Source organism: Phyllostomus discolor, chromosome 6 (genome assembly GCF_004126475.2).
Source record: "Phyllostomus discolor isolate MPI-MPIP mPhyDis1 chromosome 6, mPhyDis1.pri.v3, whole genome shotgun sequence".
Classification (NCBI taxonomy): Eukaryota; Metazoa; Chordata; class Mammalia; order Chiroptera; family Phyllostomidae; genus Phyllostomus; species Phyllostomus discolor.
The window spans coordinates 127,446,111-127,499,722 of NC_040908.2; the positions used below are offsets into that span (position 1 = coordinate 127,446,111).

At 51.9% G+C, this 53,612-nt stretch overlaps 1 protein-coding gene across 4 annotated transcripts; it reads right to left on the reverse strand.

Moving 5' to 3' along the window:
- Positions 1–1,256: 1,256 nt before the first annotated feature.
- Positions 1,257–37,319, reverse strand: LMO1 (LIM domain only 1). 4 transcript variants are annotated; one of them, XM_036028973.1, is made up of 5 exons: positions 36,942–37,318; positions 32,298–32,556; positions 5,981–6,194; positions 3,354–3,479; positions 1,257–1,627 (listed from the first exon to the last, which is right to left on the reverse strand). In XM_036028973.1, exons 2-5 carry the CDS (start codon positions 32,320–32,322, stop codon positions 1,522–1,524), a joined length of 471 nt encoding a protein of 156 aa, XP_035884866.1. In that variant the 5' UTR covers positions 32,323–32,556; positions 36,942–37,318; the 3' UTR covers positions 1,257–1,521. The 4 variants fall into 4 exon arrangements, with proteins under 4 accessions (XP_035884866.1, XP_035884867.1, XP_028372035.1 ...); XM_036028974.1 differs by lacking the exon at positions 32,298–32,556 and having other exon boundaries at positions 36,942–37,319; XM_028516234.2 differs by lacking the exon at positions 36,942–37,318 and having other exon boundaries at positions 32,298–32,849.
- Positions 37,320–53,612: the final 16,293 nt, after the last annotated feature.

Sequence of the window (53,612 nt, forward strand, 5' to 3'; positions counted from 1 at the left end):
AGCCCGGCCATCCTCAGGCAGAGCTTGAAGAAGTGGACTGGCTTCATTAGCCCTGGGCTGTCTTCTGTGGCCAGAATGCAAACAGTCCCTGGGGAAGGACAAGCAAGTGGCCTGATGGTGGGGGGAGCCTGTCCGTACAGCCTTCTCTGTGAGGCGTGGGACCCAAGGAGCCCCCACTTGTTAAAATGCTGCTCAGTGATACGTTCCCAGTGCTAGGCCCGGTGCTCGGCGCTGTGGCTGCAGCCGAGACAAGGGAGCGTATCTGCTGCCCTGGGTGAGCCCGGCTCAGCCGGTGGACTGAAAACACCCTGGGTGTCTGCCTGTGAGGCTCTCTTCCGGCCTGAGCTGAGTGCCTGCCAGCTTGCCTGTCTGTCCCAGCCTCTCTCTGCCTACATACCTGTCTACTTGTGTGTCCATGTCTCCTGCCTGCCAGCCCATGTATCTGATGGTGTGTCTCCTGGCTGCTCTGTCCAACTCTCCAGAGTCGTCACGAGCGGTCCTGTGTCCACTGGAGGGAGCTGGCCTGCCCCAGGTCACCCTGAGCGTGAATCCTCACCATGACGAGCTCTGTTTGTCTTCCTGGCTTTCTCTCTCTTCTTCTCAGGCACAGGCTGTGTCTGATGCATGATTCGTCCTCGGGCCTGGTGCTGACAGCGCAGGGCTGAGACAGGGTGGATTAAGGTTTGCTGACTGAGTGAACGAAAGCCTCCAGCCTGCACGGGCTGAGTTACAGGGGAGCAGGACTGTCCTCCGTCACCCAGGAAAGCAGAAAGCTGGACCCCAGGTCAGGCCCAGGCTGCAGGGAGGAGACAGCAAACACTGCCCACCGCCCTGAAAGCCAAGAGGGGCTTCAGGATGGTGCTTGCATGGTAGGCTGCTTGGGGTTTGGGGTCCTGCTGAGGAGGAGGAGGAGGAGGTGAGAACTAGATTACTGTCCAGGCAGAAAGAGGGGTCTCAGTGGGTGGATGTAACGGAAGAACACAGGGAAGGCGAGGCTCCATCTTCATCTGGAGGGCCTGCTCGAAATCAGGGTATATGCTCTGCCAGGGGAAGGAGAGGGCACCCCAGTTCCCACTTCTGGCTGTGGGGTGTTTGGGGGGCCTCCCTTCCCTCCAGTTTCTTCCCCCTAAAGCCCACCTGGAGAGCCCCATGCTGTGCTCCATGTCCCTCCGCCGTCCCCCCCAAGGGCCAAGGGGAGAGCCTGCCCACTCCCGAGCGGAGGACAGGGGCAGTCATGTGATCATCGCAGAGTAGCCTCCCCGGAAACATTCATAAGTTTAATCCACGCCAGTAATAAAATCGCATTACATTTCTCATAAAATAAATGTTCCCATTTATATACAGTAGACAGACTGTACAGGCCCCGCCTGGCCCCAGGAGGGTCACACACAGACGGGCAGCGCGGAGGGAGGGCCGTCCCTCCCACGGAGGACGGAGTTCTCATCGGCGGGAGAGCGGCTGGCCGGCCAGGCGGGCAGGCGGGCAGTCGGATGGACAGGCCTGGAGGCCAGGCGCCGGGTATTACTGCACCTGCGAGTCAAAGGTGCCATTGAGCTGCCCCTCCTCATAGTCCATCTGACACAAGATCATGTTGTTCTTCAGGAAGAATTTGTCTCCCACACAAAATCTGGAAAATCAAGCAGGAGAGAGAGGGCATGGAGGGGTCCCCATGGGGGGGGGCTCCAGATGTGGAGGAGGATGCGTGGGGCTGGAGGTCCAGGGGGCTTGCTCCTTGGACTTTCCAGAGGGGGCCCCAAGAGTCCCTGGGGCCACCCAGCCCTCTGCCAGGCCCCGGGACAGCCTACCATACAGGACAGACAGACAAGCCTGAGCCACTGGGGGGTGGGGTTAGTGGGAAGGTGTAGGAACAACCTCTCCTTGTCCCAAAGAGGGAGAGAGAGATAACAAAGAAATGGGGAAAGACCCAGGGAGGAGAGAGGCAGCAAGAGGTAGAGATGGAAAGGAGGAAGGGATAAAATGGTTGATTTTTTCCACCCCACCGTCCCCTCTCCAATTTAAGAGGATGGCTCAGTGAAGGGCAATTTCTTTAAACAGAACCTGTGGGCTTCCTGGAGCATCCTTCCAGGAGGAGGTGATCCGGTCCCACCATCTTTCCTCCTACCCAAAGAAGGCTCTGCTTTGCCCTCCCTCTACCCAGTCTTCCTTAAGTACTGGAGGATTCAGCCCTTCCCTCAAAGACATCTCCAGGGTAGCTGAGCCTTTAGTGGGACCCCAGGGTCACAGGCCTAGTCCCAGCAGATCCCAGTTCAACCACCAGGTGGCGATGCAACTTCACAGAGCCCTCCTAGCAGCGGGTTTGGCCAGAGCCCCAGCCAGGCCAGCTGTCCCTGAGGCTCCCTCCGGGAATACTTGTATAAACTGCTCCCTGACCTGGGGACTCCTCAGAAAAGGGCCTGCCTTGGGAGGCTTGGTCCCCAGCCGGGAGGGCTCTGACTTTGCAGGTCCCTGGGGCTTCCCACCGGGTTGGGGCACTGAGCAGGAGCCAAAAGACCCGGAAGGAGGCTGGGCTGGAACTATAATAGACTCACAAGAGAAGGGTCTGCATTGAGGGGCTGTTCCCTGAGGGGATCTCACCCACCAGGCCCGGGAACCCCTTCTCGCTGGAACATATGTGCACACAGTATCCTCACAGGGCACAGGCCACGTGCACAAGACCCTTGTACATGCACATTTAAAACAGGTCTCTTCCTCCACACGCCCACTCTTCATGCACACAGAGCACACACATACCCCCATTTGCAGACAGACAACTAGAATTATGTACATATTCCATCATGTGCATATGTCCATGTGGACATGGACATTTAAAAACACATATGTGTGCCCCGACTAGTGTGGCTCAGTGGGTTGGGTACTGGCCTGAGAGACAAAGGGTCGCTGATTGGATTCCCAGTCAGGACACATGCCTGGGTTGTGGGCCAGGTCCCCAGTAGAGGGCGTGGAGAGGCAACCAATTGATGTATCTCTCACACATCAATGTTTCTCTCCCTCTTCTTGTCCCCCCCTTCTCTCTAAAAATAAGATCTTTAAGAGACACACATGCATGCATGCACACGACACACTGTGCATGCACAGTAAGCTCATGTATGCTCCCATCCATTACATTCACGCAGAAATGTGTCCCATAAACATACACATATAGGACTGATGCACACACATTTGACTACAAGGCTCAGGCTTACATGAAACACACATATGTACACACATGCTCAGGACAGCATGCACATGGCAGCCACATGCACACACAGAATCCGCATTTGCATGCAGGCATCCACAGGAGTTCAGGTGGGATCGAGTGAGGGGGTTGAGTCTCCTACCAGACTAGCACTCACCTCTGGTTGCAGAGCTGGCAGGCGAAGCAGTCGAGGTGGTACACATTGTCCCGGGCGCGCATCACCATCTCGAAGGCTGGGATCAGCTTGCTGCAGGCGGCGCAGTTTCCCGTGGTGCCAAAGAGCCTGCAGAGGGAAGGGTGCAGAGGGCTCAGGAGTGGCCGGAGATCTTGGGAGAGGGTGGCCGGGGCATTGCCTCCACCCATGGCTCCACTTGTCTCCCTAAATTCTAAGAGATCAGGTTTCAGAGAAATTGGCACATGGACTCAGGGAGGGGGATGTGGGACTCCAGGTCAGCTACCACTGCCCGTCCCTGGGCTGGGATGACAAGGCCTCCTCCCAGGTTCTCACGGGAGTCCCTCAAGCCCCGGGGGGCACCAGAATATAGAGGCAGTTGGCCAATCATGGGCTGCGTGTCCTCAGGCAAGCCACTGAGTCTCTCTGAGCCTCATGTACTTCAACTGTAAAACAGGGACTGAAATACAACCTTCACATGCTTGTTGTGAAAGCTTCTGTAAATGCTCAGTCACAGCCCCTGTATTGTAGCAAACACCTACCCAGTGTTTACTATGTACCAGGCCCTGTTCTAGGGGCTTTACAAAGATCAACTCATTTAATCTCGACAACAACCCCATGAGGAGGTCTTTTTCAGCTACCAACTCAACTCTGTGACTTGCGTAAGGCCCGTTTTCCTTTCCCTGGAGCCCAGTCCATCCTTCTTTAAAATGGGGATGCTGGACTAGATAATCCTGTTCAAAGGTGTTTCTACAACAAGACTGACGTCTACAGGAAGTTCTAAGGACTTCTGGCACAATGTCTGAGACAGACAACCCTTCTCTTAGCAGCTGGTTGCAAAGTTGCGGGGGCAGGGAGCTGACACTCTCCCCATGCAGGCCAGTCCTCGGCTGGACATTTCAATGGTCTGAGCCAGCCAGGCTCCTCCCTGATTCTTTTCTGCACACTGGCAGAGAAAGCCCCAAGTGAGACAAGGGGGCTGAGAGGCAGGCGGAAGGCCCCTCTAATCCCTGATTTGTCCAGCTCGAGCTCCGGCGTCTGCAGGCGAGCCTGGCTCCATTATTCATCAGTCCGAACTGCCTGGTAGCTCAGATTAGGGCAGACAAAGGCTGGGCCACAGCATCTGCCTGCCAAGAGGGGCCAATCTTGCCCCCAGTCCAATGAGCAAGCTGCTGAGGGGGCAAGCTCTGGAGAGCCATTTTCTGGGGCTGAGCAGCTCAAAGAAGCCCCACCCCCATTCTAGACCACTGGCCTACCTGGCCCCAAAGTCATCCCGTGGATTCTGCCAGGACCCAGGAAAATACCTTCAGGCTCCAGGGGCTGGCAGGGCCCAGGATGCTTGTGGGTGTTTCAGCCCTGCTGACAAGCCCCTCCTGCACTGAGGCCTACATCTCCAGGGCCTGTGGACCCATCAGATGGGCTGCCACCTCCTCTGACCTGGGGGTGCAGCCCCCAGCCAACGGCCTAAACCTCCAGGTTCAGATGCCCTGTTCAGGTCATTGAGGGGCGAATCCACAGGAGCTCCTTTCTAAATCCCTCGTCCTGGCCTCAGCCTCCCTCTTCTGGGCCCAGCCAGGAGAACTGAGTCACAGGCCCTGGTTCACTGCATCTCTAAAAAACAAAAAACAAAAAAACAACCCTCCTGCAAAAGGCAAAAATTAAAAGAGAAGATACAGGCAGGTAAATCTTAAGCTCTTCGGGTTGATAAGCCCACCCCACAACATACCCACACCTGAGTGGAGGGAGCCCCAAGAATCCCTTGCCCCGACCCATTAATTAACGAGTTAGGCCTTTTCCCTCCCGCAAGGCCCAGACACCACCCAGCAGCCTGTGTGGGAGCCAAATGCAGGTGCTGGGTCTCAGCCAAGGCCCTTGCTCTGTGGCCTCCTTCCAGTGCTGCTGATGTCATGGATGGCCTACGGGAGGGTCACCTGGGGGAGACGGCCACAGGGAATAGGATCCAGACTGTGGGGGAGAGTAGTAGGGGAGCTCTGATGAATGTCAAGCAGGAAGTTATTCTTTTTGCCACTTCACAGAGGGGTAAACTGAGGCTCAGAGCTAGTTCAAACCCAGGTCTTTCAGTTTTGACATCAGCAATCCTTCTCCAGGGTCTGGCTGCCTGCCAGGATCCCCAGGCATCGACGCATCTAATCCCAGGACCCTCCTAGAAAGGCAGGGGGATCTGGGCCCTGGGGAGAGGTGGGAAGGGGGTCCCAGGGCAGTCAGAGCTTTCCCACCTGCCACAAAGCCCCTCTGAGACATCCTCTCCCAGACCCAAGGACAGGGTGGGTCAGAAGCCCCTGACAAAGGCGGGGCAGGACCAGGCTGGTGCCCTCAGGAAGCTCCTCTCCGTGCCCGTGGTTACGGACGCTTGCCCAGAACCTGTGCTGGCCACTGAGTCCCAGGAGTTGAAGACACGGCCTTGCCCTGGGGGGCTCTGTGGGTATCCCGGGGAGTAGGGCAAGGGCAGGGGCAGCACAGTCCGGGACGAGCACACACTCGGGCTGTGCACTCAGGGTACTGGGTCTGTGGTCAGGGCAGGACCATGCTGGGCCCTGGAGGATGGGGGCTCTCTGAGCAGAAGGACCAGGTGGCAGCAGGGGGTGGCCCACCTCAGGTAGTCTCGGCGGCACAGGATGAGGTTGGCCTTGGTGTAGAGGGTGGAGCCCACCTCGCCCAGGCGGCAGTCGCAGCAGGCACACTTGAGGCAGTCCTCGTGCCAGTACTTATCCAGAGCCTTCAGTAGGTAGCGGTCCTTGATCTTGCGGTTGCAGCCGGCACAGCCCTTCTGCTTCCCTTTGGGCTGGACAGACAGCATCGGTACGCCTGCGGAGGGACAGACGAGAGACAGAAGGACACAGGTGGGCCCTGTGGCTCTGTGCCCTCTGAGAATGAGAGCCCTCGGCTTCTCCCTGCCGTGCCCCCTCCAGGATCGGGTTCCCAGGTGCCCTCGTTTTTTCATCAGCAACCTCCTCCCCGGTGTTGGGTCCTGTCCTTCGGGCTGTGTGGCACAGCCTGTTCCCCTGCCCTGTGAAGGTCCATCCATAGGCTCCAGGTGCATGAGGGGAGCCCCATGTCTGCTCTGCTGCAGGGCACACGGGTGGCCCAGAGGCCTGCCCCCCCTTAGTTGTTCCCTGCCATGCAACACTGCCCCCTCCACAGCCCGAGCTACAGGAGGCCCGAGCTACAGGAGGTCCGAGCCTCCTCATGCAACCGCCGTCCCATTGGCTCTTTCTGCAGCCCCAAGGAGGAAATCTCCTAACAGGCAGGGGGTCCACTAGAACTCCCACATCTTTTTGCCACCTCGAGACTTCAACACACAGCGTGTGTGTTTATTCCTCTTAAGCCAAAAAGTCAGGCTACAGCCTCTTGGTTTATTCATGTAAAGCTGAGGAGGTGTCACGAAGAAAATAAGATGCCCTTGTGACAGTCCCAGCAGTGGTGCCCGGGGCAGGGGGCCGGGGGGCGGGGAGGGGGAGCAGGAGCTCCGGAGGTAGGTGTGTGCTGGAGGCAGCTGGGCCAGGCCCAGGTGGGGCTCTCCTCAGCAATGCTCCCAGCTGGAGTCATGCTCCCTACCTGCCCTGGCCCGAGGGAGGACAGGTTCCCAGCCTCTGGATCTTGGCTCTTCCCAAAGATCTCCAAGTCCCTGGCCCCCTCCCAGGACCCAGAAAGCTTCTCAATATACAAGAAAGTGCCAAGTACTAGGGGCTGGATCTGAGCCTGGCATTCACCGAGGGAGAGGCAGACCTCCCCGCAGGCAAGCGTGCGCATCACTCAAACCCCGTACACGCGGGCACAAGGAATGACCACAGGGAGGGCCAGTTGAAGAGGAGATAGGGACAAATGACAAGTGTCATCCGGGAACTTGAACATCCACATGGAGCCCTGAGGCTGGAGTGGGCTGAAGACTAGGCTTGGTGAGGAGTGCAGGGAGTCTCAGACCCCCAAGCTGGGGTGGGGGGTGGAGGTACCTGTGAGCATCTCATGAAGGGGATGGGGCAGTGGGAAGGGGTGAGGATGGGGGTATTGACTCTGGAGAGAATAGCTTACCCCTTCCTGCCTCCCTGGCTTTTCAACCTGCTCATGAACTCTGCCCTCCTCTTGGCCCCATCCTCTCCAAGGGATCCCTGCACTCTCCAGGGCTCTGGGTTCAGCTCCCATCACCTGGCATCCCTCCTCTCGCCCCACTCCCACTGCCGGCAGCCCAGAGTCTGAGCTTCTTCCTCAGGCTTCCGAGGAGAGCCACAGCCTCCAGGGGCCTTGGGCTCAAAATCCTCGGGTGTCAGGTCGGATGGGCCTTCAGATTTCTTCTAGAAAATGGTCGCATTCTACAGATGGGAAAACTGAGGCTCAGACAGTCCAGGGGGTTAGTGTAGGCCACCAATTAAGCTGGGCGCAGGAGCCCTTCCCTCCTCCTGAGCTTTCTCAGCCTCATCGTCCTCTGACTTCTCTGGGAGAGGTGGTGGCCCTTGGGCCCAGGGGGCCCTCCCGAGCCCAGAAGCAGCAGGACAGGTGAGGGCAGGGAGGAGGTACCGCAGGCTGCTGTGGGCTCTCTGCTCCCTCCCTCCTCCGGTCCCCGCAGGGCTGTCTGTTAGCTGGGAAGTTCACTGCCTAATTTCCTTAATGCAGCTCTAAAGGTTAATTGGTCTGAGAGAGCGATGGGGCTCAGAGTGACTGTCCTCAGGCCCGCCTGTGTCTCTTCTGGCAGGGCTCAGCCTGGTCATGGCTCTGAGGGGCCCATGGACTCCGCCTTGGGACCAGGCGCCCTGAGAGCTAAGGGGGACCTGAGGGGCTCCTTTCAAGGCCTGGCCTACAGGTATGCCCAAATGGAGGGGTTAAGAAAGCTGGACGTGGGATCACCTGGAGGTCTCAGGACAGCATTATTTTTCTCTGTCACCCACAGAGGGAGCATCCAGCTGGCATATCTACCAGTTTGCGAAAGCTCAGGCCAGGCCTCTGGTGTAGAGCACAGGGCTGATTTCCACGTACTTACCTGGGCTGGCTGTATTTGTGCTCTCCTGGTAGGGGTGGGGTGAGTGGCTAGAATATCTATCCATCTAAGGGGACACACCCAGTTCACTAAACTATACCTGAAAACGATGTAGGATCTCTTAACACTAGGAGTGTCTCCCCTCTCCATCTTCCTCTGGCTTGGATCCTGGACAGAATGCCTGGCCCCCGAGCCTGCAGGGCTGTGAACTACAGCACCGGCCAGCACCTCCATCACTGGGGGGACCTGGCACCTAGAGGACCCAGGGAGGCCAGGAGGAGCAAGGCCACAAGCTCCCCCCGGCTTCCACCTCCTACCTATGCCCAGGCTGGGCCTAGCACACAGCAGGTTCTTGGTAGGGCTTGGGCATCCTACTCTAGGGTGTTGGACTCCACTTCCTAGGCCCTGGAGAACTCTTAAGGAGCCATGCAGCTTAAGAGTCTGCCGAGACAAGGAACACCAGGGCCAGCCTGGCTGAGGAGGTCTCAGAGCATCTAGGGACCTTGAGCTTTCTCTGCCTGAAAAGGCTGAGGTCCTGGGAGAATTCTGACTCGCCCTCCCTTCTTTGTGATGCCCCATGCTGGGCTGGGTCCCACTGGACTAATCCAGGAGATTGAAAACACTCCTGGAAAGGTAAGGAGGCTCTAAGGGGGCACCTCTGGGCTCCTGCTCCCCAGGGGGTCCAGGCTCCCCCTCCCCGCCCTGCCTCCTCAGCAACTGCCCCCCCCCCCACCCCGGACTGCCAGTTGGCCCTGCACACACCTCTTCCCTCCCCACTTCCCTGCCAGGCTCTCGGAGCTGAGCCTCGGGCCATGCACTTTCCATTAAGGAGATAGCATCCCTTTGCTGAAGTCCATTTGGGATCCATTTTAGTGTTATCTAAAAATCAAATCTACATGGTAATCCTTTTAATGTACTCCTGACTTTAGAAAAAAAAAAAAAGCAGGTTTGCGCTCCTTCAGGAAAGGTTTTAGAGCATTACCCAGTAATTACTACTCACCATGAAAACACTGACATTTTACAATGGGTGACGCTCGCGCCTCCCCGCACACACCGGCATACACCCAGGCACACCCGGGGACTCAGCAAAGTCAACCGCTTCACTCCGCCCCTGGGTGCCCCTCGAAACTCAGGGCATGGAGGGGATGCCTGAGGGGAGACAGGCCAAACGCCTGGCCCACCAATACCCTGGGCGGGCAGGCAGGGGAAGGAGGCAGCCTCCCAGGCTGACTCATCCAGCTGCCAGACACTTACCCTCAGCTCTTTAATCTGGGGAAAAGCCAGACAGTCCAGGTGACCGGGAGGGACTGCCAGAGGTCATTCAGCCCTTCCTGCACCCTCCTCTTCACATGGCCTCCCCAGGTGGTCTGCCAGCCTGACCCACATCCTCCACAGTCCCTGCCCGCCCATTCCAGGCCAGGCCGCCTTTCAGGCACTGCAGGTGGGCTGCTCCAAACTGCCGAGCCCATTGGCTCTTGATCCTTCCAGGGCCTCCGGCTTGGCTAGGAGGCTGAGGAGGCTGAGCAGGCTGTGGAGCACTCTCGCCCCCTCCCAGTGAGCTCCTCCACGGCCTGTCCCCCTACCCAGAATGCACAGCCCACCCAGCCCCAGGTCGCTCCAGGCCTGCCCTATGGCTCCCCTGCCTGCAGCCATTACCAACTCCGCCTGGCATTTGAGGCCCCCTCCCACATACCAGCATGTCCTACTTGGCACTGTTGGATCTGCTCCCTGCAGAATCCTGGAATACCATCCCTCTCCACCAGGCAAACGGATCTTGTCTGCTTCTGTCCCAGGGCCCTCATTGCGCTACTGCCCCAGGACGCAGTGCCTGGTCCTGCCCATCAAAGGTCTGGGTCCACAGTGGTGTTGAGGCAAAGAGCACACACCTAGAACTTAGAGCTTACTTTCCAGTCCGGGAACGGCCCCAAGTAGGGGAGAGGGCCTGGAGCAAATCCCGGCACCTTTCTGACCCACCTCTGTGCAATGGCAGCAGTGACGGTCTCCTTCCGCGCGGACTGTGGTGAGGCGGGAACGGGGTTGTGCACAGGAGGCCAGACACAGAGCCCGGCATCCCGGCGGGAACCAGCCGTGTCACTGAGGCGCACTCTAGGTCGCCGGACTTCCCTGCTCTGTCACTTGTTTTCTTTTTGTCTTGACAGAATTCCCAACTTGCAGAAAAGTTGCAAGAGTAGAAAGAATTCCTATATATTCTTCATCCAGGTTCTCTAAATACAAACATCTTACATATTTACTTTCTATCTATCTATAATATTTTTCCTGACTCATGGGAGAGGTGGCTTTGGGGATGGAGCCCTACACCCTTTAACACTTTGGTGTCATTTCCCCAAAGCAAGGACATTCTCTCAAACAATCAGAGCACAGTCACCAAACCCAGGAAACTATCACGGACGTAACACTATTATCTAATCTGCAGACCGTATTCAGATTTCAGCAATGCTCCCAGATATCTTTTATGGCGAGATGCAGTTCTGGATCACGTATTGCATTCCATTGTCAAGTTTCATCTACTCAAATCTGGAAGGATTCCTGAGCCTTTGTGCTTCGAGACACTGACGTTTTTGAAGACCAGTTATTTTATGAGATATCTTTCAGTCTGGGTTTATCTGACATCTTTGATTGTATGAGTTTAGCTCCTCTGTGCCTCAGTGTTCTTTGTTATACAACAAGAAGGGAAACACCGCTCATCTCATGCAGTTACTGCGAGGGGTAAAGGAGTTCACGTACGTCTTTAGGACTAACTTGACCTAGCGGGGGAAAGTTGGCTCTCATTAGTGTCATCTACTTCATTCACGGGAAGGATGACCTTAGTCACAGCTCCATCTCAGGCCCCTAAAATCGTGCTGGACTCTTATTTTGAGGATAGCAAACTGACATGAATGTGTCACTGGAATAAAAGTCACATGGGCACCAGCTAGAGTCCAGCAGGACCCAAAGGACAGTCCTGTGGTCACTGTAAACATTTGGGAGAAAGTCAGCCCCATCAGTCTGATAGGCGGTTCCGTGTACAGTCAAGTGGGAGGGGTTGTCATGGCAGCCCAGAGGGTGCTGGCTCAGGGCAGGTCCCTCTGGCTGCTCTGGAGCAAGGCCTGGGGGCACAGGCAGGTGTGACCTTGGTGTTTCTCATCGTCTCTCCTTATGCCTCAGTACTGGCTCCACACCCATGCCCACACGGTGCAACACAGCTGCTCAGCACAGCTCTGGGGCTTCCCTTTCTTACCATGGCTGCCTGCCTGTCTGTGGGAACAGGCAGGGAGCCTGGGCTGGGGTTTCCCAGGGCTAAGAGCAGCCTGCAGGGAGAAAACTCTGGTGGGACAATGAGCAATGCTCAACTTCTAAGCACTTCACTCACAACTGCCTCATGAGGTAGAAACCATTATTATTCCTACTTAACAACAGGAAAACGGAGGCACAAGAAAGGTTACAACTTGTCATGGGGGACACAGTTAGTATGGAACGAAGCTGGGATTTGAACCCTGGCAGTCTGTGCGCAGGGCCCAAGGACGAGACTTATCAGCTGCACTGCCAGCCTGGGTGTTGCGACCCTCTGAGGCACTGCAGACCCAGGTGGGAGGCATTACGGAGATTAGGAAACCTGGAAGGTACACAGGTACAGAACACACATGCGTGTGCCTACAATGACACACACATGCACTCTATCCATGAGAGGCGGGACTGTGTCTGTGTGCTCTCCCCACGACAAGTGGATCCCAGTGCCTGGCGTGGTGCTAAGTGCAGTAGCTGCTCAGAAAGTTGCATAAAAAATGCATATGCATCCATGCCAGTCATACATACATGCTTGGGTGAGCTTGTGTAAATATACACACATATGCACAAGCAGTCACATGTACCTTTATTGCCTTTTGAAAAACTACATTTCCAAAAAGTGGAACGTAGCTGGGAATCAAGCTCCGATTTGAACAAAAGGCCTCATTACCACCTCCCCAAGGAAACGGAAGAAAGGGGGTCCCCGAGGTTTCACCGTCATGGACTCATCATCCAGAAAGTCCCACAGCGGTCACACCCACTTCTGTTGCGGGGGGGGGGGGGGGGGTGCGGAATGGTCCTCGGCCTTCAGGAACTGGGTCCCTACCACCTGCGAGGTGTTTGTACCCACTTGGGTCTGGAACTGCAGCGTAGAGTCCAAAATGGAGCCAGCCAGCGCCCCCTCCTTGGCATCAATCCCGTTTAATAAGGAAATTTGAAAGTGTAATCTAATTCTGCAGAATCTCTTTAAATCTCGTTTTCTCAGAAGTAACTTCGTTTCCCATGGACACATCCAGCCTTGTGAGAAGGCCTCCATTTCACACCAGTTTTATCTCCACAATTTCTCGTCTCGCTGCACTCCTATCCCAGGGCCGTGCCACGCGGCAGGCGAGGCCTGAGCTAATAGCATTTCCTACTCATTTGGAATCAAAAGCCAACGAGAACAACTGTTGAAACGCGTGGCTACAGCCACCTAGAGCATGCTCACTGCTGCCCCTCTGTGCACCCATTTGCAGGCGGCTCGCTTATTGGGTTAGATGAGGGAGAGAGGCAGGGTCCCTAGGGCCTTCGACTCCCTGCTGGGGCAGTGAGGGAGGCAGACAGAGACTGGCAGGCTCTGCTCACGGGGTGGCGGGTCAGCTGAGTGGCAGGACTGGCCCCTTTCCCTCGGGGGGTGGCCCCTGAAGGGGATGGGAGACAAGAGGTGGGCAGTGGAGATACTGAGACCGTGGGCCCTGCAGACGGATGGCCTCAGCTCGAATTCCACTGCTTCCCAGCCCTACCTCGATTTACTCACCTGCTAAATGAGCACAGTCTACTTCAAAGGATCATTCTGAGGATTAAATTATATCATGAACAGGAAGTCCCTATAACAATGCTTGACACGGTAGCTTTATAAAATCAGCGGAGAAAACTTATGTGTTCTATATTTCATGACCCACCAGCTCTATTCCTGGCTATATGCCCAACAGAAAGGAGAGCTTATATCCACCAAAGGAGATATACGAGGATATTCATAGCGATTGCCTTCATAATAATTCCCAACTGAAAACAACACAAATGTCCATCAACAGTAAAATGGGCAATAAATTATGGTATATTCGTATAATAAAATAGCCCACAGCAATGAAAAAAATGGGCCATGACACACATGGCTGTATGGATGAATCAGACAGCGTAATGTTGAATGAAAGGAGCCAGAGGCAAAAAGGCACATATTATGTAATTCTATATACGTAATCCCCAAACAGGCAAAAACGATCTCCAGCGGTAGATGTAGAATAGCTGGGCTGTACTATCACCTGGCGGGAGGTGTGCGGAAGCCTGCTGAGCTACTGGAAGTGTCCCCGTCTTGCCCTGGGCAGTGTTTAAGTGGATGCACACACGTGTAAAAATTCACCGAATTGAACACTTGAGACATGCGATTTACTGCATGTATTTTATACCTCAATTTAAAAAGAAAAACAAGCTAAGATGGAGACCTCTCAGTCAGGATGTTTTTCCTCAGAAAACCCACCCCTTTCTCAACATCTCACTGAATCTTCCTGTTAACTCCAAGGTACTAAATGATTATCCCCACTCAATGGATGCGGAAGCAAAGGCCCTGGGAGGTTCAGGCCCTTCCCCAAGGTCACGCAGCTGAAAGGGCGCAGGGCAGGGGTTGCAGCCCCGGCCTGACGAACTCCAGAGCTCAGGTTCTCACCCAGCACACACCCATGGCCTCCCTGACCAGCCTGGGTGAGGAGAGCTCCCTGGGGCAGCACCTGGGTGCTCCTGTGCCGCCTGGATGCCAGATGACGCTTGGGGGTGGGGGGGTGGGGGAGGGGCAGGGACATGCGCAGAGCAGGGCCTGGGGTGAGGCCAGGAGGAACTATGGACCAGGCAGGACACTCTGCATGCTCGGGTGGGTCACAGGTTGTTTCTGCTCATCTGTGGGTCCTTTGAAAGCTATGGCTGCTGTGGGAACCTTAAAAGGACATCTGGGCTAGGTCAAATAGGAGATATGGACCAGAAACTATGGCTGGGAAGGCACAGGGGCTGGGAAGGAGCAGGAGGGCTGTATAGAGGCAGACCTAAAATGTTTGCATTGTGGCCTTGACAGGGACCAGTAAGCCTTGAAATGGCACATGTCCTCAAGGGAGAGGGTTGAGCTGTGAGGGGAGAGCTGGGGGCTCCAGACCCACAGCCACCATGGTGGGCGTACCCTCAACCAACAGCCAGGGGCTCGAGAGCCAATGAAGGAACGGCGAGGGGAGAAGTCCCGAGAGGGGCTGGCTCAGGGTAAGACATTTAAAAACAGCCCAGCCACGCTCGCCTTCTCTAAAGCCCCCAGGCCATCCTGGTCTCCGCAGACCACCGCAGTAGGGGAGGCTGGAGGAAGCACTGCCCACTCGGGTCCCCGCACATCTGCAGCCACTGTAGCCTGATAATCACATGATAATACCCCTATTAAATGCCTACTATGTGCCATGGCTGAGGTCTGGGAAAAGCACACAACCTGCCAGGGGTCAAACCTGCAAGGGCCCAAGGAGCTTCAGACCCAGCTGCCGGCCTCAGCCCCTCCCTGCTCTCTCTCAGGGCCAGAGGCAGCACCGCAGCATCCTTTTCCTGAGCCACCGGGACAGTGAACTTCTGCTTGGGCCCGGTCTTGATCCTGCCAACAGAAGGCGGCTCTGAAGCCCCCTTGCAGGGATCCATCAGTCAGGGTGGGCTTCCTGGCCCCAGTACCTCCAGGGGAGCCATCCCTGTGCAGGACTACGAAGCAGCAGGTGTCTCTGCAGCATGTTTTGGTGGAGGCGAACCTTCTTAGGAACGGAGTGTCCTAAAGCCTGAATGCACAGTGACCTTCCAGTGTCTGTAGATCATGGGGCTGAGGAGCTTCCACATGCCTCGTGCTGGGGGAAGCCAGACCCAGCACAGCCCTGGTTCAGGCAGTTGGGGGTCCAGTGGAGAGCTTACAGAGGCCTGGCCAATGCGCCGAGACACTGGAGCAGTGACGGATGGAGCAGGCAGGTACATGCAGTCTTCTCAGCCCTTCGGTGAGGGGAGCTTAAACCTCAGAAGCGACATGTGCCCTTTGGAGCTTGTCACTGCGAATGATGCTTAAATTACTTGCGTAGTTATCCGAGGGTGGTGGGGGGTGGGCATTTTCTTCCAACTCTCTGGTGGTCTCTGTGAAGCCCCAGCTATATCTCAAAAGCAATAGGCCCACAGTAGGACTTCAGACCACCTACTCAAAACCTGGGCCCTGAACTCTCACCCAGGCTTCCCTCCACTGCACTAACACCACCATCCACCCAAGCACTCAGGCCGAAAACTCGAGTCACCCTCAGATCTTTCATCACCCTCATCCCCCTTCCCCGCTGACTCCCGCTCTCCATCCCAGCTGCTTCTCTTCACTTCCAAAGCTACTGCCACCTCTCACCACATTACCAGCATCGCTCCCCGCCAGACTCTTGTGTCCAGTATCCACATCCCTTCTCCACACAGCCACTGGAGAAATCCTTCCAAACAAAGTAGGTCATGTTGCTGCTCAGCTTGAAACCCTTCCATAACTGCCAGTGGTCTGAGAATAACATCCACTCTTCATCAAGCCCGGGATATCCTCATGTGGTCCTACCCCTGCCTCCCTCTCTCACATGGTGCTCCAGCCACACTGAAGATCTCCCTACTGCCACAGGGCTTTGCACGTGCTGTTTTCCCTTTCATAAAACACCCTTCTGCCTCTTCATGTGACTGGCTCCTTCTCATCTTTGGGCTTCAGCTTAAATGTCACCTCAGAAAGGCCTTTCTTGACCTACTTATTTCCTTATTTAATTGATTCCCTGGTCATTTCCTTTTGAGTTTTTATCACAATTTGTAATTGCTTTACTTTTCTGTGATTCTACTTACAGAAAATGATTGGTCTCTTTCCTAAGACTGTAAGCCCAGTGAAGGCCTGTTTAGGGGCTCTGTCTGTCTTGTTCACCATTGTGTCCCCAGCACGGAGCCCCATAGCTCACCTTTTAACCAGCAGTTCAGTGAATGCATGAAGAGACCCATATTCCTGTCAAGAGCCTGCTGGCCAGAGTGGGCTGATGCAGAGAGGCAGGCTCCCCAGGGATAAGGACCTTAGTCAGAGCTTGTTGCTGCCTGTCGCTACAGCCCCCAAGGCACCTGCAGTTTTGTGGCCCTAGCAAAGCAATGTCTCGGTCTTACCTGCCACAATCTGGACTTGTGAGAGGCCCACCCCAGGGCTCCAGCTGAGATAAGACAGCTCTTATGAGGATATGAAATGTCTACCCCTTAGATAAAGAGAAAGCAATCCCGTCCCTCAGGCCCCCCGTAGACCTGGGAAGAAGGAAGCCCCCTCCATACCTCCCAGTGCATATGACTACTCCGCCCAACCCTCAGGGCATGGGGGCTGGAGCCTGAGCTCAGCCATCTGTGTGACCTCGGCAGCTCCGTCTTCCCCTCTGCATCTGTGGCCTAGGCACCCTCCTCCTTCCCAACACAGACCTAACCTTTCCAACCCCCACCTGGGGGTCTTCTTGGCTTCCAGATACAACCACTTTTCTGGCCTAGTCTAAGCTCTGGGGGCCCAGTGGGAGAAAAAAGTCCCTGAAATTTGCCACGGAAAAACCCCAGGCCCAAGCTTTTTTCTACATGTAGCCTCTACCAAGCCCCATTCCACCCTGGGCTGCTGCAGCCAGCCCCAGGTCCCTTGACAGGATGCTGCCTGGAGCTGCACAGCTGTGGGTACCAGCAGGGAAGTGTCTGGAAGGTACATTCCTCAGACAGCAACTCAGCTGCTCCCTGGGCACCCACACAGCCCGCATCACCCATCTAATGAAACAGGGCTCTCAAGAGGCCTGCAATCTCCGCGGAGGAGGAGGATGGCACGGACTCTCAGACGAGTCTCAATTTCACAGCATCAGGGACGTGAGCACCAAGGCGCTGAACCAGAAAACGAGAGTCTGGCAGGAGCGGCAGACACACCGTGAGCGCCAGGGGATCTGAGATTAGGGCCCTTCAAAATCAATTTTGAATTCAAACTTTTAAATGTGTTCTCCAGACGCAAAGAAGGGACCCTCCAGGCAGGCTCGGCCCAACCAGCTGCTAGGTCCTGCTTCTTCCATGAAGCAGCCCGGGCCCACCCGCTGGCCACTGGGAAGGAAACTCTGGACCCCGCCCCAGGAGCCGCAGGGAAGGAGCCAGGGGATAGGAGCCCCTTGGCCTCCTGCTGACGCAGCACTACCTCCGGGGTGCCTGCCTGAGATGCTGTCCTGGGGCTTCCTGATGAGGCCTTGGGGCTCCTCCACCCTCTTTTGCAGGCTGGGATGAGAGGAGCTGAATGCAAAGCCTGTGTGGGCCGGATCCTCACCCCCAGCCTGGCTGAGGAGACTGATGGGGTGCCAGCCTTGGACAGCACTTAGAGTGCTAGCTTTGGAGTCAGACAGGCAGAGATTTGCAGCCTGTATCAGCCCCAGGCTCCCAGGGAGAAGATTCTGGTTCAGATGGGAATTTCTCTTCTGGAAACCCGGTGGGAGAAATCCTGAGGCGAGGGTCTTAGAATTCAGGTTCCATGAAACAAAAGTCTAAAGCCCCCAGTGCAAAGGGAGAGAAAGTGTCACCTGGGTATGAGTCAGAAGGGCAGCGTGGCTGCCGGGAAAGCTGCTGTGACCACAGGCTGCATTATCCGGGGCCTTGGTGCCTGCAGCCAGGGAGCTGACAAGCACGCTGTCTGGTACTTGTCTGACCACGTGTGGAGTACTAAGTACCGTTCTGGGCCTGGCATTGTGAGGTGGGCAGGGATACACAGATCAGCAGGCCTCATTGGAAGCGGAGTGGAACAGACTGCCCCAGCCAAACCTTGGAGGAGGCCCCAGGGCCCGCAGTAGGAGGGTCCTAGGAGGCCTGAGCCCACAGAGGATGCTCCTGGCAGCCCCAGCTATGGCCCCCCGATCCTGCCTGAGTCCCCACTCAGCCATATTTGTTCCTCCAAGCCTATGATCTGCCCGCTACTGAGGCCTTCCCCATCTCTGAGTGGGGATGCTGGTCCATGACAAGCCTGTCTGACCCCACTGACCTCACAGCCCCTACCCTCCAGTTTTCCAAGCCCACGACTAAACCTCAACTTTAAGCCATATGCCTGAGACATAAACATGAGTGACTGTGAATGACTCTTCTGCTGACAGGCAACAGGAGGGGTAGCCAAGGCCTTGGGCCTGCAGAGACCTCACAGGGAGCCCCTCCTGGAATGAGGAGTGCTGGGAAGGAGCTGGAGCCAGCAGACCCGGTCCCCAGTCCCCGAGAGGAGGCAGGGATGCCCTAACCCCTCCCACCCCGGCTTGGGAGTGGGCTGCAGGCTCTGTGAGGAAATTACAACACAGGCCTGGGTAATGCTCCTTTTAGTTACAGCATAAACTGCAGCAATAAAGCGTACCTGGGGAATGTTTAGAGAAAGCACTAATGATTTCTTCCCCAGTGGTTAATAAATTCAGTTCCAGATCAATTTGTTCGCGATAGAGCCCGGCGAGCGGAACCCGCGCGGCGGGCACAGCCGAGTGTGTCTTTTTCAGTATAAATGATTTATTACGATGATTAGCGGCACATAAACAATTTAAAATACAACGCTAATTAGTTTGGGGAAGAAAGGAGGGGAAAAGCCACCCTGCCTCTCTCCCCATTATGTTCTACTTCCCTAAGTGTGTACTTTTTAATTAAATCCAAATGTCACAATAAATTTAAAGTGTTTTATTACCATTCAGGCTAACTGAGGCAGTCATGCAAGCCCCCTCTCGGGCATCCGCGGGCTGGGCTGGGGGTGAGGGCTGGGGTACCAGCAGGGTCTGCCCACAGACTCTCCTCAAGGCAGGAGGTTTTCAGGAGACCCCTAGACACCCCTTCTGGGTTCTGGCAGCCCCGAGCTCAGACTTCCTCTGGGACTTCCCACTTTCTCTCACCTTCCTGGCCAGCCCTGGTGATAGCTCCTCCTTAACACAGGCCCTGGGCAGCCCAGAAGCCAGGCACGTCTCCCCAGTGGTCCCACAGTGCTCTGCACCCTCTTCAAATCCTCCTCAGGTGCTCTATAACCACACACCTAACACCTCCTGCGTGCCTGGCAGCAGGCTTGGCATTTCCTGTACATCTTACCATGTTCTCGTTCCAGTATTATGAGTAGTAATTATTGATTCAATTTTGTGGATGGGGAAATTGAGGCTCGGAGAGGCGGAACAATTTATCCGGAGTCACACAGCTAAAAAGTAGACTTTTGCAATATCCTTATTTCTACATCACCCTTCTGTCTCAGAGCCCACACCTAAACACATCTGGGCCCTGGTTCCCCAGCACCCAGAATGAAGAACAGAACACAGTATACCCCTGCCTATAGCGCCCTGTCTTGCCCAGAGACACATCTGTGGCAGAATTTCACACCAGGGACCTGGACTCTGATGAATCTGGGTCCAAGTTCAGGCTCTGCCATTAACCCACGATGTGATAAACTCACTCAAGTTCATTAGCCTCTCTGAGCTTCAGTTCAGCTTCCCTGTCAGCAGAACTGGAGTAATAACACCCAGCCCACAAGCAAAAGAACCAAAGCAGCTAAAGCAAGCAGAGTGCTCTGCAATCCTTGACATGCTATGTGAGTGGAAATTACAAACAAAATCCCTTGAGGTGAGCAGGGCTCTATAAGCACCCCATTCATCAGAATCAGAATCAGGAAACCGAAGCCAGCGGGGGAAAGGACTCAGCCAAGGACACACCGAACCCGAGAAGCCCAGGGCACCAAGTTGCAGGCAGCCTCCCTTTCAAACACTCGGACAGCCAAGAATAGTTTCTCTCCTAAACACTCCTGCACTGTTTATTTCACATTAAAAACTAATGTCCCTAAATGCAGAGTTACCATATGACCCAGCAACTCCACTCCTAAATACATGCCCCAGGAAAATGGAAACAGGTATTCCCAGAAAAACGTGTTTATGAATGTTCATGGCAGCATTATTCACAAAAGCTGAAAAATAGACACAACTCCAATTTCCATCAGCTGATGCATGGATAAATAAAATGTAACATACACATACCACGGAATATTATTTGATCATAAAAAGGAAGCACTGCTATATGTTACAACGTGAATGAATCTTGAAAACATTATGTGAGGGAAGGAGTCAGCCACAAAGGCCACCTCTTCTGTGATCCCATTTATACAAACCAGCCAGAATGGGCGTGTCCACAGAGACGGAAGGTAAATGAGCGGTTGCCAGGGAGGAGGGGAGTGGGGAGGGACTGACTGCTAACGGGTATGGAATTTCTTCTGAGGGTGATGAAAACGTTCTTGAATTAGATGATGGTGATGGCGGCACAGTTCTGTAAGTATATAAAACCCACTGAATTGTACAGTGAAAAGAGGTCAATTTTGTGCCATGCAAATTATATCTCAATAGAGCTGTTATAACAAATAAAACCAACAAAACAAATATGCCTCTGAGGACAGGAGAAATCAGTTCATAAAAAATTAAGTCCTGAAATCAGAGAGGGGCCCTGGGATGTCGGGCAGCCAGGCCTCCAGGGGGGCCAGGCCCTGGTCACCCCACTTCCCATGTGCTGCTCCACGGAAGGAGAGACCTCCAGAGCATGGCCGTGGCCCCCTCCTCAGTCTCCCACATCCAGGACTCTGACCGTACTCACTTTCCCAGCCATGCTCCCCGGGAAACTCAGAACCTGCTGGATCCATCACTCTACTCATGGTTTGGTTTGTCTTCCCAGGTCTCTGTTGAAATTTCTGCATCTTCCAGGTCCTGCACCCAACCTGCAGTGCCCTACTGCAAATTTGGCATGCCCGTGGGGGAGGGTTCCCCCTTCAGACCGACACTGAGTACCACCCACAAGTTATGGTATGGGCATAATGGGGCATAATGACCAGACCCCAGGGGGGCCCTCCAGGCCTAGCCAAGGTTCAGTGAGCAGTACTGCCCTCTCCCAGGACCTATAAACCCTGCGCCAGACGGGAGTGTGCAAGCTCAGAGTCAGGCCATGGAGGCCAGGAGGAAAGGCAACATCTGCCTTTGGGTCACCACGGGAGGTGAAAGCACAGTGCCCAGGTTCACCTGAGAGGACGACTCAGGAAGATGAAGCATCCTGGCCAGCAGGGGGCTAGTACCCTTGGGAGCGACTGACTCCCTGGGACAGCCTTCCACGATGACGCCGATGAAGCCGTGAAGCCTCACAGAGCCAGCCTCATGTCTAGAAAATGGGCGTTTGGCCCAAGGCCCTAATACCGCCCTCAGGGGACAGGGGCCATCCTGTTCCAAGGCACCCTAACCTAGGGGAAGCTCTGCCTGGGAAAAGCAAGGGACGGGACCATCCAACCGGGCTCCTATGTGGCAAGACCAAGTCCGGAGGGCCAGGTGCCACCTGTGCTTGTCCCTGGGATCTCTACTTTTCCTGACCCTGGGGCACCAAGCCCAAGAACCCTCATTGGGTGGTTCCTTTCCCCTGGTTTTGGCCTCACCACACCTGTCCCCACCAACTGTCATGTCTCCGTACACAGCACCACACATGAGGCATCTGTAGCCAGTGACCCTTGAAAGGGGAGACCTAGAGCCCAAGAGGGGAAGGCACCTGCCCAGGGACCTACTGGGAGCTGGAAGCAGAGCCAGGTGGTGGCTGCAGGAGGGCCAGCTCCCAGCCCTGCATTCCAACCCACTGTAGAGCCTCTGTCAGCCCTGCTCCCGCTCAAGAAACTGCTGAAGCGGCCTCTGCCCAGGATACCTCAGATGCCGGCTCCACCGCACCTGACAACAGCCAGCAAGGGGGTGAGGCCCTCAGTCCAACAGCTTCAGGGAGGGCAGCTCAGGAGGAACGGCCTTCATCTCATCCGAGGGTGTGGTCACCACTGAGTGAGAAGAGAGGCCCTGGGGTAATGGACGGTTGCTTCACAGGCTCCTAGTGCCCTGGCAAACTTGCCATTTATTCAAAAAAAAAAAAAAAAGAAAGAAAGAAAAAGGAATGCAACAGCACCCACCCCCAGCCTGACCCCTGTGTGCACATGTTTATAATCAGTGCCATCCCCTGTCACCAGCAGGGACAGGGAAGGCCTAGGAGCATATTTGCCCCCACCGCCCCAGGCTCATGGCAAGAGGCCTGGCTCTCATCTGCACTCTGCCACACACCAACTTGCTGGGCTGTCCCAGGCAAATGTCTCTTCCTCTCTGGGCATAACCAACTCCTCTGCACAATGGAGCTAGTACTTGATTTCCCAGCCTCCCATGGATGCTGTGAAGATGAAATGAAAGGCTCTGAGACATCTGGGGCCTTCCCTGGCACGAGGTGATGCAGGAAGCAGAGGTGCTGGGCCTCCCAGGGAAGAGGCTGCTGATTCATTCTCTCTGGGGGCCGCTACACTGCTGGGCACCTGGCACTTGAGGCGCCGTTCCACAGTAGGCTGACCTTTCACAGAGGGCCGATCTCTAAGGCGGTCCCCAATGATCCTCTGTCTCCAGATATTAGCACTCTGGTGTAATCCTCCCCCCACACTTCCTTGAGTGTGAGCTGGACCAAGTGACTTGCTCCCAAGAAAGAAAATACAGCCAAAGTGATGAAATGTCACATCTGTGATTAGATGTGTCACATCTTATAAGAGACTGTGACTTCCTGCTTGCTAGCAGACTCTGCTGGCTTTAAGGAAGCGAGCTGCCAGACTGGAGAGGACCGTAAGGCATGGAACTGAGGGCAGCCTCCGACCCACAGTCAGTGAGGAGTGGAAGCCTCAGTCCATCAGCCCGTGAGGCGCTGAATCCAGCCAACAACCAAATGAGTGAGCTTAAAAACTCAGTTCCCAGATTAATCTTGATAGGAGACCACAGCCTTGGCTGACGCCTTGCTTATGGTCTGAGAGACCCTGAGTGGAGGAGGGCTCAGCTGAGTCATTCTGGGACTCCACCCACAGAAACGGTGAGACAAAAGTGGATGTTGTTTTAAGCTGCTAAACTGTGATTTGTTGCAGAGCAGTAGATGACTAATACACTGCCTCACCACATACACAACATGGGTCAGGGGGGCCTCCTCGCTCCCGACGGACGGATCTCTGCCCCACCTCCCATGCTGCTGTGAGCTTCCCTCGGGAGCCCAGTCCGTGCTAAACTGTTGGACTCGTGGGGCCTGAGATGCTGGTCCTGCTCTGGAGTGTCATGAGGACAGGTGCCCAGGGGACAGAGCCCGCTCTCCAGCCTGCCCTAACCAGACTCTCTGCTCTCTGCTGGGCGCAGCTGCCCACCTCTTCATGGTGCCATGGCCCCGGGACTTTCCAAAGCACACCCTCCAAGGGCTCTGAACCGCAGGCACACCTGAAGCAGGGTAAGCATTTCAAAGTACACCCACTTCCATTTTCTCCCGCCCTCACTAAAACCCTAGGAAGGTTAGGGAAACTGTACCAATCACCCTCAGGACCATTGAGAGTTTTGCCTATTGAAGGCTCCACAGGCCTAAAAGGTAGTCAAGATCACATCCATTCAACTAGTTAGAATTACTATTACCATTTACTGTTAAGAATGGCCACGTGGCAGAGGCGGGATTTGAACCGAGTCTGTCTGATGCAAAGCCCATGCTAGTTCTGCTTGTTTCACAAATGGGAAAACTGAGAAACACAGGGTTCAAGCATTCTGACGGCACTGTAGGCAACCCCTACACCACCCTTCCGGAATGACCTGTCGCCAGGGGTCAGGAATCGGAGCTTTTAAAGATTCAGAGGGGAGGAGAGACAAGATGGAGCAGACGCTGGCTGTGGGCCCTAGATGCTTGAGCCAGAGCTGCTCCCACTTGTCTGGGAAGAGCGGTCTCCCTCCCCCTCTCTATCAAGTCATTGCGCCAACCGGCAAAATTGAATTATTAAAACTCCCTTCTGGGGTACCGCATGGATTTTTCTCCACTGAGACTCAGCGCGGAGGGGCGGCTGCTCCCGCCACACAATATTAAAATGTCAGGAGTGTAAGGCCTGCATTGGTTGAGTCATAAGTTACCAGCACCCAGTGAGGGCCGACAGAATGCCTCCCTTAAATTATTAAGCAGAAAGCGTCAGACTGTAATATTTTGCTAAACCAAAGTACAGACACAGACAAAGATGTCATTTCAATATTTGAAACCAGCGAGTTTAATTTAAAATAAGAGCAAACCAATAAGCTCAGAACATAGCAGCGTATGAGAGGAAAATTATACTGTGAGAGGAAAAAAAGTGGAAGGACTTAAGAAATTTATAAAAGTAATCTCCAAGTGGAAATTAGAAATCAAGGCCTAGAAACAGAATAACACAAAAGAAATATTACTGTCCACTTTCTAAATCAATATAACACTGCTCCACGCCAGAATTACCATGGTAACTCAAGTAAAAAGAATCAAGCAATTCTTATTATTTCAAAATAAAATCACAGCCTGAAGCCTGGGTTTTATTACAACCACTGATAGATCGCTGGCTTGTATTTATCTGAAATATTGCTTTTCAATCAGCTGGTTTATGAATGTACACAGGCCTCTCGCCAGCCCACTCACTGCCCCGTTCTGCGGCAAGGGGCTAACCAACGAATTGAGTCCCGCCTGGCTGCATCTGCATGTATGCCCAGGTCTAAGTTAGCTTTTGTAATCACAGAGCTTCACACCCTTTCCAACCGTCCATTGCTTTTGCAGAACAGAGAAGAAAATCCGGAGAAGGCAGTGCGGGCAGACCTCCCTGTGGGCTTCCTCCCCTTGCTGCTGGAGGAATGGGTGCAGGGCTCGGGTGGCAGCCCCAGACAAAGGTCCCCACCATCGGCCTCCCCCTACCATCCTCCCAAGTCATTCTCTCACTGGTTCCTCCTCCCCGTGCCCCGTGAACTCTCCCTGAGTGTCCTTCTCCCCATCCCCAAGCCTGCCAGCTGGAACAGGGAGTCAGCAGAGTGCAGAGAGGAGCACACTCAACAGTCAGGCAGCCTGGGTTCACAGCCCGTCTCTGGATTTGGGAGCAATGGGACCTGTGGCTAATGACACAGCCTCTCTATACAGCAGTTTTCTCATCTGCAGAATAAAGATCATAGTAGCAGCTTTTTCCTCAGGTGGTTAAGGGTATTAAATGAAATCATACACGGAACATGTTTTGGTGGGTTCAGCACAGAAATGGCCCCAATTCTCTACCCCTCCCGGTCTCCACACCCTTTGCAATGTGACTTTTCACCTCCTTTCTTCAAGGGTATAATCTATCTCCCCACCCCTTGCACTGAGGTTGGCCTTGTGATTTCTTCTGGCCAATAGAATGTGGCAAAACTGACAACATTCCAGAGCCAAACATAGGCCTCAAGAAGCTCTGTGTGCATCCACTCTCTCCTGGACCTGTCGCCACCATGCAAACGCACCGGAAGAGCCTGCTGGATGAGGAGGGACATGTCGTCTCATCACCCTCAGCATCCAGTTGATCAGCCACCAGCCAGGCATGAGTGAGACCCCCAAAACTGCTCATCCAAGTGCAGCCTAAATCACTGACCCAGTGATTCAAGAGCCAAACAGACACTTGTTTGGAGCCTCTGAGCTTTGAGGTGGTTGTTTATGCAGCAATAACTGATTGATAAACGGGCATAGAACAATGCTTTATTTTTTAGTAAGGGTTCAGTAAAATGATAGCTATTGCGTTTCCCCTAAATGCCCAAAGTGAAAAAGCTCATACTGTAACTGTGCAGAAAGCAATGTCACTTCACACTGGCACGAGGCTTTCTGGCTTATCAAGCGTGTGTGTAGGCACTGGCTACCAGTTAGGTGCTGTTCCCATTGCAGAGATGTGAAAATCGAGGCCAAATAAGTAGCCTGAAGTCACATAGCAGCCAGCTGGGACTACAATCCAGGTCTCCTGAATCATGCCGGTAGTGAGGGAGGGGCAGGAGGAAGGAGCTGGGGCCCCAGGCCACCTCTGCTACCTGGACCAGCCGCCTACTCCTCCCACGCCGTCGGCTTTGACTTTGCCCTGTTGTGTCAGCCACTGTAGGCTCCTGCCTTGGAACAGAAAATAAACACATCCCACCCAAATGAGAGAGGAGCTTGTTGCTCTGTTGGGTGGATGTGACTGAGCATGGCCTGGAATGGTTTTGGTCACCTGTAGGCTCCTACAAGGCTGACCAAAGGGGGAAAGGTGTGCCAGACAAAGGGGTCAACACGAGCAAGGTAGAAAGGCAAAGATCCACAGGGCAGTCGGTAGGCTGGCTAGGGCCACGGCTGGTATGCCCAGGCACACGGTGCCAGACCAGCTGATGTTCCTCTCCATCAGAGTCTTCTGTCTCCCCGCCTCATCGTGCCTTGGGGCCAGGGCAGAGGGCACAGAACCCAGAAAGATGCTGAAGCTCCAGACTATAACTCACTACGTAACTCTGGGCATCTTTCTTGCCCTCTTTGTGCTTCACCTGTTCCCGCATGAATGGAGGGGCTTGTAAAAAGCAATCTTGGAGGCTTCTCCCCATAATGCTAATCACCTTGGCAACCTGGGCAGTGGTGAGTAGTGCAGCCAGACTGCCTCCAGAACAGCAGTGATCGGTGGCCATGACAGATAAACGAACCGTGAGACGGAAGGTGATATCCCGTGCCCAGAAGCGAGCAAGGCACCAAACTGGGCACAGGGCTGTTTCAGATCCTACTATGACTGTGAGAAAGCAACGTCACCTCACACAGGTGTGAGGCTCCCTGGTGTATCAAGTGTGCGCACGGACATCATCTCATTTAATCCTGATAACAATCCACCCGTTAGACGTGGTTGTTCCCACTGTAGAGATGAGAAGGCATAAAGGCAAAGCAGCCTCCGCACTGGGTAGACATGGATCACAAAACCACAGCGGATGCATTGGACCTGACTAGTCCAGCAGGACAGCAGAGGGAGCAGCCAGGCCAATAGCACCCAACACACTGGGGTACCCATGCCCTTTCTTTTTCTACCTTCCTTCTTAACTCCTTATCGTCCTAATGCCCCTGATCAAGAGTTCTTGGGAGGCCCTCTGGCCCCTGGTCAGAGATCTGAACAGCAGCCTCGACTCCTGCCTGTTTGAGGGTAGCCCTGCCCTGGGTAGGCTGTAGGTGCAGACTCCCGCAGAGAACCCCGGCATGGCTCATGTCACTAGCTGCACCACACAACCACCTTCTGAGCAGAGAAGGCCCGGCCTGCCCAACCATGGCCACTCCCCAACCCCAGCAGCCTTGTGCCAGCAGCCCAGCTGCACCGAGCCGGAACCTCACGTCTCCTTCGCCCATGACCACAGAGAATCAGCCGCCGACGCTGGCTGGAAATCATTCATCTGTTCCAAGGGAGAGAGACCAAAATAGACCTTCTCTCGGTCCTGCTCACACATGGGGCCTGCTAAGGGGCTCCATAAGTGGAAGCAGGTGGGGCAGCCACTGGGTCTGACTCTGGGACACAGGGTGGGGTAGGGAATCCACTTTCTGGAGGGGTAAGAGGCAGGCCCCGGGTCTAGGAAAATGCACATTTCTACGTGCTAAAAGCATCTTTATGGGACATGTTCAGAGAGAGAGGGAGACAGCAAGAGAGAAAAGCGGCTCTTGTGGCCACAGAGGCCAAGTGAGTGGCCAAGCTAGCGCCAAGGCCGCCCGGCATGCAAAGGGTGAAGCTTTTAGGCGAGCGGCGGCCAGTGATCTCAGCTTCCCCCAGTCCTAATGCTCCTGAAAGGCTCTCTCCCACTCCCTGTAATTGGGCATCAGTAGTTAATGCAGTATTGACTGCATTACACGCTCCCGTGCCTCCCCTCGCTAATGCCAATTGCATCACCTTGTACAGTCACCGGCTTGCTTAGCCAATAGCCGTTAAAAGCAATCCAAATCATGAATCATATGGGAAACTTTTAGCAAGACACCGCCATCCAAGGAGACAATTTACAGTTGAGTTAATCTGGGTACATTAGTGAGACATGGATTCCGGACGACAGACCAATTTATGTTGTTTCCCTGTGTCCCCCCCTCCACCCCCACTGCCCTTAGTGCTTCATGTGGGCAAATGAATGGAAGAGCAGGGAGCAGAGAGAAGCACCTGCTTCTTAACCCAAGGCTTGGGGAGGGGCTGAGGGAGGCCTGTCTTTACAGACTCTCGCCTGGCTGAGTTTGGACAGGAAGGGGAAGCGGCTATACGTGCTACTCAGGATTTGCGATGCTTCATTCCCAGCAGTGAGGAAGTGGCTGCTGCTGAGGTTGGCATAGTAGGTGTAGATGTAGACCCTTCTCTTCTGGGCACAGGGCAAATGCCAAGCCTGATCCCCATTCTTCCAGCCTTACAAGACCTTTCCCAGGCCTTGGAAGGCAGCAGTGCCCACTGGGGTCTCTGGGAGAACAACGGGGCTCACTTCCTGCCTCCACTCCAGGGCCAGGGAGGTACTGGCCACATTCTGCCAGGAGAGGTCCTCAGGACCCTTTGTGGTCCAGAGCATGATGGGATATTCCAGGAGGTCCTGCAGGTCAGCACCTAAGCATAGATGAGAGCCTGCCCTCACAGATCAACTGAGTCAGCTGTGGAGGCTGTGCTCCTAGAGGTCATTAACAATTGAAGATTTGCTGTCTGGTCCTCCTCAGGCCAGTTCCACTTTCCTTAGGCACTTTCTATTACTAAAAATGTTCTAAAAATCACATCTGGCGTTTGGTTCTACAACCTGCCTGCTGCTTCCTGTGGTCACCTCAGCCTTCCTACTGGGCCTTTGCAGAGGCGGCTTACACCCAGACCCACCCAAGGAGGTGTCTTCAGCACCTTCTCCTGCCCATTCCCCCACCCAAGGCTCTCACTGTTCTTGGGGTCATTTGGACCCTGTGCTGTCTGCCTGTATGCACGGGACTCTTCTCCAGTAGCCTGAGGGCTAATTTGACTCCTGGGACTCAGGGCAGTAGCTCTCTTTGCTCCCCTGGGGCTGCAAGCCTCACCAGACAGCCCATGGCCTGGTGCCAGTCCAAGCACAGGTGCCAGAGAAAGAAGGGCTATTTCTCTGGGAAAGTGGGAGCTAGGCTCCCTTTGCTGACAGGCAGGCCCAACAGCATTTAGAAAGCCTGGACCCTGAGTTCCAGTAAAGTGGAAATGGCTAGGCCAAGAGCAAGCATCCAAATGAAAGCAATTAATCTTAAAACCCAAAGTTTAACCGTTTGCAAAACAGATCTTTCCTCTCTGTGGTGGCCCTTCACTGCTCGACCTAATGGATTACTTTATTAATAATGCACTGTGCTTAAAAGCAAAAAAAAAAAATTTTTTTTCTGACGATTCAATACTTCAGAAAGTCTCTTAAACCCGTTGCTACGGCAAAGCGATTGATATTTTATTATCTTTCAGAAGTGCAACATGAAAGCCCAGCAGCCCAGCAGAGCAGGAGCTTTGGTCCGCGGCAGCTGGCAGACCTGACTTCAACCAGAGGGGCCCCGGCCTCTTCCGACAAGATGCTGTCAGGTGGAGAAAAGGCATTGGGGGTGGTTAATAAGAGCCCTGAGTCCCTGCTGCAGCCAGACAAAGGGTGCAGGGCCCCAGGCCCATGGAACACACTCTTTGGGGGCCAAAGCTGCCACCCAGCGCGCACAGCCACCTGCTGGGAGGGCATAACTGCTAGGAAGAAATTAGGCAGCAGGGTAGAGTGGCAGGTGAGTGCACCCAGAGCCTTTCACCCTCTCCCAATTAGAGGTGCCGACTTCAAGGTTCCCTGGAACCAGGAGAGGCCAGACTCCAGCAGGGAGTGCAGGGTAGATTTATGAGCAGAAAGGTTACTTTCGGAGGACAGTTCTGGGCTGGGCAGGACAAGAATCCAGTGCTCCTCAGGGCTCCAGCTGTCTGCCTTCCTTGTGCCGTAATGGGCCTCAGAGCTCACTGGCATCGACGAGAGTGGGCACCATATTGTTTAGGCTGGACAAGGTGGGGGACTGAGGGGCATCGCGTGCTCTCCACCACAGGTCCGGTGGAGAGGAAACACATGTGTCTGGGGTAGTTGAGGTGCACTGCAGGCCGGAGGCAGGGTATTGGCTAAGATGACCCTCCAGAGAGCCGTTCCTACTCAGGGCTCATCTGAAAACCTGTAGTGTCACAGAGCACGAGGCACTCTAGGGCACCTGGACAGAGAGCTGGCTCCAAGACTCAAGGTGGTGGTGTTGGGGTCCTCTTGTTGGCATTCCTGAGGTCTCCCACACAGAGGGCCGGGACTTCCAGATTTCTGGGTTGGGCCAAATGACTGCTGCTAAAGACATATCCTGATTTCCACATGCTTCCCACAGTGGGAGCACCCTCCCACACCAAGGTGAGACCTCCTACACTGGCTTCCCCGAGCCCTTCGAGTTACCAAGAAGGAAAGTAACATCTAGAGAAGAGTGTGACTGCTCCAAGATAACACAGGGAGTCACCAAAGGAGCTAATTTAAGGCCTCCTCCCTCCCTGTGTGGCCTGAGCCCCACCCCTTCTCCTTTTTATTCTATAAACAATGTCATCAGTCTAGTCCTCTGATGACCCACATCGGGCTCCAAGGGAGGGGTCCCTGAAAGGAGAAGGGCAAAGTGGAAATGGGTGTCACACCCCAGGTAGACGCTGGCAACTGGATTCTTTTGACCAGAAGCATCGAGTTCCCCTTTCTTCTCTTACTACACATATACCGAGAACCCACCTTTGTGGGTTTCCTGGCCAAAGGATTCCCCTACATGCCACCCTCAGGCCAGACACTTTAAATGTCCCTCCCTGCTACATGTCTCAGAAGGTCATGAGGAGTCCAGGGGCATCAGCACATGGTAGCAGCAAAGTGAACATGCTGTGTGACCTTGAACAAGTCACTTAACTTCAAATTTTTACCAAGTGACCATGTCAATAGAGCCATTGACCTATTGACCTGGGGCCCAGCAGCCACTCACTAGAAAGTCAGAGGACAGCCCCCACAGTTGCTGTAAGAGGAGTCCTCTGACTCACAGAAAACCCACCCTCTCAGTTCCTTCCCAGTAGAAGGCAAGCGGCAGCCTACGTGCTAACAATTACATACCCGTCCATCTCCCTTCAATACTAATGAGCAACCCTCCCAGGAGGGTCTGGGACAGCCACTGTTCTGACCCTGGGGGCTGCACTTGGGTCACAGGGTACCCACTTGGTTTTCCCCTCAAGAGGGGTGGGTTCCCCAACCTCTCCTGTGCACACCAGGGCACCTACTGCAGGGCATCCCCAATCAGGAAGGCTTTAGGGCAAGTGCGACCATGTGCTAGTGGCCTCCAGTACCCACAGGCCCTCTCCCTTCTGACCTCTAAAGCGCCCCGAGGATCCTGACCACAGCTAATCCATGCCCCTTTCGCGGGCCATTCCTGCAAGAGTGCTACTGGCCTGTAGCGGGACACTTTCTTCCTTGTGGGCCAAACTCCCGCCTCCGCGCTTAGGAGACAGTGGGCCCGCATGGGAGGCATCTCTCTTTCCCACCGAGTCATACTTGCGGCAGCTGTGTCCCTGAGGGTCCAGCCGGCCCAGCACCCCAGGGCGGGCGCCGATTTCCTGAGCGCGGCTTGCCGCAAGCCCTGGAGTCCGATTTTCTCGAAGCCACTGATTTGCCCAGCGCTCAGCACCTCTCAGGTTACACCGCGGCGCGAGGGTGATGGCTGCGGTGAGAGGAGCAGCCGCAAAGACAAAACGCTCTGCACAAACTGCCGCTGCGTGGAGATCGGAGGGGAGCCGGAGCCTTCCCGCGGCCCACAGAGCACCACCTGGCCGGTGCACAGCTCGCCGGGCTAGGGGGCGCGCAGCCCGGGGCTCACGCGTCTCGCTTCTCTCGCGTCCCACTCGGCCCCCCCCGCCCCCCCACCCCGGCCCAGCCCCACCGCGTGCCGTCCCCGCCCCCGCACTGGCAATCCCAGCAGACTCTGGCAGGTGCGCGCCTGTGTCCCGGCGTGTGTGTTCCCGCGCACCGCGTAAGGCCAGGGGGTACCGGGTATCGGGACCCCCGCCCGCCACCTACCGTCTTCCTTGTCCAGCACCATCATCTCGGGCGCTCCGTGTCCAGCCGCAGCTCGGCTCGGCCAGGAGAAGGGCACCGACTCCGGGCGCGCTTCGGCGGGGCGGCCGGTCCTCAGGCAGCGAGCGGGCTCTAATTACCCGCTTGTCCGGCTCTTAACCTAGATTGCACTCAGCTAGAATTACATTCAGGAGTGAAGCACTTCGCAGATACAAAAGCAGTCTCACCTACTTTTGTGCCTCAGAATTGAAGGAACTACGAACTGCAATTTAGAGAGAGAGAGAGAGACAGGGTGAGGGAGAGAAAAGGGGGAGAGAGGATCAGAGCCGTTTCTTTGATTCTCACCTTCTAAATGGCTCAATTTGCCCAGTATAATCTGTCTTAATGTAATTGCCTCAGATAGCTCATAACCCTGGCTCTGGCAACGACACAGCTTTCAGCCTCATAAAGTGTTTTCCCCTCGGATTTAATCTGAATCTCAATCTAAAATTATATTCAAAGAGATGGGGGAATCTCGGCGGCCGTCTCCCGCTGCCTTTCTCTCTCAATGTATGAGGTTTGCACTCCTGCTACTGAATAAATGCACACATTTCCCGAGGCCCCCTCCTCCCTCCCGGGTTAATGGGGAGTGGAGACGCGCGGCTGCCTGGCTCCGCAGCGCCACCTGGAGGCCGCTGTGCTCCAGCTCGGCGCGTGTCTCCACGCAGGACCCAGGGTCCGCTTCATCCTGGTGATTTGTCTAGTGGGCCACAGGTCTGTCACTCCCAGCCTCTCAGCCTTGATTTCTGCTCCCCTCCCACCCTGTCAATCTTCCTGTGACCTTCTAACCTCTCTTCCTACTTTCTCTGCCCTGGGGTTTCTGGTTGTTTCCTGGATTATTTGGCAAAGTTAACAATGTGCAGGGCATAAACTCTCCCACTGTGAGTCTCACAGGACTACCTTTACCTCAGCAATCGCCCCCCCCCCCAAGAGCAGCCTGATTCCATAGAAACCAAGACCCTGTCTCAACTTCTCTCTGAGCAAGCACAGCATAGCACTGAAAGCTTTTCTCATTCCACAACTGTTCACTGAGCATGTATTATGTGCCAAGCACCATTCCAAGGCAATAGGGACACAGCAGTATACAAAGCAAAGGGCCCTGCTATTACAGATTGACGTTCTTGCTTGTAACTCAGGAGGCAGGAAGGGAGATGGTTTCCAGCTCCTTTCCTCCTGAACTCTGTTTCTTCCCCAGAGCCCTGGGGATGGTGCCCAGGCTGCTTATTCCAGGGCTCCAGATACATATGTCAAAGATGCAATCCTGGCAGTCACTTCTGAGGACTAGACCCAGGCGAGGAGAAGAAAGCTGAAGGGGCAAAGGTCCGCCAGCTGTGATTTCATGCTATCTCTGCCTATTACCAACAGTGGACCTCTAGCAAATCACTTTCTCTCTCTGGGCCTCAGTTGCCCTGTTGGTGAAGTGGGAGACCTGCTCTTCTATCTCTAAGGTTGCTGTGGGGATCAGATGGCATAACATATGTGCATGTGCTTTGCAAGCTGTGGCACCCCAGACAGTGAGGGGGGTTACTGGGTACAAGGGAGACCTGGAGGCCAGGCAGTGCCCCTTAAGCCCTGGGTGCTTGGCAGGGCTGGGGAGTGGGGAGCTGGAGTGGTGCTGCAGCCCATCTTCCTCTATCTAGGCAGGGAAGTCACACTCAGAAAACAGGAGAGAGGCTGCTTCTAATGAGATGCTTCATTCGCAGCTCAGAGGGTTTCGCTTTCCCCTTCATCTTGAATACTTAATCCTAATAGTCCTTGAGTATATTTGATGTTAAATATATCATTTTTCTCAGCCTGACTGTCCCTCAGGACTGTGAGCTTGATCTCTCCCCTGCCACTGCAGCTGGAGCTCTACCCTGAGGGCCTGAGGGTGGCTTTGGCTCTGCTGCCACTGGCTCATCTAGTGTGAGCCCCTCACCCCAGCCTGAGCTGGGGGCCGACAGTGCAGCAAGCAGACAGGCTGTCAAGGGGCAGCTTCTTGCTGTAGACACCTCTAGGTGACCTGGAGGCATTCACTCCACAAGAGCTGCTGCTTTACTCCTGACCTCCAGGACCACTTCTTCTCACTTTCAGAGTCTGGCCCTAACCCACAAACCAGGATTTGACAGCGGGGGCCACTTTCCCACTGTTTTGTCCATGTGCTGTACTTGGGACTCTGCCCCAACACCAGCTCCCCCAGCCTCCAAGGTACTCAATTAGCAGCCACATAGCCAGTATTCCTCTTGGGAGTCAGGAGCCCTGTGCCCCAACTCAGTGACTAGAACAAGCCTGGGGTATTGAGCAATGAGCTGCAGAAGCTGGCTGGGTATGTCAGCAGGGGATTGATGCTGAGTGTGAAGGGCTGCTTGTGGCCACAGGTGGCTCTCTCTGCACCCCCAATTTTGAGCATTGAGCTCCCACACTAATCTTGAAAAGGGCCTCCACAGAGGCCTTCTGGGTGGTGTACAGAGCAACCCACTTTGAGGGTGTGGATGACCAGAGCGCCTGGCCAGGAAGGGGCCTGCTGGGTTGACAGCCAGACACGAGCCCCCTTCATCCAGCTGCCTCCCTCTCATCTCACGGGGAACTGCTGGGCAGGCAGGGAATCCCTGTACCCATGCTCACCCCCACCCAAGCTGCCTCCAGAGGCACGCCCACGACACCAGGGTGGAATCCTCAGATCCCCCGGGGCTGGAGGAGGTAGCTTGTGCCTGACACATTCCACAGATGATGAGCATTTGCTCACTTGGACACTGCCAAGAGTGTTTCAAAGTGCCCTTGAAATGCCTATGGGGACAACAGAGGGAGGCCACTTGATCAGTACCCATTGTTACAGTGAGGAGAAAGGGGGTGCTGGCTGCCTCACAAAGTTCTGGGCAGGTCCTAGCAGTGTGTCAGTACACCTGGCAGGAAAGTACTGAAGAAGGCTTCCTGCACTGGGGGTGGGAAGGAGGCAGGGAAACGTGGTGCCTGAGGGTCTGAGCAGACCAGATATTCCAGAACCCTTCAGTGGAGGCTGCCCGATGTGTCTCTGCCTGAGGGCCCTGCTCCCAACACAGTGCAACTGTCTTCAAGATGGGCTTACAAGCTGGTTTTACAAGTGATGTGGAGGGGTATTCGAATGACAAGGGCCCCTTCCCTGTGGCCACCACAACTGACATGAGGGAGTAAACCTACGGTACCACCAGGACGCCTGCTGGCCAAATTCAGATGCTCTGCCCTGCCCCTTACTCACACAAATCAGCTGGTGCACAGGAATTTGCAACCAGCTGGAGTAGAGAAGTGCACGTTTCCTCTTTGGTTTCTAGAAGCCCTGGACAGGCCTTCTAGGAGCTGCAGTTATAATTCATTAGGCCTGATTCATTAGATCTTGTGGAGGTTTAGGCCAAATGTGCACCCCCAAAAACAAGTCTCTCCCACCCCCTTGATGAAGGCCAACCCATGCCTGCACAACAGCTCTGAGAAAGTTATGAATGTAGGTTGGCCAACTGTCCTGGTTTGCCCAGGACTGAACAGTTTCCCAGGATGCAGGACTTTCAATGATCAAATTAGGTGGTCCTGGGCAAACCAGGGCAGTTGATCACCATAGAGGGCGGTGGTAAGGTAGGACAAGGGATTAGTGGAGCCAGAGAGAAAGACCAGGCAGCCAGGCTGTTCCCCACAGACTAGCCTCTGCCTCCCAACCCCAAATTTCTCAGCCATTCGGCTCAGGGCTTCCTCTCCCAGGCACTAAGGAACTGCCCTAGCCCCTGGGGATGGCCCATGCGCCAGCAGGGCTATAAATTGGCCTGAGAGACTGGCAGTTAGAACGGAAAGGGTGTGAGTTGGTCCCAGGGCTGGATCCAGATTTCGTGAAAGCCAAACTTACTTATACAATTGTGGGGAGGGAGGCTCTTTTAAGAAAAGGAATACAAGATTAAAAACGAAAGACTCTGAAGCTTAAACTTCATTCGCTTCAAGGTAAATCCTCCCCTGATGTTTTGGCTATATGGTCCACCTATATACCCGACCCAGTAGGACACCTCCCAACATGCTAGGCCCGGGAACTTATGGCGAGCGCCCTCTCCAGCCTTGCCAGGGGGAAGCAATGTCACCCGTCCCCCAGCTGCAAGTTCCAGACTCTTGGGACCCCAGGACCATGCGGTTTAACTGAACCTTCACCCCTAGGTTCTCTGGGCCTCCCCCTAGGGGAGCCACTTCGCAGGCCGGTGCAGAAGTGGGACGTGCAGTTACCCAGGAAGGCTGCTGGGGGATCTGAGGGTCCGTGGATACTGCGGAGAAACCTACGGCGCGGGTCAGAGAGGCGCTCCCAGTGCCTGTAAGGCGGCGAGAGCCAGTGAGAAAGTTCCCTGCCGGAGCGTGAGGGGCTAGCGGGCTCAGGGTGGTCCGCGGGACTTCCTAACCCCGCTGAAGAACCTTGGGGACTGAGCCTGGCACCCTCGCCACACACCCTCAAGCGCGCGTCCAGCCGCCGCTCTTCCGGGAAGCCGCCTAGCGGCCCCAGCTGCTGGAGCTGGCGGGGGCGCTGCCGCGGAGAGCGCGGTGGCCTCCGCAGGGCCCGCGCTACCTCCGCCCACCCCCACCCCTGCCACCCTGCGCCCCATGCTCGGCGCGTCCTTGGACACCTACCGTCCTCCTGGTCTAACACCATGGTCCCCCGGCGGCTCCAGCCCGTCACGGGCAGAGGACACGGAGGGCGCGCAGTTCGGAGTCCGCAGCTGCCCGCCTGCCCTGCTCCTGCTGGCCGCGCCTGGGCTCCGCGCCCCACAAGCGGCGGCCGCGGACCGGAGCGGACAGACCGGCACCCGGAGCAGAGCCCTGCCGGCAGGGAGCGCGGGAAGGGGGACAGAGGTTCCGGGCAGGGGCAGGGACGCGTCTGCCGGGCCGGGATTGCCGGAGCCGTGCAGTTGGGTACAAGCAGCCTTTGCCCGGGACCGGGCCGGAGCCGGAGCCGCGCTCCCGTCCTTTCTACGCGCCCGCCGCGCTCGCCGCAGCGGAGTGAAGCCTGCGTTTCCCAGGGCCCCGCAGATTCCCCCTGTTAATTAAATCAATTCATTATGCTCAGATCTGATTAGCGGCCCTTCCCCCCCCCCCTTTGAATCAATTATTCAATACACAAACATAATTGCTTGGGCCAGAGGTGCCCGCCATTAGCTTATTTAACTCCAAGGACACTAATTACCCGCAGGGCACGGGAACTTTTCTCATTAATTCTGACAAAACACAAAAGCACGCCAGAGTGTGTGCATGTGAGTTAGTGTGTGTGTGCGTGTGTGTGTGTGTGTGTGTGTGTGTGTGTGACCGCATGCCAGAGTGAGGGCTGTGTGTGTGAGCTGAAGATGAGACTGGGGGTGGCAGAATGTGTGCGACTGCAGGTGGGAGTTTCGGGATGTAGTTCTGAGTCTGTGACTCTGCCGTTGCGAGTGCCGTGCGACTCCGTGCGTGTGACTGTGAGAAAGGGATTGTGTGCCTGCATCGGGCTGGGTGTGGCTCTGGGTCTGAGGACTGGGCCAGGGTTTGAGACCCGGCACAGGAAGGTATGAGATTGTGTGAGTGCTTGCTTCTATGTGTGACTTTGTGAATGTGAATCCAGGGCTACTGTCCCAGGCGCCCCACCCCCTTCTTTTTTCATAACTGACCCACCATTGTCTGTTGCACCCTCAGACCCAAGGAAGAAATTGCAGACCACAGAAGAGAAACCGAGGAAGGTCAAGAGGGTGTGTGGGGGGGGGGGGGGGGGAGGGTAACGCTGGAGCCGGGCTGCAGCAGTGTCCCCTTGCCCACCCCACCCCTCATCACCTGTTTGTTCTACTCCTCCCCCCAGTTGTAAACCCAAGGTTCCCATCGCCCTCTTCCTTGCTCTTCTTCTTGCACATTCCAATATTTCCCCCACTCTCCATTTTTATCCCAAAGCTCTCCGGGCCCCTGCGCCCCTCCCCCCACCTTTCCACAAGTGCCTGACACCCAGGGACCCCAGCCCAACTCCATTCGCTCTACGCCTAGTTCTTCATCTCCTGTCTGCAAGGCTGAACCAAGGGTGTGCCAATTTCTCCACATTTTACCTCCCAGGAAATCTCTATTGAGGAGAGGAGTGAGAGAGCCCACAGAAGCAGGGACACAGAGGGTAATTGATTCCCCCAAATTAGGTTTCTGCTTTCTAAAGACAGGCATTGTTCCTGTTCTCAATGTGCACAGAGGTATTGAAGATTTCCTTTTTGTTTCCTCCGGCAATGAATGAGCTTAATCCATTTGGCTTTATAAATCAGGAAACTAATATTCGCTCCTTCCAAAGCAGCTTTTTAAAAAATTTAATTGCTGGGGGAGGCACAGTTTGTCACCCTTATGCTGTCCCCAAGCCCCCACTTATAAAAACACATTCTGATTGAGGGGTGGAGAGAAGGCTGGAGGGGGGCGGAGGAGGGAGGGCTCCTCCCGATTCCTCCTGCCCTTCTCCATCCTTGCACACAGACACACAGTATCTGGAAAAGTTTGTGAAATGATCAGATGAATTCTGTTCAATTCAGTGATGAAAAGGGGGGTGTTCAGAGGTGATTTTCAGAATGATCTCCCAAATCTTCTGTTCTCAATCTCCCACTAGCACTGAAGGCAGCCATGCCGTGCCATGTTTTGGAGCATCCTTTTCCTCACCACCCTGCACAAGCTTCTAGAGACAGCTTCCTGGTGTCAACATCTGATCCTGCTACTTTCCTGCTTGGAAATCTTCTGTGGCTCCACGTTGGCCATTGACAAAGCTCCAACTACTTATTCTATCATTTTAGGCCCTTCACAAGATCTGAAGAAGACTGTGAGCTAACCACTACCCTTCACTTCAGTTCAACTGGTATCTATCTTTTAAAATGTTTTTTAAATTCTCACCCAAGAATATGTCTATTGATATATTTTTTAGAGAGAGAAGAAGGGAGAGAGGGAGGGGGAGGGGTGGAGAGAGAGAGAGAGATTGATTGAGAGAAATATCTATGTGAGAGAGAAACATTGATTGGTTGTCTCCTGTAAATGCCCTGACCAGGGATCAAACTCCAAACCTATATATGTGCCCTAATAGGGAATGAAACCCTCGACGTTTTTGGTGTATAGAACAATGCTCCAACCAACTGAGCCACCCAGCCAGGGCCAAATGATATCTATTGATCAACAAAAATCTTACCTCCCTGCCCCTCTGGACTGCTTTACTATAATGGACCATGCCTTGCAGGTGCCTGCTCCAATGACTCTTCCTTTAACATCCCTCTTCTTAGAAAACCCTTGCCCACCTCTCAAAGTGTGCTAAGGAAATAGCTCCCCTGTGTTCCTCAAAGTGGGTGTCTCTGTGTGAAGGCTTGGTTACTGAGTGGAGTGTGAATTATCCCATTGAGTGCTGGGGCATAAGATCAGCCCTTGGGGGCCCAGTTTTAGCTCTCCTCTGGAGTAGGGGGACAGATATAGTATCAAGAACCCACATGGGTCCCTGGAGAAAATGGGAATTGCAGAGGCAGGGGAGGGATTTAGATACAAGAATGCAGGCTCAGAAGGAGAGACCCTTGGGCACCATAATTTTCCCAGGATCTCAGATGGCAAAGGACCAGAACCCAGGCACATGCTTCCTCTGGAGGCCCACTACTTGGATCTGCATGTTGTTTAGTTCTTTGTGTAGCTACACATGGCCACTGCCTAGATTGGCACCAGCTGTTCTCTGCACTAGGGCATCTGGCCGAGGGGGCAAAAGGGGGCTGAAATTCTGCCCTCCCTTTGCTCTCCAAGCCATATGCCTGGCATGGACTGCACCCACCCAGAGAGGCCACCCTTTGCTAATTTGCACAAAGGCACCCCTGGACTAGTACGGCCCTGCAATTGGATAGCTGTGCTTGGCCAGAGTTCATGCACAGAGAAGCCAGCCTGAGAGGAGCACCCAGGCTCCCCTTTCTCCATCCTCGGTGGCACCAAGGGCCTGTGTGAACTCTTAGAGACCAGCCTTCTGGTTTTCGTAGAGAAAGAGAAAATTCAGAGAGATGACCATTTTGGAGTGGTCAGGGACACTGAAACAGATGCCCAGTCCCATCTCTGAATTTGTATGGGGCCCTGAGCTCTGGTGAAAGACAATGAACTCAGTTCACAGCTGGGATTCAGACAGGGACAGACCTACTCCAAGGACCAAGTCCCCAGTGGGGGCCATGCCAGAGGAAAGACAGTGAGGTTCCTGAGAGGAGATCCTCATAGGGGAACTAGACTGAGCCACAAGGCCTGCAGTTTGCAAGGGCAAAGCTGGGCCTGACCAAGTGAGAAAGTGGATCTTTAAGGGCCCTACCGCTTTGCTGTGGGATCTGCTTCTGAAAGAGCTGGTCACTACAAACCAGAGGTATCTCCCTGCTGAGCTAAGAAGGACAAAGGCAGCTAGGGTCAGCAGCTTGGTGGCACTGGCAGTAGTGCATGCATGAATGGACAACGAAATGGCAAGAGCATCAGCCAACAGCTCTGACTACATGGAAGGCATCTCTCTTCTGGCCTATCAACCCCACCTCCCAGCTCTGGGGTTAGAGAGAAAATGACTTTATCCAGAACTCCAAATCTAGTGGTGTCCAGAGGGTACTTGGGTTACACATGTAAGCATTCCTAGAAGTTCTCACAACTTTTTTGGAGAGAAAGACCCTGAAGAGGAGAATCAGAACGTCAGAATTTGGGAATAATTATTGTAAGTGTGTGGGGTCTGGTGCTTGGCATGTATGGCCTCTATGTTCCAACCTGTCTCAGCTCTATGACAAGCATGAAGGGAAAGGCTGTGTGAGCAAGAATGGACCAGAACAATAATCGGGGAGCAGCTCCAACACCAGCTTTGTGCGGTGGCAGCGGAGCTCAGCAGGAGATGCAAAGGGCACTGCTACATCCATGCCAGGAAGAGCAAAGGATTTGTCCCTACTGCCCCTCCCCACCAGGAGGGCCTCCTGAAGCCACGCTTGCTCCCCTATGCTCCTGAACTTCCATTTCATGTCTCTTCTCTTCTCCCCAACCAGCTGGTCCCCCCCAGTCCCACTTCAGTCTCAGCAGATGCTATCACTTCCTACCTCACTGAGATGAGAGAATCCATCAGACAGGAAGGCCTTCCTCCTGCCTCCTATCTTAATCTTCAGCATCTACAAGAGACATCTGGTCACATACACCTTCTGTACTGAAGCATTAGAGAATGTGGTTTTCCTCCTGCCTGGGCCCTATCCCTCAGCATGTGCTCTGGCCCACGCTACTGCCTGCAAGGTGTGTCCCACTGGCTCTTCCTTGCCCTTCAGTCTTCCCATTCTGTGGGGGGGCCTTTCACCATAGCAGGCAAACAAACTCTGGTGTCTTCACCCAAAACCAGCAAGCACATGCATTTCCTGGACTGCACATCTTGAGATAATTCATTACCTATTCCCCTTTGTTGTGGTGCTTTCTCATCTGCCACTTTCTTCTCACCTGCTCCTGACTTTGGCCTCCACAGCTTGCCAAGGTCACCAGTGACTTTTATATCACTAAAGGACTAGTTTCAGGTCTCCCCTTACAGGACCTCTCACCTCTTAATACATTTAACTCCTTCCTTTTTAAACGTGTTTCTTCCCTAGACTAATATGTTCTCTGGGTTCTCTTCCTATCCTCATGGGTATTCCTTGTAGTCTGTGTTTATCACCAGCTTCTCTTCTTTTATCCAGACTTCAGCGGTTGGCATTTCCCAGGATGGGGTCCTAGGCCATCCTGGAACACCTTCCCCCTGGGCTGCCGTCCACAGCTGTCGGTGTGTGTGACCTTTACTCAGGACCACTCCTTTGAGTTCTGCTCCATTATTTTTAAATGCCCACTTGACATCTCAAAGGTATCTTAAATTTTAAAATCCAAATGGAGCCCTTGATTCTTTTCCCAAATCTTTCTTTACCTTGCTTCTGTAAACCAATCACCAGAATTCTGGAGGTAAAGCAGAATTTCAACCAAGCCAGCAAAAGTCAAAAAAAAAAAGGGTGGGGGGAGGGCAGCAAATATATAAAATAAGATGGAATAAGTAAAGGTAAGTATATCCATATATTACACTAAATGTGAAGAGACTGAATTTCCCTATCAAGAACCAGATTGTTTGAGTAAGTTAAAAAAATAAAATATAGCCAAGTGCTGTTTACAAGAAATATTCCCAAAACAAGGTGACAAAAACTGAAAATAAAGCAATGGGAAAAGATATACCAACCAAATGTAAGCTCAGAGGGAGTAGGAAGAGCAATATTGATGTCAAACAAAGCTAACTTCAAGGCCAAAAGTATAAACTGCTTGGAAATTAAGGAACACTCTCTGAAATTACTACTGGATGAAAAGTAAGATTAAAACTAGAATTGCAAATCATCTAGTAAAGAAAAAGAATACAACATACCATATGGAATTTGTGGGACATAGCTATACTCGGAGGAAAAAGCATAGCCTTAAATGCATTTTTTGCCTTTTTTGTGTTTTTTTTTGTTTTTGCTTTTTCTATGTATTTATTACAGGTATAACAGAGGTCTTCATAAATAGTTGCATATTAAATGTTTTTAATATTTTAAATGGGCAAATTAACTAGATATTTAATCTAAGAAATTAGAAAGAGAACAAACTAAGCCAAAAGAAAGTAGAAGGAAAGTAAATTAATAAAGTTAAAATCAGAAATTAATTAAATAAAAAATAAACAAATAATACACAAAATAATTAAAAGAACAAATTAAAACCCAAGCCTGGTTCTTCGGGAAAAAAAAAACCCCAACAAAATAGATAAAGTCTTCCAGGCAACCCTGGTTAAAACAAAAAAAGAAAAGAAAAGAAAGAAAAAAAGCAAAAATATACAATATTAGGTATAAACAAGATATATCACAGGTACAGAAAAGGTTAAAGACATAATGATTATGTGTGTAAGCCTATGAAAATAAATGTGAAAACCCAGAGGAAATGGATGATTTCCAAGCAAAATAGAAAATGATCAGAACTGAGCATATAAGTTGAAACCCTGAATAGACCAATAAACAAAAGAGATCTTTTTTTAAATGAAAATCAGCCATGAAAATATTACAAGATATCGTATGATGCTGCAATTCCATTTCTGGACATATACCCAAAAGAGTTGAAAACAAGGCCTTGATTTGCACACCCCTGTTAGTAATATCACTATTCACAATGGCCAAAGGTAGAAGCAACTCAGATGGCCATCAATGAATGAGTGGATGAACAAAATGTGGCATATACATACAATGGAATATTATTTAGTGTTAAAAAGGAAGGGAATTCTGACACATGCTACAACGTAGGTGAATCTTGACGACATTAAGCTGAGTGAAATAAGCAAGTCACAAGAAGACAAATACTGCATGACTCCGCTTACATGAGTTACCTGGAACAGCCAAATTCATAGAGACAGAAAGTATAATGGTGGTTGCTAGGGGCTGGGGGAGGGAGAAATGGGAGTTTTTGTTTCCACATAAAGTTTTTATTTTATAAAACGAAAAGAGTTCTGGGCCCTGGCTGGCCTAGCTCAGTGGATTGAGCGTGGGCTGTGAACCAAAGCATCGCAGGTTTGATTCCCAGTCAGGGCACATGCCTGGGTTGCAGGCCACGGCCCCTAGCAACTGCACATTGATGTTTCTCTCTCTCTCTTTTTCTCCCTCCCTTCCCTCTCTAAAAATAAATAAATAAATAAAAATCTTTTTAAAAAAGAGAATTCTGAAACTTATTGATACAAAACAATGTGAATGTGCTTAACACTATTTAATTGTGTCCTTAAAAATAGTTGGGATGGTAAATATGTGTCATTTTACCATAATTAAGAATAAAATAAAAGTATCACAAGCCATAGATTATATTACAATGAGTTTTATCTCACCTTTAAAACAGATAATTTTTAATGTTATTTAAACTATTTCAGACAAGAGAAAAAGCTGAAAGTTTCCTGGTTAGTTTTATGGGTAAGACTTAATTGCCAAACCTTATAAAGACTGAATTTTGAAAAAATCACAGACCAGTTTGAATGAGTGCAAAATCTGAAATAAAATACTATCTAACTGGGTATGGAAAAAGTATCAAAAGAATATATTGTGCAAAGGAGGGTTTACTTTAACATCACAAACATAATTTCGAATCATGAAATTTACCATTATAGGTCACTACAGCAATAAATAAAAGGAACAAGATGTGATTTTAGTAATAGATGCCAAAAATCATTTGATAAAATTCAGCAAATATTGCTAATAAAATATTAAATGAAACAGAAGTAGAAGAAAACTACTTCAATTTGATAATGACTATTTACCGAAACCCAATAGCACATATACAGTGACATTCAAAAGCTATTTCCAGAAATTGGGAACAAGACAGAGGGAGATTTCAACTAATTCAATAAGATAAGAAAATGAACTAATTATAATAAATAGCTGGTTTTTAAAAGGACAAAAATATGTGATTATGTATCAAGAAACTCCAATAAAATTTGGTTTAAAAGCTACTAGAATTAATTGAATAATTGGAAAGGTAGCTAAATTCAAGGTAAATAGAAATGTATAGTTTTTTTTCTAAATGCAATGACATATTAAAATGGAAATGAAGAAATAGATCACTTACAATAGTAATAAAATGATAAAACACTCATGAATAATTTTAAAATAACAACCATCACAAAGGTAAAGGTCTTCTTTGAGGAAAGTCATGAAATCATATTGAAGAACATGTAACAAGATATGAACATATGGAAAGACAGCCATGTATAAAAAAAAAGACTTACTCTCGTAAAAAGTAAATCCTTTCAAAATTAATATAGAGATTTATGGCAATTTCTACTAAAATCCAAAATAAAAATGTGTTTAAAACTGTAAAAATATTTAGTTTGAAGTACATTTGAAAAAAATAAATATCTGCATCTGGTTAAGAAAACATGAAAAGAAAGACTAGTTAAAGGGAAATTGTATCATTAGGTAATAAAACATACTATAAAGCCACCATCATCTGAACTGTGTGGTGGTTAGAGGACCAAAGAGCCAATAAATAGATGCAAATATAGAAAGAAATTTCATGTATGATAAAACTTGCATTTCAATTCTTCAGAGAAAAGAATTAATACCTTGTACTATCATCTGAATAGATTTCCCTAAAGAATACATGTTAAAAGATGTTCAAATCATTGAAAAAGCACTTCAAACTACAGTAATATACCCAATACACAATAATAGTACTTCACACCCACTAAGAAACTAGAATTAACAAAGTCAGATAATAACAAATATTGATGAGGAAATAAAAATTCAGACATTTTTTGTGGGATTGTGAAATGGTCCAGCCACTTTGGAAAAGAGCCTCATAGTTCCTCAAAGGTTAAATGTAGATTCGCCATATCACCTGTTAATTTTACTCCTGCATATATAGCTGGGAGAATTGAAAACATATTCACACAAAAATGTGTACATTAATGTTTATAGCACCATTATTCACAATAACCAACAGGTGGGAAAAAAACAAATGTCCATCAACCAATGAATGGATATCACTTGGCCATTAAAAGAAATGAAGTACTGATACCAGCCACAAAACAGATGAGCCTTGAAAACAGTACGTTAAGTGAAAGAAGGCAGTCAGGAAATTCCACATGTTATATGATTCCACTTATATGAAATGTCAAGAACAAGCAAGTCTGTAGAGACAGAAGGCAGACAAGTGGTTGCCAGGGGTTGGAAATAATAGTGGGATGACAGCTGAAGTATCTGGGGTTTCTTCTTGAGGTGCTGAAAATGTTCTAAAATCAGTGATTCACCTATCTGTGGATATACCAAAATGCACTCTAAAGGGTAAATTGTATGGCATGTGACTTACATCTCCATAAAGTTGTTTTAAAAAATGGTACTGCCATAGATGGTTATCTATCTGGGAGAAATAAATTGGATTCCTACCTTCTTAAATATAAAGATTATGTTCCAAATGGATTAGAGATTTAAATATAAAAATGAAAAAAATTTTAAACAGGGAATATATTTGGATAATAACATGAATAAATCGGGTGAGAGATACATGCTAGAGTAATAAAGGAAAAGATGGATATACTACATTCGATTTTTAAAACTCTGAGAAAAGCTACCATAAACAAAGAAAAAGCCAACTAACTTTCTAGAAAAATATTTGCAAAATATTCAGGTTTTAAAAAGAGAGAATATGCTGTATACACAAAGAGTTTCTATGAATTGGAAAGAAAAAGACAAATGCCCAGCAGGAAAATGGAAAAGAAGCATGAACAGGCCATCCAAGTGGGGGAAATCTAAATGGCCAGTAAAATGCTAACCCTCATTATTAGCTGGAAAAGTGAAAATTAAAGCAAAATAAGTTTTCATTACTTAAATCATCAGATTGGCAGAAAAATTTTAAAGAGTAAAATGTTCAGCTCTGTTAAAAATTTGGGAAAATGGGTATCCTTGTTTGTTGCTGAGCAAGTAACCTGGGACTGTCTATTAAAACACTATATAAATGCACTTGTCTTTAACCCAGAAATTCTCTTTCTGGGAATGTGTTCTATGGGGGGAAATCACCTTTAGGGGGAAACTTATATAACTTCAGCATTGTTTGTAGCAGCAGAAAACTGGGAACTATTTGAATATCAATGTGACTCAATGATCGAATTAATTGTCATACGATCAAGCTGTGGAATATCATGCAGTGGTCAAAATGTAAGTTACAGCTACAGCTCCTGACTCGCAAAAGATGCCTGTGAAGTACCATTAAGTGAGAATAGTAGGTTGCAGAGTAGCGAGTAACATCATCCCATTTAAAACCCAACCTCTCTCTGCTTAGATGCACATGAGGGCAAGATGTGCAAGGCTGCCCGTTTGGGCTGTCAGCCTGGGGACCTTTGCACATGAGGATGTACAAAACAAAGTTAATGGGGAAAGTGTCTGTATTAGACACTTTTAGAATATTTTCATTACTTATAATGAATAAGTAATTTTAAAAATTGAGAAGTAAATCAGAGTTGTTTTTGACACTCCCTGTAGTGCCTACTCACTGCTGCCGCACTAGTCCAAGTGACCATTATCTTTCGAACACTTTTGCCAGACCTTCCTAGTGGCCTCCCTGCATCCACCTTGAGCCCCACTAATCCAGCCTCCATACTCCACATGCAGCCAGGAGATATTTTTTAAATGCAAATCAGATTTTGTCAACCAACCCTCAAACCTGAAATGGCTTCCTGTTGTTCTGTGCAGAAAGCCCCCCCCCCCCACCCCCATCCTCTGCCGGTCCCTTGGCTGCACACGAGCAGGCTTTCCTGAAGTGTCTCCCACCACTGACACCCACGACTCGGTCCCATCCTGCAGTGTGTTGCCCTTGTCATTGTCTGCACCATTGCCTGCCGCAGGGCCTGCAGACATGCTGTGTCTTCTGCATGAAAAGTTCTACTTCTCTTCATTTGGACCACCTTTTGCTCACCCCATGGGGCTGAGATTTAATGTCACTTCCTTCGTCAGGGTGGCCTCTCCCCTCAAGACTAGACCTCCCTGTTACAGCCCAGCACGGCCCTCTGTGCTTTTCTTCCATAGCTCTTATCACAGCGATCTAGTTAATTATGTAGTTATTTGTATAATTATTTGTGTGACAGGGATAAAAAACATTAAGCAATAAGGGCTTGCGTCTTCTCCTCCAGCCCCCTGCTTTGGGAGAGAAATGGGTCAGACAAGAGGGCCTCAGGGGTCTACCCCAACTCTAAGATTCTGAACTTGCCCTTGTCTTCCTCATAGCCACTACTCAGGAGAGTTTGCCTGGCTCCACTATTTCCCTCCATTCTCTTATGATCTAGCCAACTAGCTTGTTCTGAGAATTGGTTATGACAAAACCCTCCGAAGTGTTGGTGAGCGTGCAGGCTTCTCTAGACAGCTTGAGTGAGCCACACCCGGAGGATGGGACTCTCCCAGTCTCCAGATGGCTTTCCCCTGCACCTCCCACCCTTCGGAGATCCTCTCCAAGTGGGCTCCTGGAGGCTGCAAACAACCCAGCAACAAAACCCAGCCTGACCTGCAACTTCAGAACCTCAACCTGAACCCCCTCTCTTCATGATTAGGGGCTATCCATTCCCTCTCCTGCCCTCCTAATCACCTGTCCACCAAGACCTGGAGACCTGGACTGATCCTGGGCTGGGTCTTGGAGGCCAGGTATTCCCACGTGCTCCTGAGGCAGGTGCTAAGATCTTTGTGGACTGGCCTTTGGGGCTGAGCCCCATGACTCACTCTCAGAGAACAGACTGTTTCCCGACAAGCTCCTCAGAGGGAACACACCCACATGCAGGTGGTCCCCTTGGAGCTACGACCGCATGTCCCAACAGCACAGGCATCTCAAAAGCAGTCCTGGATTCTGCAGGCAGGGGCTGTGGTATGTGGCACTGGCGAAGGAGCACCCCTGCTCTGCTTCCACCAGACTCTAGTAGGCTCCTCCTGTCCTGCCCCTTCTCTGAGACCGAAGAGGCCGTAGGGGTTCCTCCTTGTGCAGTGGCCAGCCTGTCCTAGAGGCCTCACTGACTCCCACATGGTACAAGTTTGGAGAAAAAAACCATCCCCCTGGAAGCACAGAGCCCTCCATGGCTGCTGCTCCCTAGGGCCTGCCTGGGCTTCTCCAAGCCAGGTGCTGAGCCCCCGGCTCAGACCACCCCTTGTGGTGAGTCATAGAAATATTCGAGACCCGTTGGGGCTGGAGGTCACAGTTGGCCACCACTGAGAGCCTGCCAGTACTGGGTGTGCCCAGGCCTGATAGATGAAGCCACCCACAGCTGGGGGACCACAGCCTGAGGGCAGGCTGTTAATTCAAACCCTCAGAGCCTGCAGTGCTTCCCTGGGGCCTCTCAGACTTGGTGGTGACTGCTCAGGCCAGGAGCCTGGTTCCCGTTCTAACTCCACTACTTACAGATCTCAGGCACCTGTCCACCTGAGTGTGGCAGATACCTGGTGGTGTCCCAGGACTCTGTCCTCCCACCCCTTCAGGGCACAGAGCTGCCCAGCTGGAGACTACCTTTCCCAGCTTCCCTTGCGAATAGCTTAAGATAAGTTACTATTTTCATCTGTAGGCAGGAGAGATACAAGCTACTTTTGCTTCTCTTGCTTCCAAGAAAGTTCCTTACCCAGGGCTTCCTGTCTCCCCTGCCCCCCTTCCCACAAGCTAGAATATGGACATTCTAGTGCCCAGATTTGACTATGCAGATAAGAATGACACCCAGATGAGTGTAGGGAAACAAGATCTAAGGAAATGGGTCCCTGAGTGACATGTGACACCCCATTCTCCACCAATAACACAGTCTCTGGTTCCTTGAAGCTCCAAATTTCCAGTTCCAGGCTGTGCTTTGCCAGGCCCCTGGTTTCTGAGGAGCCATCCAAGAAAGGAATCTTTGTGCCTTAAGGGATCTTTGTGCCAAAGATGAGCCTCACTACACTCCCTGCTTCCTCCTTACTTCAGGAAGTTCCCTGATGCTCACATAGGGACTGGCCCTGGGAGAGATGGGGAAAGGATATGTAGAAGCATCCAACCTGACCCCCTCCCTTTTAGCGAAGGTCACAACTGGAACAAAATCCACATGAGGGGGGATTAGGGTGGGCTGCTGCCTCTCTCTAAGGCTGCCTAACATTTCAGGACCTCCCCCATAAGAACCTAGTTAGGCATTAATCATTGCCCTATCCTTTGCCATTTTAGCCCAACTGCTCCAAGGGTAGGCCTCTTGTAGGACCCACCCCTCATTCACCCTTTCTTCTAGTTGTAGGCCAGACTCTGAACTTGAAGGTGTGGTTCAGGCCTGTGCACACAAAAAGGCCAGGCAGCTGCTTTTCCTAAAATCCATTCTATAGGACCCCCGAAGGGTCCCTGGCTAGGGTAGCACACGCCTACTTCATGCCTTGCCTGCGGGCCCTACAAATTGGTTTAGCAGCTGATAGAATCTTGTGATAACAGGCAAACCTGTTTCCCAGAGGGCAGCCCCCTAGTCCAGTCTAGTTCAATCTGACCTTAAGAATTTGCCCAAGGGTGATGCTAACAGGAACTCGGGAGCTGGAAGCTACCGACCTAGAACCAAATGGCCCAGGAAAAGCCCAGATCTCCTAATGCCATCAGAATCATGCCAAGGAGTGGAGGTAGGGCTGAGGCTTCTGCATATTAAGTCTGACCTGAAAGCCTCACATCCTCCTTCAGGTTCCCTTTGTCTACAGCCAAGAATGCCTTGTTCCTCCTATGGTCAGGTCTCATGCTGGGCACCCAGGCTCATGGTCACTGTAGTAGACAACTACAGGATATCTGTTTAGCATGCCTCCACCCCAAATACCTCCCTCCTCTGTCCCTCATTTCATTCACATATCTCCTGTGAAAAATATCTAGCTCATATAACGCCACTCCCATGGCCCAATGGGCCCTGAAGTGGACATCTGATCCAAGCTAGGCTGATGGGTCTTTCCTTTAGGAGTTTTGGGGTTAGAGAGTTGAGTTAGTCCCTCTTTGGTTACTGAAGCTTTGCGATGTAAAGGTCAAGGCTCCTATTCTCTGTCACGTAGATAAAGCTGCTCTGTGGAGAGAAAAAGACTAAATCAACATGCTAAGACAAGTAAAGACAGGGGACAGGCACAGGCCCCATAGTATTCTGTCTCCTAATTCCATTTTTTCCTGAAGCCCAGCTCTATTCCTGCCCTTCCCTTGGATTGGATGTTCTAAGAGTAAATTGCATTTGTATCACTTGCAACCAAAAGAAACTCAACAAACATATTCTTAGTGGTGGAGAGCACAAAAGGCTCGAACCTTAGGCAGACACACCGAGGGAATTGCAGGCATTCATGCCAGCAAGGAATGAATGTCTCAGGACCATGGAGGGCTCCCCAGGAGGGGACACTGTGGGTAGTGGGGGCTGTGTCCCTGGCCCTGCCCTGATTTCTATAATGCTGTATAATATGCTAGCAAAAAGCATCGTATCCAAACTCTTCAGGTCAACATTTCAAGACCTTTCAAACCTGGCTTCCCTCCTTTCTCCACACTCATTTCTCTTCTCAGAAAGGCTCAGCTCCAGCCATGCAGCCATGACCCTCTGCATACCCATGAGATTCATCTGTCTTCCTCCAGGAAACCTTCTATGGTAATTCTTGTCATCAGTGGTCACTCCCATCTCCAGACTCCTACGTCACTCTTCTCCTTAGAAGTGTGATCCGTTTTAGGATTAATCATAATAACAGGCCCTCATGTACTCATACCTATTTCACTTTCAAAAAACTATTCCCCACTGCCTAGGCTGACTCAGGGCTAGCATATAGAATGTGTGAGTGAATAGATGGATAAGTCAATGGATGAACTGAAGGACAGTAGAGAATGACATATTTGGAAAATTGATGGATAGATGTGAGGCAGGATAGTAAGAAGCTAGGAAAATTCCTTGGCAAGTGGAACAGGGAAACTGAGGCAGACAGACAGATTCAAACTGGCCTCATCCAGCACCCTGAGTCGCCTGCCTCCTGCTCCTATGCATGACCACTCCCTTAAGGACAAAGCCCTCAGGATGGTGAGGTTCTGACTTGCACAAATAACCCTGGGAACAAAGCCTCAGGTCCGCTGACCACAGAGACAGATTTTTTGGTCAAACTAGAGATAATATCTAGGCCTCAGTTGTATTTCAGCTCCAGACCCAGAAAAGCAGCAAAATCAGATGAAGTGGTGCCATGGTGGGCATCAGGACCAGGTACACTGATTGACTACCCCCTACCTTAGCACCAACCAATTAGTAGATACTACAACCCTGACCCTATAGGCTGATTTTGATGAATCAACATACTAAAGAACACACCTGGAAAGCTGATGAATATTCTATTGAGATCCTCCTCTAAAATCTCCCCTAAAATTCCTGCCTTTAGAAAACAGGTTAAAACCCTTAAGACAAAGGACCCAGTGTGTGTGTGCACTCTCTCTCTAGAGTATGCCCGCACCTTCTTTCTTTAGGTGTGTATCTTTGCTTTCTTTCTCCTAAACTCTAAGGGTCTTCACAAGACTTGCAACCAGGGAAGCAGTGTATAGCAGCAGCTCATTCCTGGGACAGCCTCCTGAAACTGTCCCCAAGGGCCCCTGTTTTACCTCTGTAACTTGTTTCTTGAGTCCACACATCCCAGCTGGCTCACTGCTTATGCCTCTGTGACTTTCTTTCTAGAAGCCTAAGGCAGATCTTTGAGCAGCCTGCTCTAATTCTTCCTTTTGGGTGTACTTTTCATTTGCTTGCTAAATAAATCTACTCTTGCACTAGTGTTCTTGGCTCTGAATTCGTTCTTCTCCAAACTCAAGAACTGAGGTCTTACATCACTGGTAGCAGATGGATGACTGGAAAGTGAGTAGCCATGGATGAGTTGTCCGGTATGTAAATATGAGGAATGGAAAGATGAGTGGATGTGCAGATGAATGGACAGATGAATAGATACATGGTGTGTGGGTAAATGAATTGATGAATGGGAAATTTTAAAAATGCATAAATAAGGTTAAATGTTTGAAAAGAGGATGTCGGCTGGATGAACAAGTGGTTGAAAGGTAGATAAATTGATGAACTCATGGGTGGGTGAATGGATAAATGAACAATCTAAACCCTGTAATTCCGCCGTGAGTTGTGATACGCTGCTTTGTTTTGTGCCCTGCCTGTCTGTGTGTCCTACTGTCACCTACAGCTCTTGCATGCTTCTCTGTTCCCTGGGCCATTAGCATCCTTCCTCTTCTGCCACTAGCTCTGGCAGCCAGCCTGGCACCATGCTGTCTTCTCCAGCCAAAAGTGACTGCAACAAGCCCTCAGAACCTCATCCTAGGAAGTGTTATCTGTATGAGTGTGTGTTTGGTGGTGGTGGGGTGGGTGATGAAGTGTGGCAAGACAACTAGTAAGTGTCCCTTCTTTATGGCCACCCTGGGTGCTTTGACTAAGCCACACCTCAAGGCTGAAGGGACAGTGGTCCCCAGTGCTTGCCTCCACACCTGAGGATGCTGCCAAGTCCAAGCTCCACGGGCTAGGGTCAGAGATGGTCTGGTAAGAGGAGAAGGGGATAGTGATCACCCTGCCTTCACTGGACCCCAGCTTCCATGTCACCTAATGGAAATGGTAATGGCCATTGAGTGCCCGGGGCACACCACCCCTCCCACTTCCCTCTCTTTTGCTTGTAGAATCCTTCAGTCACAAATCAACCAGTGTGCTGTCACCCTGCCATCCTGAGCTCTGTTCCCCCTGTCCTTCCACTCTGTGGCCTGCAGAGTCCTGCAAATGGTTCCCTCCCTTCTTTCTCCTTCCGCTGCCACAGAAAAGTTTAAAGCGCTCAGACA

Excerpts from the sequence above, each read along its gene's own strand:
- LMO1 (XM_036028973.1), bottom strand. The coding sequence starts at position 32,322 with ATGATGGTGCTGGACAAGGAAGACG. Across the intron at positions 6,195-32,297 it reads GGTGCTGGACAAGGAAGACG|GCGTACCGATGCTGTCTGTC; the intron begins GTAGGTGGCGGG and ends GTCCCTCCGCAG. Across the intron at positions 1,628-3,353 it reads TGCCAGCTCTGCAACCAGAG|ATTTTGTGTGGGAGACAAAT; the intron begins GTGAGTGCTAGT and ends TTGATTTTCCAG.